Source organism: Erpetoichthys calabaricus, chromosome 2 (assembly GCF_900747795.2).
Source record: "Erpetoichthys calabaricus chromosome 2, fErpCal1.3, whole genome shotgun sequence".
Taxonomy (NCBI): domain Eukaryota; kingdom Metazoa; phylum Chordata; class Cladistia; order Polypteriformes; family Polypteridae; genus Erpetoichthys; species Erpetoichthys calabaricus.
In genome coordinates, this window is record NC_041395.2 from 26,254,306 (window position 1) to 26,326,394 (window position 72,089).

The 72,089-nt window shown below is 40.3% G+C and overlaps 1 long non-coding RNA gene across 1 annotated transcript; it reads left to right on the plus strand.

Moving 5' to 3' along the window:
* Positions 1–11,936: 11,936 nt before the first annotated feature.
* LOC114645701 (uncharacterized) lies at positions 11,937–51,748 on the plus strand. The gene is made up of 2 exons (XR_007934239.1): positions 11,937–12,192; positions 51,572–51,748. It is a non-coding gene; the product is annotated as an uncharacterized LOC114645701 (long non-coding RNA).
* The last annotated feature ends 20,341 nt before the right edge of the window (positions 51,749–72,089 follow it).

The window sequence follows — 72,089 nt, forward strand, 5'->3', positions numbered from 1 at the left end:
AAGAGTCTGAGGGACAGAAACTCTTCCGGTCAAGAAGTATAAAGGGATTATGGATAACCCCAGCAGCGGAGCCGGAGTTGGGAGGAAGTGTGACAGAGCTGCTGGAAGGAGTGGAGGATTGATTGGTTATTGAATATTGTGATTGTTTATTGGAGTAGTGTGGAGTAGTGGTGCTTGTGCACAGTATTATTATAATAAAAGTCTATCTATCTATCTATCTATCTATCTATCTATCTATCTATCTATCTATCTATCTATCTATCTATCTATCTATCTATCTATCTATCTATCTATCCACTTCCTTCCTGTTTTCGCTGTGCATGCTGGGTGTTTGCTTTGGTGCGAGTGGCTGTGGTGTACTCTGAGTGCGGGGAGTGTTTTTTTCCCTAATCTTTATCTCTTTTTTCTTTCCTTTTTTCACTATTCTGTCATGCTTTTGAACTATTATTGAGGTTTTGAGTGTTTTTTTTGTACTGAGTGGCGTTTTGGCCACTGCAGCCGGTATGGCTGCGAATTTAGAGACCTTGAGCCGCCGCCACTGGATAAAACTTCTGTTAGAGGAGTTTGTCCTGTTGGAGACGGCAGTCTTAGCAGTCGGGTCATGTGGTCGGTTGTGAAAATATTAAATCGGCTTCCAGAATGAGCGGCTCTATTGTGTTATTCTTAAGTTCAGTACATCTGGTCTCAATAGTGGTGAAAGAGGTTTAGTTATTGATGGATCTTTCATACAGGTAATTCCGCTGGGCACCCCAACACGCAAAGTAATTATTTAAAACGACTGCCATTTATAATGAATGAAACTATTGAAAAAGAGCTGGAGCGCCATGGTAGACTTGATTCTAAAATTTGTTTTATTCCATTGGGGTGTAAATCCCCAGCATTAAAACATGTTCTGTCCTTCCGAAGGCAAGTTTATATGGTTTTGAACAGAGTGAATGAGAATCTAAATATTGCAATGAAGTTTAAAGTTGATGGATTTATGTGATCTTTGTGTCTTCAGATGACATGAAATGTTTACGGTGCGGGAGTGAACTACATTTGATTAAACTTTGTCCCGAAAAAGAGAAAGAAAAACGAGGCAATGAACATGAAGTTCGAGAAAGGTTGGAAGGTGAAGTTCAAAGCCGTCCTGTAGTAGCTGGGAGCTGAGAGATCATAGACGAGGGGGAGGCAATGTCTCAGGGGGATGAGGAAAACATCCCAAAAGGTAATCCAGATGAGAATGAAAGTGGTTTAAATACGGAGACTTCCTTAGCAGTACCGGGCAGATCATGGGGAGATGTGGATGTGGAAGAGAAGGCCGGAAATATTGATATTGAGAAAGACGGCGAATTTAGACGCCCAGGGCGGAAAAGGCATGGAATAGAAGATGGTGGTACAACGAAAAAGCGGATGAACACGAGTCGGGGATCGGGCGTAGAGGGCGGAGATGCTACTGATCCTCTGTTTAATGCTAAGGGGGCTTTTGCAGTTCTCACAGAGATGGTTGATGATGGATCTGTCGTGGTGAGCGCAGGTGAAGAGGGTGATGGAGAAATGTCAGACTGTTCTACCATCTCGGACACCCAGGATTTAAGTGGCAGGGGCGGTTACAGCGCCCAGAGCGTTAAACAGTTTTTACAGGCGACAGAGGGCAGGAGAAGGGTGAATGTGGCAGATTTTTTTCCCAATGTGAATCTTTTTATATCGTCAGTGGGTAGTTTGAGAAAAGACAAGACCATGGGCACAATGTTTAACATCAAAGAGCTTGTGAGATTAAAGTGTAGGGGTGGCGGTCTTGTTTCGCAGTGGTTTTCGAACAGAGGATCATAATGTGCATCAGGTAGAGAAAGGGAGGCTACTGAAAGTAAAAACAAAAGTAAATGGCTGTTGATTCACTTTTCTTAATGTATATGCTCCAAATAATGGGAATGAAAAACTTGATTTTTATAAAGTATTGGCAGATGTTTTAATTCAGTGTGACCCTGAGGAAGTGATGATATTGGGTGGGGATTTTAATTGTACCCTTGACCCTCATAAGAACAAAAATAACAGCCTGGAGCCATACCCCCAATCTGCATGGGAATAGGGAAGGATAGTGGGGGAGATGGGGCTGTTGGATGTGTGGAGGAGTAAACATGGAGACAGCAGCAGGCAGTACACATGGGGAAAGATAACTAGTGAGATCCTTTCAATGGCGAGGCTCACTAGATTTTACACCTTTAAGCACTTATTGGGTCTATTTAAGGAATGCTCCACTGTCCCCACTGGTTTCTCAGACCACAGCCTAGTGGTCTGTACAGTTCTGTCAAGCACCTACAGGCCCAGCAGCGCATACTAGCATTTTAATGTACTCCTATCTCAGATTGAACAGCTATTAGGGAATGGCTCAGATGAAAAACTTACAGAGTCTCAAAGCAACAAAGAGGGGGCTCTCACATTTATTAGATACAAAAGCTCAGGGGGCTCTAGTAAGGGCTCGGTTCCAGCAGTTAACTCAAATAGATGCACCAACACAATATTATTTTGGTCTGGAAACAAAGAATTCTCAAAGTAAAATTCTACACTGTGGGAGTAAAGCTAATGGTGAAAAGACACAGGACTTGGGTGAGATAAGAACAGAGGTCCGAGTGTTTTATAAAAAATCTGTTTTCTGCTGAAGGATGTGGTAGTGACGAAGACTTACAGTCCTTTTTAGAGGACTTACCACAGCTTCCTGAAACAGATGCCACTGAGCTGAACAAAGAGCTCACTATGGCAGAAATCTCGACAGCAGTGAAAGAACTTCATAATGGAAAAGTCCCTGGGATTGATGGCATTCCAATTGAATTTTATAAAGAATTTTGGGATTTCATTGGCAAGGATTTGTTAGAAGTGTTCAAACACAGTGTTAAATCGTGTGTTCTACCTCAGAGCTGTAGAAGGGCAGTGATCACACTTCTGCCTATAAAAGGTGACTTGTGCCATATTAAAAACTGGAGGCCTGTGTCTTTACTTTGCACAGATTATAAAATCCTGTCAAAAGCCTTGGCTAACAGAATGCACACAGTGTTAATGAAACTGGTGCATCCTGACCAGAGCTATTGCATCCATGATAGATCCATTTTTAATAACATTTTTTTTAGTCGGAGATATTATTGCTGCAGCAAAACTGTTCAATTTTAGAACAGGATTTATTTCAATTGACCACGAAAAAGCCTTTGATAGAGTCAGACACTCTTATCTATGGAACACTCTCAAGGCCTTTGGATTTGGGGAACAATTTATAAAGTACATTCAGTTGTTGTATTGTGACATTTCTGGTATAGTTAAGGTCAATGGCGGTTTAAGTGTGCCTTTCCGCGTCCAAAGAGGAGTCCGACAAGGATGTTCGTTATCAGGGATGCTGTACGCCCTTGCCTTAGAGCCATTCTTCGTGAACCTGAGAAAAGTGCTGACTGGTCTCTCCATTCCTCACTGTACTGGGAATCCTGTAAAGGTCACGGCCTACGCAGACGACATTGTTGTTTTTATCACAAATCAAGAAGACTTTAATGATCTCACTGATTGTCTCACTGGAGTAAAAGCAGTGTTTTGTTAGTTGGAGACTGGGCTGGATATAAGACACTGAGTTTACAAGGAGAGATACAATGGAGCACAGGAGGGATTCTCTACGTGGGAGTACATCTAGGAGATGATCACTATGTCCAGAAGAACTGGGATGGACTCTTGGAGAAAGTGGAAGCTCGGTTGGCCAGATGGAAATGGATACTATCCCAAATATCGTACAGAGGTCGGATATTAGTAATTAACAATCTGGTAACTTCGAGTCTGTGGCACTGGTGTATCTGTCTGGAGCCTCCACCACATATAATTAAAAAGATTCAAGAGAATGTTGTTAACTTTTTTTGGGATGGTCTTCACTGGTTGAGGAGGGGCATATTATACTTTCCACTTGATGAAGGTGGGCAAGGGATTATGGACATTGAAAGTAGAATTATTGCCTTCCGCCTTCAGACCGTGCAAAAACTGTTATACTCCACAATGCCCGAGCCCTGGATGAATCTAGCACTGCTCTTTTTTAACAATGTGGGACAAATGGGATAGGGCAAAAGCTTAATATGGTGTCGTCTTGAGAAACTTGAGAACTTACAAGTACCAGACTTTTACAGGAGTCTTTTTAAAGCTTGGCAATTTTTATCAATTCACAGAGACTGTGATGACCTCTCATTGTTTTGGATTCCAGAAGAGCCCATTGTATTTAATCCAAATATCTACACCACAATAGGAGTCTGCAAGCTTTATTCATAGTCTCTGTAGAAATAACATTACACAATTAAAACATTTAATCAACTGGGATGATTTTAATTGGAAAAGTGCAGAAACAGTAGCAGCAGAGACAGAAGTGCACTCAGTGCAGTGCAATTTCCTCACACAAGTTAAAGCTACTCTAGGAAGTGAAGTAAGGACACTCCTGCAGACCACCTTTAAAGAGCAGCTGAAGCCACCCGAAGATCTGACTTTCACTACACTTTTGGTGTCTCCAGTAGGAGATTGGGACAATAGTGACACAAACAGATTACTTTCGACAAAAGATCTGAGAGACTTGCCCTTACACACCATCAAAGGAAAACAGCTCTACAGGATTTGCGTGAAAGTAAAGAATCAGAATCAACTAAAAGCACTGAAGGCCGACACACTCTGGAAGAAGAAGATTGTCATTCCCGAAGGAACACTGCCAGCCTGGAGAGCGGTATATAGACTACCATTGACCAGTACGGTAGGGGGTTTACAGTGGATGATATTGCACGGTATAGTTGCTGTTAACTCCTTTTTATCAATTATTTGTCCAGGGGTTTCAGATACCTGCCCTTTCTGTGAGTTGAGGGAGACTGTATTTCACTGTTTTATGTTTTGTGAAAGATTGGGGGCTTTTTTAAAAATAACAAAGCAGCTTATTGAGGGTATGGGGGTCTATTATAATAGGATGGTGTTTGTGTTTGGGGTAAAGAGCTCAAAAAAAACCAAATACAAATATTAACCTGGTTAACTTTATTTTAGGACAGGCAAAACTGGGAATATGGAAAACCCGGAAAAATAAGGTTAAGGGAGCAAGCAGCACAGACCCCACAGTATTATTTAAAATGACTTGTAAAAGCAGAATAGAAGTGGATCTGAATTTTTATAAATCTACTAGAAATCTTTCACAGTTTAAAGATAAGTGGTGTGTAAATAATGCATTGTGTAATTATGACAATGATGAACTTTGCTTTGTATTCTAATTCTAATATTATTATTAATAGAATATGTATGAGCAGAAATCTATAGAGTTTAGTAATAAATGAATGGAATTCTGGGAATGGAAGGGATGAATGAAGGGGCAAAGATTTGGGTGGGTATTTATGAAATGAGGAAGGGATGGAATTGGGGTATTTAGAAGTTCAAAATGTGATTTTATTATGTTGGTTTTTTTTTTTCTGTGGTTAGATTTTGTGTTTTTAATGAATTTCATACTGAATTTAATAAAGTTGTTTTTAACAATAAAAAAATATCTATCTATCTATCTATCTATCTATCTATCTATCTATCTATCTATCTATCTATCTATCTATCTATCTATCTATCTATCTATCTATCTATCTATCTATCTACAGTCATATGAAAACGTTTGGGAACCCCTCTCTGTCTGCCTAATAATTTACTTTCAACAATAAAGATAACAGTGGTATGTCTTTCATTCCCTAGGAACATCTGAGTACTGCGGTCTTTTCTGAACAAAGATTTTTAGTGAAGCAGTATTTAGTTGTATGAAATTAAATCAAATGTGAAAAACTGGCTGTACACCAATGTGGGTCCCCTTGTCATTTTCCTGATTTGAATGCCTGTCACTGCTCAATGCTGATTACTTACAACACCAAATTGGTTGGATGAGCGCGTTAAGCCTTTATAAACCGGTGTGTCCAGTCATGAGATATAAAGGTATTTAAGGTGGTCAGTTACAAGTTGTGCTTCCCTTTGACTCTCCTCTGAAGAGTGACAGCATGGGATCCTCAAAGCAACTCACAAAAGATCTGAAAACAAAGAATGTTGAGTCTCATGGTTTAGGGGAAGGCTACAAAAAGCTATCTCAGAGGTTTAAACTGTCAGTTTCAACTGTAAGGAATGGAATCAGGAAATGGAAGGCCACAGGCACAGTTGCTGTTAAACCCAGGTCTGGCAGACCAAGAAAAATACAGGAGCAGCATATGAGCAGGATTGTGAGAATGGTGACAGACAACCCACAGATCACCTCCAAAGACCTTCAAGAACATCTTGCTGCAGATGGTGTATCTGTACATCGTTCTACAATTCAGCGCAATTTGCATAAAAAACATCTGTGTGGCAGGGTGATGAGAAAGAAGCCCTTTCTGAACTCAAGCCACAAACAGAGTCACCAGTTGTATGCATATGCTCATTTAGACAAGCCAGATCCATTTTGGAACAAAGTGCTTTGGACAGATGAGACAAAACTGGAGTTATTTGGTCATAACAAAAAGTGCTTTGCATGACAGAAGAAGAACACTCCAAGAAAAACACCTGCTACCTACTGTCAAATTTGGTGGAGGTTCCATCATGCTGTGGGGCTGTGTGGCTAGTTCAGGGACTGGGGCCCTTGTTAAAGTCGAGGGTTGGATGAATTCAATCCAATATCAACAAATTCTTCAGGATAATGTTCAAAAATCAGTCGTTATGCAGGGGTTGGATATTCCAACAAGACAATGACCCAAAACACAGTTTGAAATCTACAAAGACATTCATGCAGAGGGAGAAGTACAATGTTCTGGAATGGCCGTCACAGTCACCTGACTTGAATATCATTGAAAATCTATCAGATGATTTGAAGCAGGCTGTCCATGCTCGGCAACCACAAAATTAAACTGAACTGGAGAGATTTTGTATGGAAGAATGGTCAGAAATACCTCCATCCAGAATCCAGACACTCATAAAAGGCTATAGGAGGCGTCTAGAGGCTGTTAGATTTGCAAAAGGAGGCTCAACGAAGTATTGATGTCATATCTCTGTTGGGGTGCCCAAATTTATGCACCTGTCTAATTTTCTTATGATGCATATTGCATATATTCTGTTAATCCAATAAACTGAATGTCACTGCTGAAATACTACTGTTTCCATAAGGCATGTCATATATTAAAAGGAAGTTGCTAGTTTGAAAGCTCAGCCAATGATAAACAAAAATCCAAAGAATTAAGAGGGGTTCCCAAACTTTTTCATATGACTGTATACCTGTATTTGAATAGATGTATGTGTGGTCTACAATAAAAAAAAAAAGGAAACCGAAAACTTATTGGTAAATTACACAAAAGTCCACTAGATGTCAGTATTACTCATTTCAGCTTACTATCTTATCGGCAGTATGTAATCTGACAGGAGTTTGACACCCCAGATTCAGACTTTTAATTCAGTACCTTGTAGAATTCTCTTTGGCAGCAATTACACCTTTGATTCTTCTTGATGGATTTTCAACAGATTTTGCATACCTGAATTTGGACAGTTTATCCCATTCTTCCTAGCAGATTCTCTGAAGCTCCATTAAATTTGATTTTAAAATGTCTGTAAAAAAAGACTGGGCCTTGACTGGGCCACTCAGGGACAGTTAATGACTTATCCCAAAGCCACTCCAGCATTGACTTTCCTGAATACTTCGGTGAACCGAGCTGAGGTGTCATGCACTTTGGAGGTTTTCTTCAAGGACCTCTCAGAAGTTGGCTGAATTCATCCTTCCCTTAATTGCCACCAGTCTCGTTATCCCTGCCATTAAGAAGCGCCCCCATAGCATAATGCCTCGACCACTATGCCTCATTACAGGGATGGTATTAAATAGGTGATGGGCAGTGCCGTTTTTTTCACTAGACTTGAACTTCAGCTAAAGAGTTCAATTTCTGTTTTCTAAGATCAGAGGATGTTTTCCTCGTGTGCTTAGAGCCCTTTAAATGCTGTTTGTCAGACACTGCACAGGCTATCATATGTGCCTGATTGATGGAGTGCTGCTGAGATGGTTGTGGTTCCTACACATTTTCCATTCTCAGCAGAGGACCTCTGAAGCTCTGTCACAGTGAGCACTGGGGACTTGGTCATTTCCCAGACAAAAAGCCATTCTTGCCCGGCTACTCAATTTGGTTTGATGGCCTACTCCAGAAAATGTTCCTGCAGTTTCAAACTTCTTCCATTACACAAGTATTGAGGTCACTGTGCTTCAGGAAACACTCAATGCTTTAGAAATGGTTTTATTCCCTTGCACTAATCTATGCCTCACCACAGTTTGATTATGGAGGTCTGCATAGAGTTACTTGAACATCATGGCTCGGTTATAGTGCTGACATGCTTTTGAACTATGGATTCAGATTGTTTAAAACCAGATTGTTTGATGGAATTTTGGAAAGTGAGAGGATGCCTGAGGAGTGGAGAAGAAGCCTACTGGTGCCGATATTTAAGAATAAGGAGGATGTGCAGGACTGTAGTAACTAAAGAGGGATAAAATTGATCAGCCACAGCATGAAATTATGGGAAAGAGTAGTGGAAGCTAGGTTAAGAAGCGAGGTGATGATTAGTGAGCAGCAGTATGGTTTCATGCCAAGAAAGAGCACCACAGATGCAATGTTTGCTCTGAGGAAGTTGATGGAGAAGTTTAGAGAAGGCCAGAAGGAGATGCATTGCATCTTTGGTGACCTGGAGAAAGCCTATGACAGGGTGCATCGAAAGGAGCTGTGGTATTACATGAGGAAGTCAGGAGTGGCAAAGCAGTAGGTCCGTGGTAGGAGAGATGGATGCATTCAAGGTGGAGGTGGGATTACATCAGGAATCGACTCTGAGACATTTCTTATTTGCAATGACGATGGACAGGTTGGCAGGAGTCCCTGTGGACTATGATGCTTGCTGATGACATTGTTATCTGTAGCGATAGTAGGGAGCAGGTTGAGGAGACCCTGGAGAGGTGGAGATATGCTCTGGAGAGGAGAGGAATGAAGGTCAGTAGGAACAAGACAGAATACATTTGTGTAAATAAGAGGGAGGTCAGTGGAATGATGAGGATGCAGGAAGTAGAGTTGGGATGGTGGGTGAGTTTATATACTTGGGATCAACAGTACAGAGTAATGGGGATTGTGGAAGAGAGGTGAAAAAGAGAGTGCAGGCAGGGTGGAATGGGTGGAGAAGAGTGTCAGGAGTGATTTGTGACAGACGGGTATCAGCAAGAGTGAAAGGGAAGGTCTACAGGACGGTAGTGAGACCAGCTATGTTATATGGTTGGAGACGGTGGCACTGACCAGAAAGCAGGAGACAAAGCTGGAGGTGTCAGAGTTAAAGATGCTAAGATATGCATTGGGTGTGACGAGGATGGATAGGATTAGAAATGAGGACAGTAGAGGGTCAGCTCAAGTTGGACAGTTGGGAGACAAAGTCAGAGAGGCGAGACTGTGCTGGTTTGGAGATGTGCAGAGGAGAGATGCTGGGTATATTGGGAGAAGGATTCTAAGGATAGAGCTGCCAGGGAAGAGGAAAAGAGGAAGGCCTAAGAGAAGGTTTATGGATGTGGTGAGAGAGGACATGCAGGTGATGGGTGTGACAGAGCAGGATAGAGAGGACAGGAAGATATGAAACAAGATGATCCGCTGTTGCGACTCCTAATGGAAGCAGCCAAAAGGAGAAGTTTTGCTTTTAATTAGCAAAAAAAAAATCTGCCCAAGGGGTAAGCAAAATTTACTTAAAGAAAGATAAATAATCGTAAATATATCTTTTTGATATGTCAATAATTCTTGCAATAAGGAAACCAGGATTTAACGTGATGACATAAATACTTTTCACTTGCTTAGATTTCATTTTTTGCAGTGTATGATGAAGAAATGGAAGGACTAATTAAATTAAACTCATTATCTGCTATGCTTGACTTCAAATTACGAAACTGGTTGAAATGAACACCTGCAGCCTGAGTTGAGTACCCCTGCTGTGTAGAGGTTTCCCTCTCTGCCCCACATAAATTGAGGAGGGTGGCGTGATCGAGATTGTTAGGTGCTTCTTTTCCTTTGCTAATATATACTGTGAGAGACGGCCGGCAGTTCAACCTGGCCAGGGCGCCACTGGAATAGAAGGATAGGGGACGGCAGCTACTTGTCGATGCTACCTCCCACAGATTTCTAGATGGCAGCTTCCCTGGATTATAGCAGTGCACCAGGGGCATCCTGGGACTTGGAGTTTGGATTCTCAACCCTGTTGGATACCATTGGTGCATTCAGGGGGACTGTCGAAGGACCTGGGGAATCATGCTTTCCTTATAGCCTGGAAGTACTAGGTAGTCATGAGGGTGGAAGCTCCAAAGTACTTCTGGGCTCTGACTAAGGAACTTGGATTCTCCATCTGACTCGGAAGTGCTGGCAAGTCACATGGGAGGAAGAACAGAAGCCCTTCATTCTCCATCATGGCATGGCTTAAAGACATGCATGTTAAGTTGATTGGACATTCTGCACTGATTCAGCATGAGTGTTGGGTGCTGGCTGTGTGAGTCACTCCTGACATGGACTGGTAGCTGTCCACTGTTTGTATTTAGTGCCCTGTGTCTGATGAGGGTGGTATAGACTTAGGTTCCCTGTACCCCCGAATTGGATCAAGTGGGTTTGAAAATGGTGGGTTATTACGAATGGCCTTGTTTTTAGTGCACAGATTCTTTGTGTTCCATTTCAGACCAAGTGTCTGCATTTTGTGTTACACTACTTACATGGCACATCTGGGATAGCAGTTCTCATTATTGACTTAAAAAATGAAATAATTAAACAATTATTTTAAATGAGAATAAACATTTAAAAACGTGTTAATCTTTATTCATATCTCCAATTTTGAATATATTTTTTATTTTAAAAATCGATTTTTATTTATCTGCGGTGGGCTGGCGCCCTGCCTGGGGTTTGTTTCCTGCCTTGCACCCTGTGTTGGCTGGGATTGGCTCCAGCAGACCCCCGTGACCATGTACAGTAGTTCGGATATAACGGGTTGGATAATAGATGGATGGATGGATTTTTATTTATTAATCCATTCATTTTCTGAACCTGTTTATCCAGAGTTGGGACATGGAGAACAATCCCTGTAGAGGGTGCTAGCCCACTGCACAGTTAACACACACCCACACACACATACACACCACACTAGAGTCAATCTAGCATTACTAATCCGCGTGAAGACTTGAATGATCCCTACGTGGAGTTTTGCGTGTTCTCTCTGTGTTTGTGTGGGGTTTTCACCATTTGCTCTGGTTTCCTCACAGAGACATGCAGATTAGGCTTAAATTCCCTGTACCCCTGAATTGGGTCTAGTGGGTTTGAAAATGGTGGGTTTATTTATTGGTGGCAGTGGTGCTGGAGAGGGACTATTTAAAGATGAAAAATATTAAAATACTTCTTAGTACTTTTGCCCTGTGTCCTGAGCATCTGTCTGTTGGGTTTAAAGGAGCAACAGCAACCCCTAGTGTCTTACAATACTTACGTTTACACTAACCATTACACTGTGCTCCTCTTTATTTCTATTTCAGTGTAAACGTTATAAAGCCACATAACACTTATAAAACACTGACATGGATGTGTTTCATTTTGCCCCCACCAAAAAATTAAAATAAATTAAATTAAGTAATGTACCCTTTTCTGAAAAATTACATTTTTTTAAATTATTTTTGAAAATGGAATGTGTCATATAGATTTAACAAACTTCAAACTTTAGGGGTATTATCCATTACATTTGAGCACAATAAAAAGGACACTGTATTTCAATTTGGATAAGAAGGCTTAAAGGCATTTTACAGTGAAACGCTTCAATTTGTTTCACACATATCACCTGTGAAGTGTGGAATGGATGCAATAAACTTAAAACATGAAACAGGCTGAGATTTTAGAATATAGGAAATCACACCCACCGTGTTTTTTAACTTTCTCCCCAGCCACAAAACTTTCTTTTATTAGGTACAGAAATACATGACGTCCAGAAAGTCACATTCAGCCAGAGAGAGCGAGAGAAGCCATGAACCCTGCAGGTCCTGACATGGAGAATAACAGCCAAGGTTTTTTCACTCCCGTTACTGTTGTTCAGATTGACGAAAATCCAATTCTGGTGAAAGATCACGTTTTATGGTCTCTGTGCAGTTTCCACTTCATGAATTACTGCTGCCTTGGACTGATTGCTTTATGGTATTCAATTAGAGTAAGTATTTTAAAATAATACAGAGATTTTAAAATACCTGTTTTTAATATGTATTTATCAAGAGAACTACTTTAATTAGATTGATTCTTAATAATTAAATTATTCACTCTGAGGTTGTATTAGAAAATATTGGATTTAATTTTATTATGTAGTGAATGTATCATGAAATTTATCAATTTATACATGTGAACTAATGGCAGGAAGTGTGTTGTAGTGGTTAAGGCTTCAAGTCCTGCTACTGACACTGTGTGACCCTGAGCAAGTCACTTCACCAAAAGGAAATGTAACTAATTGCATCTCTCAAATTTTGTAAGCCACCTTGGATAAAGGCATCAGCCATTACAGTATTATTAATCATAATCATTTAAAATACCAAACTCACATATTTAAAGAAGACAACAACTGAGGAATCTGATAATAATAATAACACAGAGGATAGCATGATGGCACAGAAGTTAACATCAACGCCTGACAGATCCAGCACCTTACTTGTTATCTTGTGTCCTGTCATTATCTGTGTGGAATTCTGCACATTCTCCATCATGGTTTCCTCTCAAAGACATGCATGTTAAGTTGATTGGACATTCTACACCGATCCTGCATGAGTGTTGGGTGCTGGTTGCGTGCGTCATTCCTGAGATGGACTGGCAGCTGTCCACTGTTGATATTTAGTGCCCGGTGTCCGATGAGGGTGGTATAGACTTAGGTTCCCTGTACCCCTGAATTGGGTCAAGAGGGGTAGAAAATGGTGGGGTTATTAATATTGGCCTTGTTTTTAGTGCACAGATTCTTTGTGTTCCGTTTGAGACCAAGTGTCTGCATTTTGTGTTACACTACTTCCATGGCACTTCTGGGATAGCAGTTCTCATTTTTGACTTAAGAAATTAAATAATTAAACAATTATTTTAAATGAGAATATAACACACATACACACACACACACTCACACTAGAGTCAATCTAGCATCACTAATCCACCTCTCCACATGAAGGCCTGGCTGATCTCTACGTGGAGTTTTGCGTTTTCTCTCAGTGTCTGTGTCGAGTTTTCACCAGGTGCTCTGATTTCCTCACAGGGACATGCAGATGAGGCTTCTCTCTAATTAACGCATGTTTTAAATTACTGAAGTGACAAATTGAAATCGCGCTTTTATCATTACTCTTACTAGTAGTCATCATTGGCTTTCTGTTCTATTATTATTAACAAATATTGTGATAGTAACAGTAATAGAAATGGTTATTAATGTGCTGATCTGAGAGCACAAGGAGAAGAGAAACACTGCATCAGCACCTCAGTTCTCCTGGTACTTTAACGTGAAACAGGTATGATCTTTCTAAATGTAAAAGTATAAAATGTAAGCAAGGAAAACAAAAGCTATCTATATATTAATAAAGGGCCCTGTGGCACATAAGCCGGTATGCACATTTACTCAGTATGAACTACTAAACCAGCCTCATATCTCCATTATCTGCAGATTATAATAATTAACTATTTCATTGACACTGTAATTTACTTGGGTGACCAGACGTGGCAGAGACAAACGTGATTTCACATAAAGCGTCCGGATAAATACCCGAAAAATATCAAAATGTCCACCAGGTTTTAAAGGCTACCCATCTAATAAAGTTTTTCATGATGAAACAGTAGTCAGATTACATTTACAATAATGTGTACTACACCTCGAGGGGGGAAACCCTCATAATTTGGAACTTGTGTTCAATCTGAGCAGTATGTCATTCATTCTTTCTTATTTGTTTCTATTTCTCATTTATTAGGTGCGATTGCATTTTGTGCACAAAGCACCTATTGCGATAGCCTATGTCTTTCCGTCTGTCTGTCCACATGAAATAACTCGTCCTCCCATGGACCTATTTTGTTTAAATGTGTCATGCATATTCTTTAACGAAATGTATCAAGACAGTTCCATTTTCATTGAGATCGCGCTGTACTCGTTTTAACATTTCAAAATTTCCATTTGAAAAGAATTGAAAATTTCCAATTTGCAAACTCATCAATCTTAAAGTGATGAAACATTCTGTGCGAGTTCAGCTACAATTTAGTTTACTCTATCAATTTTTCCTTGACGGCAGCCACATCAACTTGTATATTTTATATATTTTGCTGTTTTTACCCCTGAAAGCTACTACTGACAAGTTAATGACACACCAGCAGGTAGGAAGTTGCTATCACTTGCTGATTGAGTGTGCGTGCAAGAAACTAATTAAATTTGTGTCTTGATGCATGCTCAATAATCCAGATAAGGAAATTCTAGAAAGCTGATTCAGTTCATCTGGACAAAGTTTTTTTTTCCAAATTAGATACGTTATATCACTCATCCAGGTAACTTCCTCAGTCTCAGTTGATTGCAGGTTTCTCCAACCTTATAAACAGTACCTTTGCATAATGACCGAAACTAGCACTGTTGACTAATAATGGGCCGTGTGATCAATAATGTGCAAATTATCCATTGATCAATGGCCATGAGTACCATTCACAGAGAGATGGTGAACGATGTACCCTTAGGCCCCCTCCTCGGTTCAGAGATGGTCGTTCTTTGTTCACGTAAATGGCCTCCTTGACTCCTCGCTCAAACCAGTGTTCCTCCGTGTCCAGGATGTGCACATCTTCATCACTGAAAGAGTGACCACTGTCCTGTAGGTGTAAATAGACTTTGGAGTCCTGGCCTGACGAGGTAGCTCTTCTGTGTTGTGCCATCCGCTTCGCCAGTGGTTGTTTGGTTTCCCTGATGTATAATTCACGGCAATCCTCTTGGCACTTAACTGCGTAAACTATATTACTCTGTCTGTGCCGGGGCACCCGGTCCTTGGAGTGAACCAATTTTTGGCGTATTTTGGGGTTTGAAAGCCACCGAGACCTGGTGTTCTAAAAAAATGTGTCTCTGCTATTCCGATACTCCTGACACATAAGGGATCACCAAAGTTTTTCACTTAGGCAGTGGTTGTCCTTCCTCTCTCCCGGATTGATTAGAGCATTCTTTAGGTGTCTTCCCTGCTTTGACAAAAGTCCAGCTGGGATGACCACATTTACTCAGGTCCTTTTTGATATGATGTTCTTCTGCTTCCCTGGCCGCTGTGTCTGTGGGTATGGTGTTTGCTGGTGAAAAAGCCTTTGCCCCCCCAAACCCTGAAATGGATGGAGAAGGTTCTAGAACTGACCTGCTAAAAACAGCTCTCAGTAAACGTTTTGCCCAGTCCTCTTCAGCTTAATTGCAGAGTCTTACTACCAACAGTTTTTCACCTGTTATGTGTATTTGATTCTGTTTTACTATTTTCTGCTATCATGGGTTAAGATGATTTTAAAAAGAGTTTACCAAGTTAAGAGAAGTTAGATAGAAGGCCACACTATCAAAACATTGACTGTAAAGATAAAGCCTTTAGGCAGACTGACACAAGGAAAGTAGTATATAGAGTGGAGACAGGCTTTAAAAAGAGGGATAGAAAACCTGAGGAATTAATTAGAGGATAGCATGGAAGAGGAGATGATTGTGAAAATCCACATCTCTTAAAACACTGACCTCAGCAGGAGTCTGAAAATAAAATTGGAAAGAAGAAATAAAGAACTGGACCTGCAGTTACTGGAATGTTTGAGCCATGTACCATCACGTTAGATAGATAGATAGACAGACAGACAGACAGACAGACAGACAGACAGACAGACAGACAGACAGACAGACAGACAGACAGACAGACAGACAGATAGATAGATAGATAGATAGATAGATAGATAGATAGATAGATAGATAGATAGATAGATAGATAGATAGATAGATAGATAGATAGATAGATCAGCCAAAAAACTGGTAAATGAATGGAAGTCACATATGGATTTCTGAATCAAACCATATGATTTTTAACTTTCCATCAAATTACTTGATATTTTGTGAAACTCCATCATAATTATTGAAAACAATCTAGATTCGCTGACATCAAATTATAATGTGACCTTGAAAGTAGCATTGGATATATTATCTTCACTTAAAACAAAAGAACAGAGAAACTCATCCCAGTTTAATGAGAGCACACACACTCTTAAATTAAAATTTCAAAAACCTGAGCATAGAATGAGAGCAGCTACTGCATGGACAGAATAATAGATAGATAGATAGATAGATAGATAGATAGATAGATAGATAGATAGATAGATAGATAGATAGATAGATAGATAGATAGATAGATAGATAGATAGATAGATAGATAGATACTTTATTAATCCCAATGGGAAATTCACATTCTTCAGCAGCAGCATACTGATACAATAAATAATATTAAATTAAAGAATGATAATAATACAGGTGAAAAAAACAGACAATAACTATGTATAATGTTAAATATTAACGTTTACCCCCCCTGGTGGAATTAAAGAGTCGCATAGTTTGGGGGAGGAACGATCTCCTCAATCTGTCTGTGGAGCAAATAATAATAATGTAACAGAGGCTAATCTAACAGATAGATAGAACTTTATTTGACCCCAGAGCAAACTTTGGCTCCACTACAGCTACTCATCATCACCTTCATTTATGTCTGATTTAGCCTTTGATGTGAAGGCAGAAGTGACAGCTAGCGTTCACCACTAAAGTATTGCAAAGTTGGCGCAGGATGGTAAACCACTTACTGTACTTCTTGTAAAGCAGGTCTGCTTACAGTTAAAAACAGCCATTGTCTCAAATGCACTTGTTTTTCTCCTCTGTACGATATATAAAATTGTTCATCATTACACCTATTAAAGGTTCCATTCTGGTTTATTATATTATGATATGGTATATTATATTTATGATATGTTTATTCTATTATAATGTTTCATGATATAAAAGAAAAAAAGAAAAATGGTACAACAATTCCATACACATACAGTATTATAGACCGCAGCAGGCAGGAGACAAATCAAAAACAAGATAACAGAGGAAAGGTTGTGCATCAGATCATCAGATATCACCCAACTCCAGGAAACTACTTTTCTTTAACATGCACAACTCTGTCTGCTAACCAAAACCATTATTTCATATTGGGTGCCCATAGAAATGAAGAATATGGAATATCATCTTGTAATATAATTTTGCAGAACTGTGTTATGATGTAGGAGACAACCATCATTTCATTTTAGATAGATAGATAAAGGAGGACCTTAGCATGCTGTATACAGTATATGAGGTGGCATAGTAGATAGGTAGGAAGGAACACTACTTAAGGAGAACTTTCAGGGAAGGGAACACCAGAAAGTCTGCATGGAATTCCAGGATGTGTTTTAATTGTAATATTTAATCTCTCCTTAATCCAGTCTGTCATACCAAAAAGCTTTAAAAGATCCACCTTTGTCCTTGTACCAAGAAAAGTAAATCCAACCTGTCTAAATGACTACCGTCTCATCACACTAAGCACCTACAGTATTGAAGTGTTACAAGTGGCTTATCAAAAAGTACATATGCTCTTCTCTGCCAAAGGAACTTTAGCCTTTACAGTTTGCATTTTACTCCAGACCACGATGCCCTCACCTTGATCCTACATACAGTAATGGCCAACCTGGACATTAAAACTTTCTATTATTATATGACATGCCTTATGGAAACAGTAGTATTTCAGCAGTGACATTAAGTTTTTTGGATTAACAGAAAATATGTAATATGCACCATAACAAAATTAGACAGGTGCATAAATTTGGGCACCCCAACAGAGATATGACATCAATACTTAGTTGAGCCTCCTTTTGTAAATCTAACAGCCTCTAGACGCTGTCCTCCTATAGCCTTTGATGAGTGTCTGGATTCTGGTTGAAGGTATTGTTGACCATTCTTCTATACAAAATCTCTCCAGTTCAGTTAAATTTGATGGCTGCCGAGCATAGACAGTCTGCTTCAAATCATCTCATAGATTTTCAGTGATATTCAAGTCAGGGGACTGTGACAGCCATTCCAGAACATTGTACTTCTCCCTCTGCATGAATTCCTTTGTAGATTTCCAACTGTGTTTCGGGTCATTGTCTTGTTGGAATATCCAACCCCTGCGTAACTTCAACTTTGTGACTGATGCTTGAACATTATCCTGAAGAATTTGTTGATATTGGGTTGAATTCATCAGACCCTCGACTTTATCAACGGCCCCAGTCCCTGAACTAGCCACACAGCCTCACAGCATGATGGAACCTCCACCAAATTTGACAGTAGCTAGCAGATGTTTTTCTAGGAATGCAGTGTTCTTCTTCCACCATGCAAAGTGCTTTTTGTTCTGACCAAATAACTCATTTTTTGTCTCATCCGTCCAAAGCACTTTGTATCAAAATTAATCTGGCTTGTCTAAATGAGTATTTGCATACAACAAGCGACTCTGTTTGTGGCGTGAGTGCAGAAAGGGCTTCTTTCTCATCACCCTGCCATACAGATGTTCTTTGTGCAAATTGAACTGAATTGTAGAACGATGTACAGATACACCAACTGCAGCAAGATGTTCTTGCAGGTCTTTGGAGGTGATCTGTGGGTTGTCTGTCACCATTCTCACAATCCTGCACATATGCCACTCCTGTATTTTTCTTGGCCTGCCAGACCTGCTGGGTTTAACAGCAACTGTGCCTGTGGCCTTCCATTTCCTGATTCCATTCCTTACAGTTGAAACTGACAGTTTAAACCTCTGAGATAGCTTTTTGTAGCCTTCCCCTAAACCATGAGACTCAACAGTCTTTGTTTTCAGATCTTTTGTGAGTTGCTCTGAGGATCCCATGCTGTCTCTCTTCAGAGGAGAGTCAAAGGGAAGCACAACTTGCAATTGACCACCTTAAATACCTTTATATCTCATGATTGGACACACCTGTCTATGAAGTTCAAGGCTTAATGAGCTCATCCAACCAATTTGGTGTTGTAAGTAATCAGCATTGAGCAGTGACAGGCATTCAAATTAGCAAAATGACAAGGGGACCCACATTTTTTCACAGCTAGTTTTTCACATTTGATTTAATTTCATACAACTAAATACTGCTTCACTGAAAATCTTTGTTCGGAAAACACCGCAGTACTCAGATGTTCCTTGGAAATGAAAGACATACCACTGTTATCTTTTTTGTTGAAAGTAGAGTTGCAGGCTGAGAGGGGTTCTCAAACTTTTTTATATGACTGTATATCCTCAAATAAATCAGTCATAATTACATTCTGAGCTGCTGTGTAGAATTCTCTGTGTCCTTAACCAATGTCCTTACTGACACTCCGGAGTGAGCGCTACAAGTCCTGAATTCATCACAGGTACCGTCCTCCTTTGCTTGCAGGTTTGTTTCGAATGACAATTTACTAAAGGGATAAGAACACACTGACTGCACAGCACAGATGCCAAAAGACTTAAGATATTGATAGTGCACACTCCTGAAGTACACCATAATAACACAATGAAAAAAGGTGTGGAGGAAGCTTATACAACTTAACTTAGTGTTGTTAAAATTTCAAACTGAAACAGAACCTTCTCAAAGGAAATCTGATGCAATAGCAATGTATGTAATTCCTGACCTGCTCTTCAACTTCCAGTATCTTCTTTTATGGTAACACCAAAGATGCCATATAGTGGTAAGGGTTTAAAGAAGATGAGGTGTTTCACATTCTTTGGAGGGAGCAGACATACTTGTTAGACTTCTGAGATTGCTCTGTTTTATCTTCTCTGTTCTACTGAATTCCTTCCTCATAGGCCTCAGTTAATATTGAAAAGTTTGGTATATTTTATACTCTTCTTTAAAATCTGTATTAAATATTTGAATCAATGCAGCAGCGAGTTGAATATGTAACAAGGGTTGAATGAGAGGGACAGAGCTAGCAAGAAGGTTTTAAATGATCTTCAGTGGACAGAAAAGAGGAGTCTGATTTGCTGCAAATTCATTTCACTGCACATGCAGTGGATACAGAAAGTATTCAGACCCTTTCACTTTTTGCACATTTTACTATGCTTCAGATTTAATTTTAAATGGATACATTTGCCACACTTAAAAGTCCATAATAACAAAGTGAAAGCAAGTTATCTGTCACACACACACATCAGAGGGTCATCTTCTAGGTTCTTCACAGATATGTAATAAATTCCACTGCTAATGTGTCATCTCCCTTTACCTCCACTGGACAGAGGAACCGCCCAGTGAGGACAACTGACTCCACCCATTCTGGTTTAGCCCTTCCCGGAAGGAGGTGTCACTTCTTGCCAAGAGAGGTGGAGAGACGGAGTTCCTTCGAGCTGTAACAAGAAGCCTTGATTGGCAGCAGTTTTCTTTTAGAACACCAGATGGTGACATTTCTGTTTCTATTCATGCCATAGAGCACAGTTTTCTTTTATTTTAGAAGTAAATTATTAGAAATATACCAACTGAAATATGTCATTCACAGAAGTATTCACTATAGGTGTCGAACTCCGGGCCTGGAAGGCCACAGTGGCTATAAGTTTTCATTCTAACCCTTTTCCTATCAGTGACGAGGTTTTAAAGCTAATTAACTTCTTTTCCCTTCATTTTAATAGCCCTGTGTTTAAGAATTCAGTCCTCTGAATTGATTCTTTTGGGCTTCAAACTCCAACCAATCTCTTAATGAGAAGCCAATTCCTGCTGTTAATTAAACCTGTTATTTAATTCCATGGCTTGTTGCTGCTCTCATTCTGCCACAGCAGACATTCCCAAAACTGTTGATTTTCTGTTTTTTCTAAGACCACCATCAAAATGTTTTGTTCAACTGACAGTTCAGCTTTACTGAGACCTTCACCTTACTTTATTTTCAGATACTGTGGTTAGCTGGTCATTTGGTGGTTTGTTTTGTGTCTCATTATTGTTTGGCTGCTAATTAACGAAAAAGAAACAACTAAGGGGCCTGAGTCAAGTTAATTAAAACTAAGGCAAAAGAAGCTAATGATCAGCAAAAACGGGTCTTTAATTAAGAAGATGAGTAGAATGAAAACCCGTAGCCACCAGGGCCCTCCAGGACCGGAGTTTGACACCCCAGATTCAGACTTTTAATTCAGTACCTTGTACAATTCTCTTTGGCAGCAATTACACCTTTGATTCTTCGTGGTGAATTTTCTGCAGATTTTGCATACCTGAATTTGAACAGTTTATCCCATTCTTCCCAGCAGATTCTCTGAAGCTCCATTAAATTAGATTTTAAAATGTCTGTAAACTGCCATCTTCAGGTCTCTCCACTGGTGGTGTATGGAGTTTAAGACTGGGCCTTGACTGGGCCACTCAGGGACAGTTAATGACTTATCCCAAAGCCACTCCAGCATTGACTTGCCTGAATGCTTCGGTGAACCGACCTGAGGTGTCATGCACTTTGGAGGTTTTCTTCAAGGACCTCTCAGAAGTTGGCTGAATTCATCCTTCCCTTAATTGTCACCAATCTCATTATCCCTGCCATGGAGAAGTGCTCCCATAGCATAGTGCCTCGACCACTATGCCTCATTACAGGGATGGTATTAAGTAGGTGATGAACAGTGCCATGTCTTCACTACTCTTGAACTTCAACTAAACAGTTCAATTTCTGTTTTCTAAGATCAGAGGATGTTTTCCTCGTGTGCTTAGAACCCTTTAAATGCTGTTTGGCAAACACTGCACAGGATATCATATGTGCCTGATTGATAGAGTGCTGCTGAGATGGTTGTCCTTCCTACACATTTTCCATTCTCACCAGAGGACCTCTGAAGCTCTGTCACAGTGAGAACTGGGGTCTTGGTCACCTCTCAGACAAAAAGCCATTCATGCCTGGCTACTCTATTTGGCTTGATGGCCTACTCCAGAAAATGTTCCTGCAGTTCCAAACTTGACCTGGAGAAAGGAGTTGTGGTATTGTATGAGGAAGTCAGGAGTGGCAGAGATGTATGTAAGAGTTGTACAGGATATGTACGAGGGAAGTGTGACAGTGGTGAGGTCTGCGGTAGGAGTGATTGCTGCATTCAAGTTGGAGGTGGGATTACATCAGGAATCGGCTCTGAGCCCTTTCTTATTTGTAATGGTGATGGACAGTTTGACAGACGAGATTAGACAGGAGTCCCCGTGGACTATGATGTTTGCTGATGACATTGTGATCTGTAGCGATAGTAGGGAGTAGGTTGAGGAGACCCTGGTGAAGATATGCTCTAGAGAGGAGAGGAATGAAGGTCAGTAGGAACAAGACAGAATACATGTGTGTAAATGAGAGGGAGGTCAGTGGAATGGTGAGGATGCAGGAAGTAGAGTTGGTGAAGGTGGATGAGTTTAAATATTTGGGATCGACAGTACAGAGTAATGGGAATTTTGGAAGAGAGGTGAAAAAGAGAGTGCAGGCAGGATGGAATGGGTGGAGAAGAGTGTCAGGAGTGATTTGTGAAAGACGGATATCAGCAAGAGTGAAAGGAAAGGTCTACAGGATGGTAGTGAGACCAGCTATGTTATATGGGTTGGAGATGGTGGCACTGACCAGAGAGCAGGAGACACAGCAGGAGGTGGCAGAGTTAAAGATGCTAAGAAATGCATTGGGTGTGACAAGGATGGATAGGATTAGAAATGAGGACATTAGAGGGTCAGCTCAAGTTGGACGGTTGGGACACAAAGTCAGAGAGGCGAGACTACGTTGCTTTGGAGATGTGCAGAGAAGAGATGCTGAGTATATTGGGAGAAGGATGTTAAGGATGGAGCTGCCAGGGAAGAGGAAAAGAGGAAGGTCTAAGAGAAGGTTTTTGGATGTGGTGAGAGAGGACATGCAGGTGCTGGGTGTAACAGAACAAGCTGCAGAGGACAGAAAGATATGGAAGAAGATGATCCGCTGTGGCAACCCCTAATGGGAGCAGCCCGAAAAAAGAAGAAGATGCTTGTGAACTGTGGACCTTATTTATAAACAGTGGTGTGTGCCTCTATAAATGATGTCCATTCAATTCACTTTGCCACAGTCAAGTTCTAGACACATCTCAAAGAGCACTGAAGCAAACTGCCTTCAACTGAGCACAATTTGCAGTGTGCTGTGGAAAATACTTAACAAATAAAAAAACAGTCTTGAGTCATCAGTATAAATGAAAACCAAGAACGTTCTTCATTTAAACCAGCTGGCGGAGGCTCACTGTGTGAGCAGCAAGGCTCGCCATAGCAAGTCTGCTTAGTCTTAAGAGAACAGCTCCTATTATCACTGACATTCATTAACATCTCACAGCGAGTAAATGTTTCAGCCCCACCAATGCACACTCAGGTAAAAGGTACATGCAAGAAGTAACCCCTCTCATTAAATGACTTCCAAAGGTCCTAAAATAGTTAATCGTTGAAAGTGTTGTCTAAACATTTTGTTTACAGAACAAGACTATTTACAGGATATGTTAACTGTTATTACAGAACAGACCACAAAGTTAAATGTTACTTATGATCTCATTACCTAAAATAAAGTGTGCGGGTACAAATGAAGTCAAGATATCCTACTTTAACAGCCAGGCCGTTTCAAGCACTTCTTTTTTCACTCCCCCTACAAATCCTCCCTTTTGTTCTATCAAAACAACTAATCAAAGTTTTCAAGTAAGATTTTAACATCATCATAAATATAATAAGGTTTATCCTAAGTTGTAGTGCAAAAAGAGATTTCTTTAAATAAAGTTCAATCTTCTTGGCATAAAGACAACCACAGTAATAATTACCAGTATCTGTTATGAGCAAGCACTGTCACCATTTCTCTATGTATAAAACCCAAAGTCTGTCTGTCTGTCTGTCTGTGCACTTTTCACGAGAGAACTACTTAACGGATTTAGATCATGTTTTATTTCTAGAATTTGCTTGAACATTGCACAAAGTATTATAGTTTGCTTACTGTACCAATTTATTTGCACGAATCCGAGAGAGACGCAGCGGGCCAAGGGAAAGAGGGGCGGGGCCCTCCTCACTCAAGCGCCAGCCTCAGGGCATACCTTACATCCGCTTAGCTAGCGAATGAGAGAACTACTTAATGGATTTAGATTGGGTCTTTTTCTATAATTTGCTTGAACATTCCAGTTGATTTTGTGACCCCTGTCATCATGCTAAGTATCATAGTTCGCTTGCGGTACTGACAGTGGAGTAGCTCGAGTTCGTGCTGCTCAGGGCGGTGCTTCGATTTGCTGCCTTCCAACATATCTGAATATGCTAACCTATTTAAATAGAAAATTAAAATGATGTTTAGAGAATTTTAAAATACATTTTGCATAGACTTATTCCTATATAGAGGAACAGCAATAATTTTTCATATATAATTATTTATAAGCACCAAGTAGGAAAGAATATAGTATAGACACACTGATAAGCCGTGTTCTAATTATTAGTTTAATACAGTGATCCCTCGCTATATCGCGCTTCGCCTTTCGCGGCTTCACTCTATCGCGGATTTTATATGTAAGCATATTTAAATATATATCGCAGATTTTTTGCTGGTTCGCGGATTTCTGAGCACAATGGGTTTTTTAATTTCTGGTACATGCTTCCTCAGTTGGTTTGCCCAGTTGATTTCATAGAAGGGACGCTATTGGCAGATGGCTGAGAAGCTACCCAACTTACTTTTCTGTCTCTCTTGCGCTGACTTTCTCTGATCCTGACGTAGGGGGTGTGAGCAGGGGGGCTGTTCGCACACCTAGACGATACGGACGCTCGTCTAAAAATGCTGAAAGATTATCTTCACGTTGCTACCTTCTGTGCAGCTGCTTCCTGAAGCGACATGCTGCACGGTGCTTCTCATACTTAAAAGCCCGAAGGGCACGTATTGATTTTTGATTGAAAAACAAACTCTGTCTCTCTCTCTCTCTCTTTCTCTGCTCCTGACGCAGGGGGTGTGAGCTGCCGCCTTCAACAGCTTTGTGCCGCGGTGCTTCGCATACTTAAAAGCCAAACAGCCCTATTGATTTGTTTGCTTTCCTCTCTGTTTCCGACAGCCTGTGCTCCTGATGCGCACTCCTTTGAAGAGGAAGATATGTTTGCATTCTTTTAATTGTGAGACAGAACTGTCATCTCTGTCTTGTCATGGAGCACAGTTTAAACTTTTGAAAAAGAGACAAATGTTTGTTTGCAGTGTTTGAATAACGTTCCTGTCTCTCTACAACCTCCTGTGTTTCTGCGCAAATCTGTGACCCAAGCATGACAATATAAAAATAACCATATAAACATATGGTTTCTACTTCGCGGATTTTCTTATTTCGCGGGTGGCTCTGGAACGCAACCCCCGCGATGGAGGAGGGATTACTGTATAATGTAATATAGACGCTATATAGCGCCTGACCCGGCACAGACTGACGCAGAGGCACGTACTTAAACAAAGCACACTTATTTTTCTTCAGCCGTAGGGCACGCCTTCCCCGTGTCCCACAGGCCCAACACAGTCCCAAAACACTCACAAATATTACCACAACATTCTTCTCTTCTCTTCTCTTCTCTTCTCTTCCCACCACTCCTCCTCAGGCTTAGTCCTCCTCCTCCTCCAGACTCTGGCTCTCTCGAGTGGTGGTGGCTGGCCTTTTTTATACCCCACCCGGAAGTATTCCAGGTGCTTCATCACCTGGGCCTAATTGCATTTCCGGGTGGGGCTGAGAAATTGACCAGCCGGGCTGCAAAGTCCATGCAGCTCCCCCTGGCGGTCATCCAAGCCCCCAGCCAGGCTGTGGAGGACTCCATGTCCCATGCGCCAGGTTGGAGAATCATCATCCGCCAGGGAGCTTGCCACCAAGTGTCCCGGGGGAGGTATTGAGCTGCCCACGGTGGCTCCCCCGGAACAGATGCAGCAGGGGCGTCCCTGCCGGGCATGGGACCCGGCTGTCCTTTACAATAATTACGCTGCAAAAACCAGAACCAGTGTAGTGTACAAGGGATAGGTGGGGATGTTTTCTGTGCAGAGCAAGAACGCATTCGGATTGATAACGAAATCAAATTATAAATTGTAAATTAGTTGTTTATCTTCCTAGAAATTATTATCAGTGTAATGTTTATGTTTATTTTTGTTATTGCCTCATAAATTTCAACTGCTGTGTCTGATGCCGTCACAGAAGGACAGTCTGAAAATTATTTTTGAAGCATTTGTGTATAAAAATCTGAGAATTTTACTTATTTCATTCTTGAGTTGTATTTTTCTGAACCCTGCTGCTTACACACGAATTGTACTGAGCCTTTTGGCCAATAATGCCGCAGCCAAAAATGTGCCATGCCCCCTCCGCCCGCCCCTGGGTACTGATTAATTCAGTGTTTCCCAACCTCGGTCCTGTGGGCCACTGCGGCCTGCAGGTTTTAGTTCCAACCAGATTCCTAATCGGTGACAACACCTGATAGCACTGATCTCATTTAATTAGCTGCTGTTATTTTTATTTTATTCTCCCTTCAGAAAAGCACAACAGCATGATTTTTACATGTGTAACACATTTAGAAATATTTCTGCTTTTGCTATAGATTTAAATGCTTAACTCTCTTTTGTTGATTTCATTATATTTTGCCCTTTCTCTGTTCAGTTTTTCCCCTTCATTGTATCTTATTAATAACAATCAAAATTGAGTAAAGCAGACACGCTAGCAAAAAACACTAAATAATCAAAGGCTGCAACTACTTTAGCATCAGACCCACTAATTAGTAAATAATGGATTAATTAAACAATTAGAACACCTAGAAAAGTAGAATGAAAATCAAGATGAAAATATTGTTAAAAGGAAAAAAATACATTATTCCCATAGAACTGCTTGGTACATTCTAATATATATGTATATTTTTTTTACCAAACTTAGTGTTCTAATTTCTATGTTGTTCCCAAAACACAGAACTTGGGAAATAACAGTTCACTATATCCCAGGAGTCCAATTAAAAACAGAAACTGCTTGGAAAAAAGCAGGGCCACAGGACTGAGGTTGGGAAACACTGGTTTAATTTGTGTGAATCCGAGAGAGACGCAGTGGGCCGAGTGGAGGGGGGAAAGGCGTATCTTACTTCCGCTTAGCTAGCAAACGAGATAACTGCTTAACAGATTTTGATCGGGGTTTTTTCTATAATTTGCTTGAACATTCCGGTTGATTTTGCGACTGCTCTCATCGCGCTAAGAATCAGTTTGCTTGCAGGAGTGATATATTCTCACTAATCTGACACAGAGGCTGCAGGCCGAGGGGAGGAGTGAAGCATGACGTCAGGAGTAGAGAGCCGGACCGGGCCCTCCTCACTGCCCTGTTTCACTTCTACATGAGTGGAGCTGCAGTCTGAAAAATAATTGTGTTCATTGTTAGAGGACAGTCGTTTGATATCTAAGGCCATAGTCTAGTCTGGCATCAGCTTTATTTGGATCTTGGTTCCTTGTTGCCCTTTCTCTTCTGTAACCTCAGTTTTTAAAATTTTAATAAATTTGCAAACCTTTCTTAAAACATGTGTTGATGGTGTCATTATGGGATATTGAGTGTAAATTGATGAGCAAAAATTGTAAATTTATCCATTTCAAATTCAGTCTAGATCACAATAAAGTGTGCAGAAGATGAAGGGGTCTGAAAACTTTCTGAATCCACTGTATGTCGACTCAGTATTAGTGTAGCCTGTGATGGATGGCTGTTTCCTGCCCTGCACCTGATGCTGTGTCTATCTACCTTAATTCTGCTAGCTAGGATCAATTAAAAAGGACGGATAGATTGATAGATGATGATCATTTTTGTCTGATGAATCCAACTCTGGTATAATTCTCCAAACAGAGTATTGAAGGATTGCTCTTGTCTTCTAATTCACTGCGTAAGAAGATGTGAATTATTTGGAACAAAATGAGTGGCTTTGATCAACAGCACAGACACAATTTCAGATTCCAATAAATAGATTTATTACAACAAATACCTTAATATATTCCACAGTGCCAGCAGTATGACTCTCCCCTTCTCTGCTCCAAAAGAGTGTGCTTTGTCCAACTACTCTACCGACTCTGTTCACTGGGACAAGTGGAGCAGCTTCATTTATACTGGACTCGGGAGCACGTCTGGTGCTATCACACTGCACCCAGGAAGTGCTTCTGGGTCAGGCTGCACCTCCTTGTGATAGCAGAGTCTGTCTCCAACAGCTCCCACTAGCGGCACCCAGGGACCCCAACAGGGCTGCCCATCAAACCTATAATGCCCATAGCAGCCCTGCGGGTGCCCAAAGGACATGCACATCAGAAGGATGTTGCCACCCAGTGTACTGTGGAAGCACACAGCCCTGGGAAGCAGTCTCCCCTTGTGCATGCCTCCCAACCAGGAAAGGTACCACTCAACAACCTGGTTGGGATGCCCATCCACTAACATCCTTCCATTAAAAAGGCCACCTGGCCAGGAAAGGGACCATCAATTCCGGCTGGGATACAAGCCAACCCATGTTGTCTATTACAATTAATATATATTTATTAAACAACTATGTGTCAATATGGCACCTAAATAATAGCTGGATAGAAAATAAAGGCACTATATGATAGATAGATAGATAGATAGATAGATAGATAGATAGATAGATAGATAGATAGATAGATAGATAGATAGATAGATAGATAGATAGATATTTAAAAAGCAATATAGATAGATAGATAGATAGATAGATAGATAGATAGATAGATAGATAGATAGATAGATAGATAGATAGATATTTAAAAAGCAATATAGATAGATAGATAGATAGATAGATAGATAGATAGATAGATAGATAGATAGATAGATTATTGAAAATGTGACAGTATCATATTGAGAAATTACATTAATTACAAATGTGAAGGCTTCACAGGATGTGGTGGAATGACCCATTTTCGCCATGCACACTTGCTGCATTACATGCCCCACAGCATGTTATTGCGACAGGGTAGAGGGATGTGGTTTACATATCACATCTATCTGTTCTGACTTCCTGTTGCTTTTTGTCTGGTGGCGTGAGTGTCTGGTTTTACTTGTGATGGCACAAAGATTTTGTTTGGGTATAATCTTTTTTGTTATTTTGAAAATTTGCTTGAGTGCGATGATGTAAAGCTGTTTGTACACCTGACAATTTCTGTGGAAACTTTTTTGGCAAACTCATCGGCTGCAAAAACATTAGATTGGCCACAAAGCTAAATAAAACAATAGTTGTCCATTTGAATGGTGAGATATTAGTGTACCCGTTAGAAAAGAATGGCATCTTGGTTTTTGTGTTAACTCTTTCAACCGCAGCCCAGAGGGTAATAATGCCAAATGGACCAACATAAATCCACAGTTTTTGAGAAAAATTACTTTATTCCATAAGAATTTAAGAAATATGGGCAGGTTTTGTTGAAAGTCATACTGCAGATCTCCAGAAATGAAAACATATATCTCATTTAAAAGACAAGTATGTATGATTTTAAATGATTTGGTGAGGGTGAGGACGATGTGGCTCTAAAGTTTACAAATGACCAATGATCAAGATGCCCGTGATGCTTCTGATAAAAAGAAAGTTAAAAGTCAACTAGGAAGTGATGGACTCTGAGATCAATGATTTTTATATAGAGTGCTCAGCATGTAGCCTTAACAGTGAAGGCTGATTCATTGTCATCTGAACAAAACACAGGAAAGCTATGGCTGGTGTTGAACCTGTGGAAAGTGACATTCAGAGGGCTGCTTTTATGCCCCATAAATGGTCTCCTCTGCTACGGCTCTCATAGTGACTGCAGACAATATTACAGAAACAGTCATCGGTGCAAGCGACAACACTGTACCTCTGCACGAGAACCACCTTTTTCCACCCATACACAGTTTTCAATGTCTGGAAAACATTCAGGATTAAATCACTTAGAGATCTGTACATAGACAATGTCTTTGCATTCTATGAACAATTACATTCCAAATTTAACTTTCCAGCAACACATTTCTTTCACTATCTTCAAATTAGAAACTTTGTTAAACAGAACCTATACAATTTCCTTCACCTCCCATCTACGTCCATGCCAGAAAAAATATTGCTCAGTCTCAAGAACTCAAACAGCATTTCTGTACGTCCATCCATCCATTATCCAACCCGCTATATCCTAACTAAAGGGTCACGGGGTTCTGCTGGACCAGCCAGCACAGGGGGCAAGACAGGAAACAAACCCTGGGCATGGTGCCAGCCCAACACAGGGCACACACACACCAAGAACAATTTAGGATCGCCAATGAACCTAACCTGCATGGCTTGCATACCGGAGCACCAGGAGGAAACCCACACAGACACTGAGAGAAAATGCAAACTCCATGCAGGGAGGACCCGGGAAGCATACCCAGGTCTCCTAACTGCAAGACAGCAGCATTACCCACTGCGCCACCGTGCCACCCCTAGCATTTCTATAATATATAAAACCATTTTACAGTCCCTCCCTTTCAAAGATCCAAGAGGACAGTGGGAAAAGGATCTCTCACTCAACATCTCAGAAAAGGAGTGGAAGGTAGCAATGCAGAGGATCCACTTGAGCTCCATATGTGCAAAGCATACAATTATTCAACTTAAAATTATATATCGAGCACATCTGTCTCATTTAAAATTGTTCAAAATGTTTCCAGGGAAAGATCCAACTTGTGAACGCTGCAGTCAAGTTCCAGCTTCACTGGGTCACATGTTTTGGGCCTGCACCAAATTAACGTCATTCTGGACCAAAATTTTTAAATGCCTTTCAGACAGCCTTGGTGTCACAATCCCTCCTAATCCATTAACAGCTGTGTGTGGTGGGCTCACAGAGGGGCTTGAAGTGGAGAAGGACAAACAAACTGTAATGGCCTTTACTAAACTACTAGCACGTAGACTTATCTTGCTGAACTTGAATCCTAACCTACCTCTTTAATATCAGTGGGTAACTGATGTTTTATATTATTTGAAACTGGAAAAAATCAAATTCTCACTTAGAAGATCTGTGAGGAACTTTTTCAAAACCTGGCAGGATCTGATCAATGACATTTTAGAATAACTATTTAAAATGAGGAGGCAGTTTCTCTCCCTTCTTTTACTCCATTTATCTTTATTCATTTATTAATGTACCTATGTACTTATTTTTACTAGCTTAAAGGTTTACTCTGCTGGCCTAGATCTCTTTCTCAAAGGGGTGGGGTTGTTTTGTTTTGAACCTAGTTTTGTAAAACTTGATTTATTTGTATGGAATGTTATTTAAAATTAATAAAAGAATAAAAAGAAAAAGAAAAGAAACTATATAGTAGATGTGAAAAAAGAAAACAAGAATCGAAAATATGAAAAATACATCTATTGAAACCAAAACAAATTAACTTAAACTACATTCTGATATTAGAAAAATAAATGCAGAGTTAGATAAATGTCGATAAAAGTTAAGTAGGTATAATAAAATATGCATCTATGATATATCATTAATTAAAAAAGAACAAATTGGTATTAGTGGGCTTCATTTCAAAAAAACATTAGGGGGGCACGATTAAAATTGTTATGAAAACTCGGGCTGAAAATACTTATAGGTTGAGAAACGTTGGACTAAGCCACACCTTCATTGTTAGCCTGATTAAGCCGCTGTTGTGAAGTTAAAGTTAGCATTCACCATTCACCAGTGTGGCTAATGTGGCACTGGCTCGTAAACCACTCGCTGTTCATCTTGCAATGCAGGTCTGCTTACAGTCAATAACAGTCATCGCATGTCTTAGCTGCACTGTTTTATCTCCTATCTGCTATATTTATATTTGTACATCATTACACCTACTGTTCATAAGGTTTCATTCTGGTTTATTATATTTATGATATGTTTATTATATTATGAGGATTCATAATGTAAAAGAAAAAAAATATTAAAACATTTCTACTTATTTTATAGACCACAGCAGTCAGGGGACAAATCAAAAACAAGACAACAGATCATCAGATAACATCCAACTCTAAGAAACCTCTTTTCTTTATCTTGCATGACTTTGTCTGTGAACAAAATCCATTATTTTATGCTGAGCAGCCATAAAAATGAAGAATAAGAAACATCAGCTTATAATATCATTTTGCACAGCTGTGTTATGATGTAACCAGACTTCTTGTTATTTTATTTTAGATAGATAGATAGGAAAGGCACTATACAATAGATAGATAGATAGATAGATAGATAGATAGATAGATAGATAGATAGATAGATAGATAGATAGATAGATAGATAGATAGATAGATAGATAGATAGATAGATAGATAGATAGATAGATAGATAGATAGATAGATAGATAGATAGATAGATGTGAAAGGCACTATATAAAGAAGTGGAAAATTCTTGAATGGCCAAGTCAGTCACCTGATCTTAACCCAATTGAGCAGGCATTTCACTTGTTGAAGACTAAACTTCAGACAGAAAGGCCCACAAACAAACAGCAACTGAAAGCCGCTGCAGTAAAGGCCTGGCAGAGCATTAAAAAGGAGGAAACCCAGCATCTGGTGATGTCCAGGAGTTCAAGACTTCAGGCTGTCATTGCCAGCAAAGGGTTTTCAACCAAGTATTAGAAATTAACATTTTATTTCCAGTTATTTAATTTGTCCAATTACTTTTGAACCCCTTAAATGAAGGGATTGTGTTAAAAAATGCTTTAGTTGCCTCACATTTTTATGCAATCGTTTTGTTCACCCCACTGAATTAAAGCTGAAAGTCTGCACTTCAACTGCATCTGAGTTGTATCGTTTAAAATTCATTGTGGTAATGTACAGAACCAAAATTAGAAAAAAGTTGTCTCTGTCCAAATATTTATGGACCTAACTGTAATAGATAGATAGATAGATAGATAGATAGATAGATAGATAGATAGATAGATAGATAGATAGATAGATAGATGTTTACAACTACTGCCAACTGAATGCCTCACAACACAGGGTAGTCCAAAAAGAGTGTAGAAATGCCTGATGGCACAATGCAAGACCCCACTTACACTGGCCATTCACCTCTCAAGATGCATTCCTTCGCTGACGTGAAAGGTTTAGCTGTCTACCAGACAACCTAAGAAATCTCTAGAAAAGACAAAGACATTCCTTACTGGATGACCTGAAGAAGTCCAGACCACAGCTCTCCTGGAGAAATCTTGCCAAAAATATTGTATACCAAACTGGCGTTTAACTACACAAAGTAGTGTCAGAGAGTGTTTCAATTCATGATTCATGATTACAGTTGCTGGAATTTGTTGCCTTGAGCTTGTCAGAATACACAAGTAGTGTACAGGTGATGATGGATTATAGGACTTGTTTACAAATAGACAGTACATTTTTAAATCTCCTTTTTACAGGAGCTCTTTAAATAAAGAAAAAATAAATTATACACACACTTTTGTCTGAACAATGAATAAAATTAAAAGAAAGAAAACTTCTGACTTGGCTATCACAGTCACAGTGAATTATCATGTACAAGTATTACTGTTGCTATAAAGGAGTCCCTTTAGCATATACATGAAGTGACATGGTAGCCGGGTAGTAAGGAGCTCCATTTAAGGACAGCTTTCCAGAAAGTGAACACCAGGAAGTCTTCAGGTCCACATGGAATTCCAGGATGTGTTTCCTCAGTCTCAGAGAAGTCACTTGGATGAGTGATGTAACGTATCTCCCTGGAAAATAACTATGTCCAGATGAACTGAATCAACTTTCTAGAATTTCCTTACCTGGATTATTGAGCATGCATCAAGACGTCCTTTTATATTCTTCTTAAATGCACAATCTTGGAGTTTAGTAAATAAGCATAACACTACATATTAATATAAACCTGACTTTGACTTGACTAGCTCTGTGGTGTGGCACTGTTGCTCAATAGTTCCAGTGCCCCGGGTACAGATAACAGGCCTGTCATAATCTGTGCTCCCTCTGTGCCTGTGTCGGATTTCCTTCAGGTGCTCAAGTTTTCTTCCCACATCCCTAAAAATGTACTATTGTTACATAGTAACTCTAAACTGGACCCTGAGTGTGATTATGAGTGAGTTGTATCTGCAAGGGACTGGTCCACAGCTGTTCCTGCACAAGTGCTGACAGATTAGGGTTCAGAACCCTGTGATCATGTATTGGATCAAGCAAGTTTGAGTATGTAATATAACATTTTTTTATTTTCAACTTCTCAAAATTAAAAAATAACAGCATAAAGATGTTTCCTATCATTTGTAGCAAAACAGCAATTCTAAAAAGAATTTCAAAGAAATACATCCGCTTTCACTGCAATAGAAAAGATATCTTTGTTTCTCATGCTAGCTGGCATTTACTTGTGCTACTAATCTCAAACCACTAAAACTTTCTAACCACATTGATGCAGATGCAGAGACACACCTTCCTCTTCTTCTTTCGGCTGCTCCCATTAGGGGTCGCCACAGCGGATCATCTTTTTCCATATCTTCCTGTCCTCTCCATCTTGCTCTGTCACACCCATCACCTGCATGTCCTCTCTTACCACATCTATAAACATTCTCTTAGGTCTTCCTCTTTTCCTCTTCCCTGGCAGCTCTATCCTTAGCATCCTTCTCCCAATATACCCAGCATTTCTCCTCTGCACACGTCCAAACCAACGCAATCTCGCCTCTCTGACTTTGTCTCCCAACCATCCAACCTGAGTTGACCCTCTAATGTCCTCATTTCAAATTTTATCCATTCTCGTCACACCAAATGCAAATCTTAGCATCTTTAACTCTGTCACCTCCAGCTCTGTCTCCTGCTTTCTGGTCAGTGCCACCGTCTCCAACCCATATAACATAGCTGGTCTCACTACCGTCCTGTAGACCTTCCCTTTCACTCTTGCTGATACCCATCTGTCACAAATTACTCCTGACACTGTTCTCCACCCACTCCACCCTGCCTGCACTCTCTTTTTCACCTCTCTTCCACAATCCCAGTTACTCTGTACTGTTGATCCCAAGTATTTAAACTTCTCCAACTCTACTCCCTGAATCATCCTCACCATTCCACTGACATCCCTCTCATTCACACACATGTATTCTGTCTTGTTCCTACTGATCTGCATTCCTCTCCTCTCTAAAGCATATCTCCACGTCTCAAGGGTCTCCTCAACCTGTTCCCTACTATCACTACAGATCACAATGTCATCTGAAAATATCATAATCCACGTGGACTCCTGTCTAACTACTGATGACAAACAGATCACCAATACAAGTTAATAAAGCACCAGGAGAGAACTTGCTATCTCCTGGCTGCTTGCATGTGGACACGTGGACGCTTCTCTATTGGCAAGTCCAGCTCAGCACACATGAAAACCTCGGAATCAGCCAGTTGTTGTTGCGCTATGAAGTCTTCCCAGCTGCTGTAGCACAAACAGAAGAGAAACAGTGCATCAGTATCTCACTCCTCCCAATGCTTTAAGTAAATTAAATGATCTTCCTACTTGTAAAAGTATAAAGAGCAAGCAAGGAAAAAACGTTATCTAGATATGAATGAAGGACCCTGTGGCATGTAAGCCTTACACTAAACCAACCTCACAGCTGCATTATCTATACATTATAATGACTCAACTATTTCCCTGTCATTATAATTTACTAAGGTGACCAGATAACTCGGTGACAGGTACAGTCCCTATGTCCCGATGCACAACTGAAAAATATCAGAATGTCCCAAAATTTCGATGTTTTGTTCCCTGAACTACTTAGTTATCACTTTTGCCTTATGGCCCAGTGCTCCATCATACTGGATTGTTCATTGTTGGTCACCAAACTGTTCTTGGATGGTTGGGAGAAGTTGCTCTCGGAGGATGTTTTGGTCCCATTCTTTATTCATGACTGTGTTCTTAGGCAAAATGGTGAGTGAGCCAACAGCCTTGGCTGAGAAGCAACCCCACACATAAATGGTCTCAGGATGCTTTACTGTTGGCATGACACAGGACTGATGAGAGCACCGCTCACCTTTTCTTATTTTTTCCAGATGCCCCAAACAATCAGAAAGGGGATTCATCAGAGAAAATGACTTTCCCTCAGCAGTCCAACCCCTGTACCTTTTGTAGAATATCAGTCTGTCCCTGATGTTTTTCATCCTTGAGTGCAACTTCTCCTAACCATCAAAGAACAGTTTGGAGACCAACAATGCCTTTCCCTGCATGATGGAGCACCGGGATATAAGGCAAAAGTGATAACTAAGTGGCTCAGGTAACAAACATAAAAATTTTGGGCTCATGGTTAGGAAACTCCCGAGACCTTAATTCAATTGAGAACTTGTGGTCAATCCTCAAGAGGCGGGTGGACAAACAATATGCATGAAACAAACTGAAGTGTTTCATTGTACAATGCCTGATAACCTTCTTACCCAAAATTTTAAAAAAGTGTCCTTTTTTATTGTGATCAAATGTAACAGAGTGTTTTAAATAAGTGTATTAAATCTACATTCCATTTTCAAAAATAATTTTTAAAAAATCAAATTTTTCAGAAAAGGGTTCTTTATTTTTTTGTACAGTCGTGACCAAAGGTTTTGAGAATGACACAAGTATTGGTTTTCACAAAGTTTGTTGTTCCATTGTTTTAAGATCTTTTTGTCAGATGTTTCTGTGGTATACTGAAGTAAAATTACAAGCATTTTATAACTTTCAATGGCTTTTATTGACAATTACATGAAGTTTATGCCATGTTGGCCCTTCTTTTTTTTTTCCAAGACCTCTGCAGTTCACCCTGGCAGGCGGTCCATCAACTTCTGGGCCAAATCCTGACTGATGGCAGCCCATTCTTACATAATCAATGCTTGGAGTTTGTCAGAATTGGTGGTTTTTGTGGAACGGATGCAATAAACTTAAAACATGAAACAAGCTGAGATTTTAGAACATAGGAAATCCCACACGCCTCCACCCATGTTGTTTTTACTTCTCCCCAGCACCAAAAACCTTAAGTTATTAGGTATATAAATATGTGACATCTTGAAAGTCACATTCAGTAGACAGAAGCCATGAACCCTTCAGGTCCTAACATGGAGAATAACAGCCGAGGTGTTTTCACTCCTGTTACTGTTGTTCAGATTGATGAAAATCCAACACTGGTGAAAGATCATGTTTTATGGTCTCTGTTCAGTTTCTACTTCATGAATTACTTCTGCCTTGGATTGATTGCTTTATGGTATTCGATTAAAGTAAGTATTTTAAAATTAAACAAAGATTTTAAAAGAACCGCTTTTAATATGCATTTACCTTGAGAACTGCTTTAATTAGATTGATAATAAATAAAAATTTAAAAATTAAAAAAAAAATAGTTTTAGTTTTATTATGTAGTGAATGTATCACAAAATTAATCACTTTACATATGTGAACTAACAGCAGGCAGCGTGTTGTAGTGTTTAAAGCTTTTAAGGCTGTGGGTTCAAATCCTGCAACAGACACTGTGTGACCCTGAGCAAGTCGCTTCATCTGCCTGGGGTCGAACTGGAAAAGCAAAAAAAAAAAAACGTAACCAATTGCATCTCAAATGTTGTAAGCCACCTTGGATAAAGACATCGGCCAATAATTATTAAAAATACCAAACTAACTGATTTAAAGAAGAGTCATTTAATAATAATAAAAATAATAGAAAGGGTGGCATGACAGCACAGTGGTTAGCATCGATGCCTGACATATCCAGCACTTTGATTATTTATTTGTCTTGTGTCCTGTCATTGTCTACATGGAATTCTGCACATCCTCCTTCATGTCTTCATCTCAAAGATGTGCATATTAAGGTGATTGGTGAACGGCCATTCTGTACCGATCCTTCATGAGTGTTGGGTGCTGGCTGCGTGAGTCACATCTGATATAGACTGGCAGCTGTCCACTGATGGTATTTAGTGCCCTATGCCCGATGTGGGTGGTATAGAGTTGGGTTCCTTGTACCCCTGAATTGGGTCAAGTGAGTTTGAAAAGGTTAGGCTATTACAAATTGTTTGCCTTGTTTTTAGTGCACAGATTCTTAGTGTGTGTCTAGAACTGCCCGTGTTCCATTTTGTGTTGTACCGCTTCTAAGGCACTTCTGGCATAGCAGTTGTCAGAATGAAAATATATATTTTGAAACATGTGTTAATCTTTATTTGTGATTCAGATATCTGATATATTTTGCATGTTAGAAATATATTTTTCTTTATTTATCCATCCATTTTTTAAACCTGCTTATCCAGAGCATAAACACGAAGAATAATCCCCAAATCGAGTGTCAGCTGACTGCACAGTTAACACACAGACAAATACACACACACACACACCACACATACATACACACATGCACACGCACGCACACACACACACACACACACTAGAGTCAATCTACATTCTGCTAATTCGTCTCTCCGCATGAAGGCCTGGCTGATCCCTACGTGGAGTTTTGCGTGTTCTCTCCGTGTCTGTGTGGGGTTTTCACCAGGTGCTTCTTAATGCAGCAAATCTCTAATGAAATAAATGTATATGTGTAGGCTTGTTTAAAAGTACTGAAATGACAGATTTAAATCACTTTTTTATCATTACTCTTACTAGTTGTTGTCATTGTCTTGCTGTTTTATTATTATTAATTGTTGTAATAGTAGCAGTAATAAAAGTGCTGATCTGAGATGCCAAGCCGCTCTAAATGTGTTTTTAATTGTATTGTTTACTGTGTTTTGTTTTCTTAGTTTGTTTCTATTTGTCTGGAAGCAAATCATACTATCTGTTTCTTGGTGTATACTAGGTGTGTAAGCCCGTGCTGTAAAAAGCCTGGGGTGCTAGAAACTATTGAAATGGTCAGAAAAAAAATTGAAAAGCATAGTCGGCAGTTTCGTTTTGTGGACGCGCTCACCCCCTTGTCTATCAGTGGGTAAGCGAGTTTCTCTCTCTTCTGAGGTTTCATTTTGTGGACATGGTCGCCCCCCTTGTCCATCAGCAAATAAGCGAGTTTCTCTCTCTTCTGAGGTTTCATTTTGCCGATGTGCTCGCCTCGCTTGTGTATTAGCGGCTAAGCGAGTTTGTCTCCAACTCATTACCTTGGGGCCGCCTTGCCGGCTCTTTGAGCTTCATGCTGTAGCCTCGCACTTCTGGGCTGGAGAGACAGACACACACACTTCCATGCATAGACGTTTATATATAAGACAATAAGTCCATAGCATTGGACTTAACATTTAACAGAGACTTAATGATTACTCTTAAAAATCAATCTATACATAAGGAATCTACTTTTTCCATTACCTGCACATCTATGTTATGTAAATGCATGTTGATTTATTATCTATTATTTATTGTATATCATTTATTCCCTTTTATTTCTCATTTGTTAGGTGCATTCACGTATAATGCGTAGAGCACCTATTGCAATAGCCCATGTCTGCCAGTCTGTCCATTTGTCCATCTGTCTGTCCACATGAAACAACCCGTGTGGACCAATTTAGTTGAAATGTGGCATGGTTACTCTTCAAAGAAATTTACAGTTCAATTTTTCTTGAGATACCTTGAACAGATCAAGCTGCACACATTTTCAAAATTTCTCAATGAAAAGCGCTGGCAAGGTTGCAGACTCAGCTATCTTCAAACAAAGAAACATTTTGTGCGACATCAGCTATGAATTAGTTTACCATATTGATTCTATCTGTCATCATTTTAGCTGTTATTGGATGACCGAGCGCTAATTTAACTAGCATTGCTTGAGCGCAAGCAGAAGAGAAGCAGTGCATCAGCACCTCTGCTCTCCTGATACTTTAACTCGTAGCAGGTAGGACCTTCCTAACCATAAAAGTATAAAATGCAAGCAAGGAAAGCAAAATGTTATCTATCTATGTATGAATAAAGGACCCTGTGTAAATAAACATTTTCTCAGTATTAACTACTAAACCAGCCTCACAACTCCATTGTCTGCAGAATGTAATGATTAACTAATTCACACACACTTTAATTTACTAAGGTGACCAGCTGTGATAGCTAACATACTCAGTTTCACGTTATACTGTACATCCCAATAATTCTCCAAAAAATATCAAAATGCTTTAAAGGCTACCCATCTAATAAGGTTTTTAGTGCTGAAATAGTACTCACAATATATTTACAACAGCATGCACAAAACTTCAAGGGGGAAGCCCGCTTAATTAGGAACTTGTGTTAAATTTAAACAGTGTGTCATTAATTCTTTCTTATTTTTATCTGTTCCTCATTTGTTAGGTGCATTCACATATAATGCGTGAAGCCCCTATTGCAATAGTCCATGTCTTTCTGTTTGTCTGTCTGTCCTCATTAAATAACTATTTTGTTGAAATGTGGCATGCTTATTCTTTAAAGAAATTTGCTGAGACAGCTCAGTTTTTGTTGTGCTTCACTCATTCAGAATATTGAACCAATGTAGGAAGTATTTTAAGACAGAGAAGCTTTTATCTGTGGCACTTCTGCATGACACCCACCTTTTTCCTCCCTCTCAAACGTACACAGTTTTTAATGTCTCTGAATGAAGTGTGTTTTGCCTAATCAGTCATAATTTTCTTTTATTGTGTGGTACACATCTTACAAATTCTGACAGGGTATGTAAACTTATGAGCAAAACTGCAGCAGGGTTGTGCTGAACTCCAACTCCCATGAAGGCCATCTAGAGCTCTGGGGGAGGTAGTGCCGTGTGCATGGGAAATGGCCCTGGCCGTCCGCCATATATATATTATATATATATATATATATATATATATATATATATATATATATATATATATATATATATATATATATATATATATATATATTCACGGCATTCGTAGTCTGTGTCACAATCTGATTGTATGGGTGGTTACCTACCAGGTAACGCTTGTGGTTGGCCAGCAATCTGCTAACATCCGCCACGGTGCCCTCAGTTTGTGAGGATATATATATATGTATACAGTGGAACCTCGAGATACGATCACCTCTGTATACGAGAAATTCAAGATATGAGGAAAGTATGAGCGAAAAATTCAGATCTAAATATGAGCATTGGCTCGCATAACGAGCCAGGCTGTGGGTATAGCTCGCGGCTTAGCGAGGGGGCGTGGTAGCAGTAGCGAGCCGCAGGGCGATCTGCGGTGTCTGCGTTTCTCACCTAAGTGCACAGGTGGGAAACTGCCCACATCCATGATTGTTCCTGTGGCTGATGGGCTGCAGCTGCCATGTCCTCCCCGCATATATAGAGAAGCGCGAGCCGGTTAAGGGGGAGAAGAAGTAAAAGAAAAGAGAGGAGAGAGAACGGAGGTTGCAGGAGGAGGCAGGAAGCAGCAGCAGCAGCAGCAGCAGCAGCAGCAGCAGCAGCAGCAGGAAGTCGGTGCGAGAGAGCGAGCGAATGCAGGCTCGCGTGTAGCTGAACAGTGAGCTGAACAGGCGAGCCAAACAGCTGAAGCAGGACGGTGTAGAGAAGGTCAGCTGCATTAAGAGTGTCTCGCCTGTTGCAGAGCCCGCATGGAAGAAGCAGATGAGATGCTGACGCTAACAGAGAAGAAGCACCAGGGATTGTCATCTGTTCTTTAAAGACTGCTTCCTGTTGACGTTTTAACCTCGTGTTAAAGGATTGTTATTCTTGTGTATTTTAAACCTCCACTTCACAACTGTTTTAAGGATTATTTATTTAAAGATTTATTGAATGCTCTACTGCACTTTGGACACCTGTTTTGATTCTTTTAATAATCAGTTATATTATTTACCAGTGTTATTTATTAAAGGTAGACTACAGTATATATTATTTATCAGTGTTATTTGTTAGGAAAATTGATTTTTATGTTAATATTTTTGGGGTTTAAACGGATTAACTGGATTTTTCATTATTTTCAATGGGGAAGTTTGTTCTAGATACGAGAACTTCGCTATACAAGCTCAGTGCTGAAACGAATTAAACTCGTGTCTAGAGGTTCCAATGTATATATATATACAGTATATATATATATATATAATTTCTTTATATACAGTGCATCCAGAAAGTATTCACAGCGCATCACTTTTTTCACCTTTTGTTATGTTACAGCTTTATTCCAAAATGGATTAATTTCTTTTTTTTCCTCAGAATTCTGCACACAACACCCCATAATGACAACATGAAAAAAGTTTACTTGAGGTTTTTGCAAATTTATTAAAAATAAAAAAACAGAGAAATCACATGTACATAAGTATTCACAGCCTTTGCTCAATACTTTGTCAATGCACCTTTGGCAGCAATTACAGCCTCAAGTCTTGTTGAATATGATGCCACAAGCTTGGCACACCTATCCTTGGGCAGTTTCACCCATTCTTCTCTGCAGCACCTCTCAAGCTCCATCAGGTTGGACATCAGGTTAAGATTTCTCCAGAGATGTTCAATCGGATTCAAGTCTGGGCTCTGGCTGGGCCACTCAAGGACATTCACAGAGTTGAACTGAAGCCACTCCTTTGATATCTTGGCTGTGTGCTTAGGGTCGTTGTCCTGCTGAAAGATGAACCGTCGCCCCAGTCTGAGGTCAAGAGCGCTCTGGAGCAGGTTTTCATCCAAGATGTCTCTGTACATTGCTGCAGTCATCTTTCCCTTTATCCTGACTAGTCTCCCAGTTCCTGCCGCTGAAAAACATCCCCACAGCATGATGCTGCCACCACCATGCTTCACTGTAGAGATGGTGACAGATTTCCTCCAAACGTGACACCTGGCATTCACACCAAAGAGTTCAATCTTTGTCTCATCAGACCAGAGAATTTTCTTTCTCATGGTTTGAGAGTCCTTCAGGTGCCTTTTGGCAAACTCCAGGTGGGCTGCCATGTGCCTTTTACTAAGGAGTGGCTTCCGTCTGGCCACTCTACCACACAGGCCTGATTGGTGGATTGTTGCAGAGATGGTTGTCCTTCTGGAAGGTTCTCCTCTCTCCACAGAGGACCTCTGTAGCTCTGACAGAGTGACCATCGGGTTCTTGGTCACCTCCCTCACTAAGACCCTTCTCCCCCGATCACTCAGTTTAGATGGCCGGCCAGCTCTAGGAAGAGTCCTGGTGGTTTCGAACTTCTTCCGCTTACAGATGATGGAGGCCACTGTGCTCATTGGGTCCTTCAAAGCAGCAGAAATTTTTCTGTAACCTTCCCAAGATATGTGCCATGAGACAATCCTGTCTCGGAGGTCTACAGAAAATTCCTTTGACTTCATGCTTGGTTTGTGCTCTGACATGAACTGTCAACTGAGGGACCTCATATAGACAGGTGTGTGCCTTTCCAAATCATGTCCAGTCAACTGAATTTACCACAGGTGGACTCCAATTAAGCTGCAGAAACATCTCAAGAATGATCAGGGGAAACAGGATGCACCTGAGCTCAATTTCGAGCTTCACGGCAAAGGCTATGAATACTTATGTACATGTTCTTTCTCAATTTTTTTATTTTTAATAAATCTGCAAAAACCTCAAATAAACTTTTTTTACGTTGTCATTATGGGGTGTTGTGTGTAGAATTCTCAGGAAAAAAATGAATTTAATCCATTTTGGAATAAGGCTGTAACATAACAAAATGTGGAAAAAGTGATGTGCTGTGAATACTTTCCGGATGCACTGTATATATACTGTATATATATATATATATATATATATACAGTGGTGTGAAAAACTATTTGCCCCCTTCCTGATTTCTTATTCTTTTGCATGTTTGTCACACAAGATGTTTCTGATCATCAAACACATTTAACCATTAGTCAAATATAACACAAGTAAACACAAAATGCAGTTTTTAAATGATGGTTTTTATTATTTAGGGAGAAAAAAAATCCAAACCTACATGGCCCTGTGTGAAAAAGTAATTGCCCCTTTGTTAGAAAATAACCTAACTGTGGTGTATCACACCTGAGTTCAATTTCCGTAGCCACCCCCAGGCCTGATTACTGCCACACCTGTTTCAATCAAGAAATCACTTAAATAGGAGCTGCCTGACACAGAGAAGTAGACCAAAAGCACCTCAAAAGCTAGACATCATGCCAAGATCCAAAGAAATTCAGGAACAAATGAGAACAGAAGTAATTGAGATCTATCAGTCTGGTAAAGGTTATAAAGCCATTTCTAAAGCTTTGGGACTCCAGCGAACCACAGTGAGAGCCATTATCCACAAATGGCAAAAACATGGAACACTGGTGAACCTTCCCAGGAGTGGCCGGCCGACCAAAATTACCCCAACAGCGCAGAGACGACTCATCCGAGAGGTCACAAAAGACCCCAGGACAACGTCTAAAGAACTGTAGGCCTCACTTGCCTCAGTTAAGGTCAGTGTTCACGACTCCACCATAAGAAAGAGACTGGGCAAAAACGGCCTGCATGGCAGATTTCCAAGACGCAAACCACTGTTAAGCAAAAAGAACATTAGGGCTCGTCTCAATTTTGCTAAGAAACATCTCAATGATTGCCAAGACTTTTGGGAAAATACCTTGTGGACTGATGAGACAAAAGTTGAACTTTTTGGAAGGCAAATGTCCCGTTACATCTGGCGTAAAAGGAACACAGCATTTCAGAAAAAGAACATCATACCAACAGTAAAATATGGTGGTGGTAGTGTGATGGTCTGGGGTTGTTTTGCTGCTTCAGGACCTGGAAGGCTTGCTGTGATAGATGGAACCATGAATTCTACTGTCTACCAAAAAATCCTGAAGGAGAATGTCCGGCCATCTGTTCGTCAACTCAAGCTGAAGCGATCTTGGGTGCTGCAACAGGACAATGACCCAAAACACACCAGCAAATCCACCTCTGAATGGCTGAAGAAAAACAAAATGAAGACTTTGGAGTGGCCTAGTCAAAGTCCTGACTTGAATCCAATTGAGATGCTATGGCATGACCTTAAAAAGGCGGTTCATGCTAGAAAACCCTCAAATAAAGCTGAATTACAACAATTTTGCAAAGATGAGTGGGCCAAAATTCCTCCAGAGCGCTGTAAAAGACTCATTGCAAGTTATCGCAAACGCTTGATTGCAGTTATTGCTGCTAAGGGTGGCCCAACCAGTTATTAGGTTCGGGGGCAATTACTTTTTCACACAGGGCCATGTAGGTTTGGATTTTTTTTTCTCCCTAAATAATAAAAACCACCATTTACAAACTGCATTTTGTGTTTACTTGTGTTATATTTGACTAATGGTTAAATGTGTTTGATGATCAGAAACATTTTGTGTGACAAACATGCAAAAGAATAAGAAATCAGGAAGGGGGCAAATAGTTTTTCACACCACTGTATATATATATATATAATATATATATATATATATATACACTAGCCATTAAGCCCGTTATAATAACGGGTGCTAGAACAGTAGTCCATAAACATTAGTAGGAACAGTCTATATTAAATGGCAAGGGACCTTTTAACCTCATTAAATTTTTTCCATAAAATGCCTGGAATTTTCTCTGATAGTAATACTGGCTTTGCTGTCCGTAATATGTGTTTAATTTTCTGTGACAACATTGGGCAATCAGCAGATTCTCCCCAGCAACTGATGTAATGTGCGCGAAAATAAATCTACTTTTACTTTACACTTTACTGGGCCAAGCTTCTTAATCTGCAAATCTGACATCCTCAAAGTGAACACTTGCACAACAATGGGGAAGCTGGTCTCTGCGTCTCAGTACCCGATTGGATTTTCATGTTTTCTGTTTTAGGTCTTACCTCATTGACCAAAATCCAATTGGATCTGCTGCGCAATATTTTATAGGTCCTGCCCTCTCTGTCTTGTGTAACGCGTCAGGCGGCCTTTGAAGCATCTGCTTTGAAGCATCACTTCGTGCCCCGCGCATCTGCATTTCACCAGAAGACACGGATACATGGACGCAGACAGGGATTTTATTAAAGAGGATATACATATATATATATATATATATATATATATATATATATATATATATATATATATACACACTTTATTTGTCCCCAAGGGGAAAGTAAAATGGAAGCTCAAGAAACAATATAAATATTATAATTAACAAATAACAAACTCCCACCCCAAACAAATAAAAGAACGTCTGACTTGGATAGTAACAGAGCATAGCTGCTGCCGTCAATAACAAGATGATCAGACCATCTAAATTTATCACAGGCTTAACAGAGATGGTTAGACCAGGTCCAGATATCTATACATATTAATAAAAGGCAAAGCCCTCACTGACTCACTGACTGACTGACTGACTGACTGACTGACTGACTCATCACTAATTCTCGAACTTCCCGTGTAGGTGGAAGGCTGAAATGTGGCAGGCTCATTCCTTACAGCTTACTTACAAAAGTTAGGCAGGTTTCATTTTGAAATTCTATGCGTAATGGTCATAACTGGAACATATTTTTTGTCCATATACTCTAATGGAGGAGGCGGAGTCACGTATCGCGTCATCACGCCTCCTACGTAATCACGTGAACTAAAAACAAGGAAGAGATTTACAGCACGAGTCAAACGCGGGAACGAAGGTAAATGACGTTAATTTTTGACTGTCTTTTAATACTGTGTAAGCATACATATTAAAACATGTGCAATTAAACGTGTGCATTTACGGGGTGATTTCTCAGGCTTAAAAGCTCGCCTTTTATCAAACGCGGGAACAAAGGTAACTGACGTTGTTCACTGTCTTTTAATACTGTGTAACCATACATATTTACACATGTGCAATTAAACGTGTGCATTTACGGGGTGATTTCTCAGGCTTAAAAGCTTGCCTTTTACTAAAAAGGTAAATGCAAAACTATTTTCAATCATTCTATGATCTGCTTCTCACAACTGAAGGCACCGCGGCTGATGTTACGTCACTTGCTGTCCAACCATAAGCTTTCCCTTTCGGGAATCGAAGCTCTGAGGTTTTCTTTTGTTCTTAATTAAAATTTAAAAGCAATACTTCACCGCTGCTAAGCCCCTCTAGCGCTGATGTCTGAGGTTGTCTGAGGTTCGATTACCGTAAGCAAGTGCAGTGAGTGTGTAATTACATTCACGGCATTCGTAGTCTGATTCACAATCTGATTGTATGGGTGGTTACCTACGAGGTAACGCTTATACTTGGCCACCAAGTCAGGTCGAAGTGATCACTCGAGTAAAGGCAGCTTCACAAAAAAACAGATCCTTAACAAACTGTTATTAGTATTTTCCCTCAAGTTAAAAACGTTTTATTTTCTTAATAAAAATTTAAAAGCGGTACTTCGTCGGTGCGTGGATTTGACCGACTGACACATACAGACATATTCATGAGTGCAGGTACTTCGGAAAGAAAGCACCGTGTAAACCTAAAGTTTAAATTAAGTTCATAGACCTACAAAAGGTTGCCATTCATTTGAGGCAAGATTGCTTTTCTTCTGTACAACTATACGTTGCATTCTCAAGAGTGTGCTTGCACGGCTTCAGATATATATGTATATATATATGTATGTCTATATATAAATATGTAAGCTTATAAGTACTGCCTTACTTCTCTTTAAGAAAGGAAGATGTAATGATACTTGATTTAAACGATTCCATGTCTTCCTGGGTTTGCGTAGCTTATTGTCAATATCTTTACACCTGTTTTTAACACTTATTTACTGAAACGGGCTTTCACGAAAAAAGTTAGGGCTTTGCTACAGGATACACCCTCCACAAGTTAAGCAAGTAAAAATAAAATATATATTTCTGTTTTATTTAAACCTTTTAAGTTCGTATGCATAGCCCCATTTGGCTGTTTAATTTTTTTTTTTCTTTCTTCAGTAATATTTAATCTCCTTAAAGAAAAAGAACATATCCATTTTACTTTTTTTGTACCTCTTTAGTAATATTTTAGTGTAAAAGGATAACCAGTATTTAAACCTTTTATGTTACTTTATACATTTATTTTACACAATGTTGAAAAATTAATAAGAAAGCTACATATTTTGGCAGCTGCTGCTTTCATTTTCAATGAAATTAAAAAAGCTCTCCAAGAGAAAACGTCAATGAAGAAGAAACAGTTTGCACTATCTAAAAATCAGAAACCCTCATTTATAAAAGTTTGCTGCAGATGACTTAACTGAAAATAAATGAATAGTTCCTATGTGTATAATACATATTTATCTATTTTACTTATTCCTTTATTCCACCAACTTACAACATCTGAGGTACAATTTGTTACATTACTTTTGTTTTTTGCAGCACAGGCAGGTGAAGTGACTTCCTCAGGGTCACACAGTGGTGTCAGTACCAGGATTTGAACTGACAAGCTCCGGGTTTGCTGAAATATTACTGAACAAAGAAAAAAAAACGAAAACGGGCAAATACGGCTATGCATACAGATGTCCATCCGTCCATTATCCAACCTGCTATATCCTAAATACAGGAGCCAATAAGTACATATGTTTATATACAGTATATATATATATATGTGAATGTATGTATGTATATATGTATGTCTATATATATATATATATATATATATATATGTAGATATGTAAATTTGTATATGTATATATATGTTTTTGTGGATGTGTACTGTATATACGTATGTATATGTAGATATGTGTATATGTAGATATGTATATATATATGTATATGTATATATATGTTTATGTGTGTCTGTGTGTGTATATTATATATATAAAAGACAGCAACACTCATAACAATGACAACACAATTACATTGACAATCATGTTACGTTATTTTTAAAATGTTTCCTTTACTTTTTCATAACCTCTTTAACACACTACTTCTCCGCTGCGAAGTGCGGGTATTTTGCTAGTACTGTATAAGTACATATGTATTTATTTTTGTATTTGAGTGTAATTTTGTGTGAGGTTTGCAAATTCTTCCCATGTCTGCATAGGCTTTCCTCTTTAAAGTCATGCAGGTTATGTTAAATGGTGGCTCCTGTGGCCTGTAGGGGGTGACACTGAGCCTGAAAACCCCAGACACAATTGGACCAACACACTCACATGTTCAAAGAAATGTTACATTATTGAAAAAAAAGTACCTTTCATGTTTCTTCTTCTTCTAAGTAACACTATGTAGCACAGTCCCAGTCACAATTCCAATTTTCAGTTCCTTTTGTTCTCCACTCTCCTCCAGATAAGCCTTGTCCATCCCCTCCTGAGTCCATCTCCCAGACTAAGGTGAGATGGCTTCTTTTATGTTGGACCTGGGAGTACTTCTGGTGCCACAGCATTGCACGACTGAAAGCACTATAGGGTCAGTTAGAAGCTCCCCCGGCGGTAGGGTTAACCCTCCCATGCAGCTCCAATTGACGGCACCTAACTTCCCCATCAGCATTACATCTCCCAGTATGCCCTGTGGGTGTACAAATGTGAATTCCACCAAAGGGATGCTACCACCCAGTGTATAGGGGTAGTACATGGCCCTGGCAAGCAGGCTCCCTCTATTCTTCTGTTAATATTTCCTCCCAACTGCCCATCCACATCAGTCCATAAAGGCTTCCAGGCCTGGTAAGGGAACATCCATTCTGGCTGAGACACCAGCCAACTGGTGTCATCTGTGAGCACTCCATATTGGGCAGGTATGAATGTGGGTGTGTGTATAAGTGTGCCCTGTGCTGGACTGGCATCATTTCCACCATTTTCCTATCTTGTGCCCAATGATGTCAGGATAGACTCTTGCCTACCCCTTTCATTCTACTCTTTACACAGTTTTCCCATATAGTCTAAAAATGGTATGCTATTCCATCATAAGCACCCTTATAATCACTCTCTCATTGGTTTACTCATATATGGCCAATTTTAAACTGTTATGCTTTAAAGTGTTATTTTTTTTTCTTTTTTATTCAACAGTCCAGAGACCAGAAAGTGGCAAGGAACATACAGCTAGCAAGAATCTATGGAGAAAAAGCGAAATGCTTTAATATCATTGTCTCGGTCATGGCAGGTGTTACCATCTTGATTACGTTTATTTCAGTAATTTGTGTATCACAGGCAGCTGCACGGGCAGCATACAGTTATGCCAACAGAGACCTATCACAAAGAGGGAATCATTAAAATAGACTCAGGTAAGTTATAAATCACTCTTTTTGATTATCTTATAAGCAATGATAATAAATTAACTTTCAGTAATCTATTTCAAATGTATTTATAAATAAACTAGCTGTCCCTGCGGCTCCGCCCACATAGTAGTCAAACAGGACAAACTTTAAAAATCAATAAACAAACCGGTATCGCTGTCTAAGCGGAGGTGAGGTACCCTCCAAAATGCAGAGGTAGACTGACTCAAATGAAGGCTGGCGTGTGAGTGACGAGGGCCCTGCCTGGCTCCCCACTCCTGACGTCACGCTTCCTCCTCCCCTCGGCCCGCAGCCTCTGTCTCAGATTAGCCCATACAACATCCAAATATAATTCACAGTATATTACAAACTTTTAAACAATCTTCATATATAGCTTTAACCACAAAAGCACCAGACATGCGCATCTCTCGTCATTGCGCTCCTGTTTAACTGTCAGAGCACGAGATATACACAAAGTCAAAACGTGACTTGGACAAAAACAAGAAACTATCCAACCAGAAACCAGAAAAGAAACCCTCCATCGTTAAACCAAAAGGATTTGTGCCCACTACAGAGCAGTAACGCCTGCCCGTATTCCAGGATAGATAGATAGATAGATAGATAGATAGATAGATAGATAGATAGATAGATAGATAGATAGATAGATAGATAGATAGATAGATAGATAGATACTTTATTAATCCCCAAGGGGAAATTCACATACTCCAGCAGCAGCATACCGATAAAGAAAATATTAAATTAAAGAGTGATAACAATGCAGGTATACAGACACAATAACTTTGTATAATGTTAATGTTAACCCCCCACCCCGGGTGGAATTGAAGAGTCGCATAGTGTTGGGGAGGAACGATCTCCTCAGTCTGTCAGTGGAGCAGGACGGTGGCAGCAGTCTGTCGCTGAAGCTGCTCCTCTGTCTGGAGATGATCCTGTTCAGTGGATGCAGTGGATTCTCCATGATTGACAGGAGTCTGCTCAGCGCCCTTTGCTCGGCCACAGATGTCAAACTGTTCAGCTCCGTGCCTACAATAGAGCCTGCCTTCCTCACCAGTTTGTCCAGGCGTGAGGCGTCCCTTTTCTTTATGCTGCCTCCCCAGCACACCACCTCGTAGAAGAGGGCGCTCGCCACAACCATCTGATAGAACATCTGCAGCATCTTATTGCAGATGTTGAAGGACGCCAGCCTTCTAAGGAAGTATAGTCGGCTCTGTCCTCTCTTGCACAGAGCATCAGTATTGGCAGTCCAGTCTAATTTATCATCCAGCTGCACTCCCAGGTATTTATATGTCTGCACCCCCTGCACACAGTCACCTCTGATGATCACAGGGTCCGTGAGGGGCCTGAGCCTCCTAAAATCCACCACCAGCTCCTTGGTTTTGCTGGTGTTCAGTTGTATGTGGTTTGAGTCGCACCATTTAACAAAATCCTTGATTAGGTTCCTATACTCCCATGTATTATAACATTATATAATTTCACCATTAGTTTATTTCTTTGGTTACTCTGAATGCAAAAATAAGTATCATACTGAAACTAAGAATGTATTTTAAAAAGATAAGTCCTTATTTTTTTTCTGTGTGGAACTACTGAGTGTTTACAAGAGAGCAGAATATTAACTTCTTTGTGTTTATTTTATTTTTTTGAAGCATTAGGGAGAAGCAGAAGATCATTCTGAGGAAGGTAAATAATCCATGCCTGCCGTTTGCTACTCTGCAGAAGTCCTCTATTTGAATGTATGATGTCAAGAAACAGATAAACAGCTATTCTTATATACTTGGTTTTAGCTGCAATAAAACCCATGCTTTGCCAGAATGTTAACAGAATCCAATTTATTGCTTCTAAATTTCTGTAATCTTAATCTTCTGAAATCATTATAACCAGCACTTTGGTATTGTGAAAATTGGCGATGTTAATTAAAATGGTATTTTCAATTCATTAATGGCTGATTGTGTTTATGTAATTGAGCAATTTGAGGTTTTCCACAAAATAGAACTTCAAAGAAGTGATTTCAAGTTAAAATGAAAGTATCTCTTCTTCATTTACAAAAGCTGAAGGAATCTGCAAGGAATGGGGAAAGTCGTGCATAGTTACAGAAGACTAGCTCTGTTAAAGACAGGAAGAAAAATGCGTTTATCTCTTGCCCTGTGTGTGTTGCAGGCACCACCTGGCGGCACCAGTGCAACGAGTGCACAATCCTGAAATTCAGAGGAGTTAAAAACAATGAGGACAGGAGACACAAACATCTTGTGGTTTTTAGGTTTTGAGTTACTGTATGTTCTAAAAATGGAACTTGAACAGCTAATAATGACCTCTGGCTCACTTGTGGTCTTACGCTACTATCCAGTGGTATGGGGTTGTATAGCATGGTGGGCTTACTGAAGATGCAGCATACTACGTACTGAAGGAGGTTACAGTCAGAGTGGGAGCACAATTTCTAATCATGGTTTGCTGGTTTCATCATTCATACCTCACTTCTCAAAAGTCTAGCTGCCAACTGTTCCTTTAATATTTTGGGTACATTACCGGGTGTTGAGATGTGAAATTTTGCATACAAGTTGATAAATATTTTGTATGTCTTTATTTGTAACTTATACAAACCAATGTAATATTAGTGTTACATTATTGATAATAACAACAATGATTTAATGGTTTAAGAACCCCTTTCCCACTTTAGGACTGAGTCTCTTTGTAATTTTACGACAAGGTTGGGGGAAGTGCCTCAAACAAGTTTTGCCAACATTTCTCTGCTGAAGTCTCTTAGTCAACCCACACAGGAAAGCCAGGCTGCCTAACTGGCAAGCGTCCCCTTAACATATGGTTTGGAGGGAAAGTGTGAAGGTATTCTGTCCCCCCATTGGTCTGAAGTATGGCTGTTTGGAACTGGCTTGTATCAAAAGCCTTTAAGTACCACCTATCGGTTCTAGGGGTTGGACAGAAAACCTATAAATTTGCTTGCCTTACCTCACCCTCTCTCTCTCACCAAACTGATGAAAGACCATCACACACCATGAACTGAAAAGGACGACACAATGAAGAGCACAGCTCGGAAACCATATTGAGACAGGCATGTGGCCGGTTCTGAAGAAAGCTGACCACAAATGATGCCTTAACTAGAGACATTTTAAGTAAGTAACAAGTCTGTGTGCCGCCTGAAACTACACATCACCATTTATCAGGTTGTATGGTTGCCAATATTCGAATGTACTTTGCATATTGTTATTATTTATGAATATTATCAATGATACATTATTTAAATTGTAACTTAACTCCTGCCTGTCTTTTACTACAACTAATTGCCTGAGGTAATATAAATGTAGAAGGAAAGGTGGGGAAACGTTATATGGTACAATACCTTAGAAATAGTGGCAAGTCTGTGAGATTTGAGGAATTCTGACAAAGGCTACATATTAATAATACAAAAGGGGAAAGTAGAGTAAAATATTACTCTACTAAGACAAAACAGTGGGTATTTTCTGGGACTGTCCCATATCTGACTCTCTTTTTTCTAGTCTCTATATATTAATACTATGTTCTTGCTTCATATATTCCTCATCCATGACCTGTCCACTCTTTGCCTCATTTCCGCTCAATACAGATTATACTCTCTGAGCACGATTGCCGATAAATTAGTGTTGGCCTTTTGCTGGAAATCCCCTGATTCTCTCTCTTAACTTTTGGTAACTGCCTGAAAGATCTAAAGGTCTGTGGTGTGGATCACTGGTTCATCCAAATCAATATGATCCTCTCAGCTATCATCAGTATGCACTGCAGAGTCTTGCATTTATGGGCTTTGCTGTTCCCAAACCACACAGTGACACAAATAACAAAGACATATTAATAAAAAAATCAAGGAGCAGACAAACTACTACAAAACAATTTTTAACAGGGGGGCAGGAATAGAGTCCAGCAAGCAAGTATTAAAATTTAACTGGATAACAGTACGAGTAAGGACCGTCTCAGAGACCTCCAAAAACCTACCTAAGAAATGACAAGAGCAGGGCTACGCTGCACAAAAAAGAGTTCAACATCATCATTGGCCACTGTGAATCTGAAAATAAGCATCACGCCTGAGCGGGACTGAAGGAGTGACAACAACAGGGCTCCGCTGTGTGAAAGCTGTAGGCTTGAATTGTTTCCTAACATTTCTAATCTTTGTTTGAAAGTGCCATAAGTCCCACTTTTTACTTCCACATTCCCTCAGTTTACACTCTTTTCTGACTTTGGTTGTTTTTTTGTTTTGTTTTACTTTTTACTGTTTATTGCAATTCCAGATATCCAACACATATCCATTTGTGCACAGCTCTCTTAAGATCCTGCCACAGATTACAATGGGGTTAAGGTCTAAAGGTTGACTTAGCCATTCCAAAATCACGACTTTCTTTTTTTTTCATTCTTCAGTTGTAGTGATGCTGGAGTGATGATCATTAATGTCTTGTTGCATAATCCAGTTTTGGATAAGCTTTACTTGTCGGACGGCTGGAATCAAATTAATTCCTTTAAAGTGCACAAGTGTTGGATCTTCAGCTGTATAACAACACCAAATCTTCACTACTCCATCTCCATTCTTGACAGTTCAATCCAGAGGACATTGTTTCAGAAGTCTTGTGGTTCACCTAAGTCATATTGCATTGTTTTTTTTTCTCTAAGGAACATGCATTCTCCTGGCCACCCTCCTATGAAAGTCATACTTGTTTATTCTTTTCCTGATAGTCAGAAACTGCAACATTTACAATGTTGACAGAGTTCTGCAAGTCCCAAATTGGAATACCAAATTCAGAAGATATCCAAAACTGTTTGAATGTAAATAATCCCTTCTCTATGGAGAATGATATACTAGACCCTTCTTTGAAAATGGGCTTATAACCCTTCCAAAATCCATGAAGAACAACCATTCTTTCTCTGAGGCAATTGTAGATGCCTTTCATCCATATCATGGTGTTACCACAGACCGTAATGCTTCAAACTGAACTGCCAAATGTTTCAGCTCCTACTGTGATTATTCAGGGACCAAATAGCCATTATTAGGAACCCCATACTCTCCCAGCACAGCCACAGTATCCCTTGAGGAACACGGTCATACACCATCTCTAAATCCACAAAACACATGTAGACCGATTGGGGTAAAAGACTTGTCCACCATTCCACAGACTAGACAGAATCACCAGATTATAGTGGTGGACAGGTTTGAGTGCCCCTGTGACCCACAGAGCCATTTTGTCCAGAACAAAAACTTCTGCTAGGGCCTTCCAAGGCAAAATTGGTTCCCAGGTGAGGGGTCAGACAAAGAGAGATTCACAGCCCCTAGTAATGCAGCTCCATAAAGATAAAAAGAGCACCTCATCCAGTGTGGGGTTCCTGGAGTCTCCTTCTGGAGCCAGATCTGGAATAAGTGCCCGCAGGAGAGTGTCTGATGGCCAGGGCTACCGCAGGGCACAGTTGAGCTCATCCTGAAAATGCACCAGGGGACTGCCTTCCTGTGAACCCATCACCTGCAGGAGGAACAGGAGACAGGTGCAATGTGACCTGGGTGACAGTCGAAGGCAGAGATCTTGGCGAAGTGGAACCCAGACACATGAACTGATACTTGGAACATGGAATGTCACTTCTGGGGCGGAAGAGCCAGAGTGGTGAGTGAGGTGGAAAAATACTAACTAAATATAGTTGGGCTCATGTCCACTCACTCGCATAGTTCTCAAACCAAACCCCTCGAAGGAGGCTGGAGTTGCACAGGGGTTAAGGCGTTGGGAAGGAGTGGGCTTCTTTCTAAATCCCATGCCATGTTGGAGTTTTTCCTGTAGAACAAGAGGACTGCTTCTGTTCGGCTTAAGATTATGAAGTGAAGGACTTTGACTGCCATATGTGCCTATACACCACATGTCAGTTCAAAGTAACAAGCCTTCTTGCATTCACTGGAGGGTATCCTGGAAAGGGTACAAGCTCTCAATTCTATAGTTGTGTTGGGAGATTTCAACACTGACATGGGTAATGATGGAGACACCTGGAGAGGTGTGATTGAAAGGAACGGCCTCCCTGATCTAATCCTGAGAAATGTTTTGTTATTGGTCCTCTATACTAGGCATTGTTTGTCCATAACAAATCCCATGTTCGAGCATAAGATGACTCATATTTGTACTTGGTTCCAGAGAACCTTAGGACAAAAATCTCTAATCAATTTCACAGTTGTATCATCTGACATCCTAAGTACATGTACCAGATGGGCCAACTCAGGGAGAAGTCACAGTCTTAGTGATCCCCTCAGCACATCTCTGCTGAGGGATCATGTGACAGTTTTTGGGCCATTGTTATGCCTTTTCTAACTTTATGTCACTGTTTCCTTCACATGAAGATCAATTGACAAAGAGGTTTGTGGCCATATGTTCCGGACACTCAGGTGAACAGAGTTGTCAACTGATTACCACCTGGTAGTGAGCTGAGTCAGATGATTGGGGAGATGCCTGGACAGATATGGAAAGTCCATGCGAGTAGTGAGAGTGGCCTGGGAACATTTGGTAGAGGCCCCTGTCCAGAAGACTTTCATCTCCACCCTCTGGAAGAAGTTTTCCTTTGAAAGGCCAGGGACATAGAGTCTGAATGGGACTTCAAAGCCACCATTGTGGCCACCACCACTGTCGCCTATAGGCAATTAGTGCCTCTCGACGTGGCAACCCAAGGACCAAATGGTGAACAGCAGAGGTAAGGGATGCCATCAGGCTGAAAAAGGAAGGCTTCCATGTATGGTTAGCATGGGATACTCCTGAAGCAGCAGCAGAAAGGTAAAACAGGCCTAAAGGGTGGTGGCATTGGTGGTCAGGGAAGCAAAAACCTGGGTGGGGAAGGAGTTCATAGAGACCAAGGAAAGCGATTATCAATTGGGCTCAAAGAGGTTCAGGCTAACCATCAGGCGACTCAGAAAGGGAATGCATGTATTCACCCAGGCTGTTCTCAGCAAGGTTGGAAAAATGCTGACCCAGACTGAGGATGTTGTCTGGAGGTGAATGGAACAATTTGAGGAGCTCCTGAACCTGATGGACATGCCTTCTGTAGAGGACCAGAAGCTGATGGGGGATCAATGCCCATTTTCCTGAGGGAGGCGACTGAGGTAGTTAAGTAACTCCGCAGTGCCAAGGCCCTGGGGTGGTTGAGATCAGCCCATAAATGCTGAGGACTCTGGACATTGTTGGACTGTCATGGCTAACACACCTATTCAATGTTGATTGGTGATCGGGAGCTGTGCCTCTGGAGTGGCAGACCTGGGTGGTGGGCCCCCCTTTTAAAAAGGGGGACAGGAGGATGTGCTGCAGCTATCCGAGAATCAAATTACTCGGCCTCCCTGGGAAAGCTTATGCCAGAGTACTAGAAAGGAGACTCCATCCAGAGGTCAAACCTCAGATCCAGGAGGAGCAATGTGGTGTCAGTCCAGTGCTGTGGAATGGTGGATCAGCACTGTCATTCCATTTTGTATAATAATAAAACATGAACACTTCCATTTACAGGTACTACACCTTTTCAACTTATATGAAAGTAGTAAGTGTGTACTTGCTTTTTCACACATGGTCGACGAAAATTGGCTTATTTTTTTGTTTTCACTACCTCTAAATTGGAAAATTTGTTAAATAAAACCTGCCCAATTTTCCTCCCGTCCGACCAACCTCTATTCCAGAAAAAATATTGATCAGTCTTGAGGACTTAGTTTTTTACTCTGCTGGCCTAGCTCTCTTTCTCAAGGGTGGGGGTTGATTTGTTTCAAACCTAGTTTTATAAAACTTGACTTGCTTGTATGGAATGTTATTTGATTTTAACAAATTCAATAAAATGTTAAAAAAATAATAATAGTCAAACACAGGATCCTCAAACCTACACAATCCAAATCAGAGTCACAAGGATTCTGAGCCTACCCTGTAAGCTTTGGGTACAATACAGTAAACCATTGAAGGTTCAGCTCCTGCACACACCCACACTCACATAGCAAAGTAAAATCTGTTAGGTGTTGTTTCCTTGGCATTGCACATTAGATATCTCTAATTTAAAAAAAATGCTGTTAAATAACTGTTAAATATTCCTTGATACATAACACCAGAGCATTAAAAGAGGGTGTACATTACTGACTATTTCACATTGCTGTATATACAGTAATCCCTCGCTATATCGTGCTTCGACTTTCGCGGCTTCACTCTATCGCGGATTTTATATGTAAGCATATCTAAATATATATCGTGGATTTTTCGCTGGTTCACGGATTTCTGCGGACAATGGGTCTTTTTATTTCTGGCATATGCTTCCTCAGTTGGTTTGCCCAATTGATTTCATACAAGGGATGCTATTGGCGGATGGCTGAGAAGCTACCCAATCAGAGCACACAGTTAAGTTCCTGGGTGCTAATTGGCTCAGTGATGGAAAGCAGCATTCAATTCCACTTTGCGAGCAAGGAAGATATGGAACAAGAGGACCCAGCACAGGAAGAAGACGCTAGCCTAACTCTCGAGCATCTCGCGACCATTCTACAAATAGCAAAAGATCTCCAGACATCGATTGAAGAATGGGACCCGAAAATGATTTGTTCTTTGCAATTTAGAAATGCTCTTGACGATGCCACAGAAGTGTATAAAAACCTCCTTACACAAATGAAAAAGCAGCGGCAACAACTGCCCATCACGATGTTCCTCACCCGCAAAACACCACCTTCAGTGGAAGAAGAAACTCCAGACGACGACAGCGGTGCTACACAGTCGCCTGAAGAGGCTCCTTTAGAAGAGCTGTGATGCTCTCCTTTGTTGTGCAGTAACATTTATCTCATCGTTATCGGACAAGTCGTTGTGTCATTGTTGGTGAGTATCCATAACTAATTTACTACGTACTTAGTACATGTATGTACTGTCATACACGTGTGCATGGAAGGCAGCTAAAGGGCTTGAGTAAGGGCAGTTCCGAGGCATGCCGGGATGTGGCAGAGTGCACTGACTCTTCTTCTCCCTTTCCTGTAGACCATTCACGGGAGATTCCACCTGACTCTCTTGACGTCACTTCTGGGACCAAGCCTATGGAAGGAAACCTTGCCGGCTCCGGCCCCGGTGATGTCACGTCCTGGCTTGAACCAATGGCTGAAGAACATGAGCCCGATCCCTATGACCTCACTTCCTGTCTTCCCCTTTAAAGGCCTGTGCCTTTTCCCTATTCCCTCAGTTCTGTTTGGACTTGGTTTTGTGCGCATCAGTGCTGTGTTATTATTGAAAAGCAACTTTGCAGCCAGGACACCAAATTATACGGGTGGCTGCCCCAAACCTTTATATGACTCTGTCTCGAGTTTGTGACAGTATGTTTAGTGTAACTGTACACACATTTTATACATTTTTTCTTGCATTGTACGTATTTATTGCTGGTGGCCTGTCTATCGTAATGTCTGTAACATATGTGATATGGGAGACGCTCGATATCTTTACAATAACATTTAGGTTTTACTGTATATAAACAATGTGTTTACCTACATAATTTCAATTAATCTTACCTAATATCTAAAAGAATATAAAGGGTTTATGCTGTACAACTGTGTAGGAAATGTTTTTAAGAGTGTGGGAGAGTTTATAAGGGCTTAAAATATATAAAAATACCCATATAAACATATGGTTTTTACTTCTCAGATTTTCACCTTTCACCGGGGGGTTATGGAACGCAACCCCCACGATCGAGGAGGGATCACTGTAAAGCTGTTGACATACCACAACAGGCAACGCAGAAGCTGCTAGTTCTTCTAATTCAGATCACATTTTTTGGAGTTCAATGGTCACTTTCCCCTGGTGTCTTCATACTTTATACATGTTATCCTCATCATGGAAGTAATCTGAAGGTGGGTATGACAAATGGCTTACTGCCAGTAAAGTCTCAAATGGCAGCAAAGAATGTTTTGGAGAGAGAGAGAGAAGTAAAATGAGAGAAGCAGATGGTTTTTGTTGCATGGAATTTACGTGAGTGAGCCCATGACTGTCTAGTCAGAACAAGGAAAGCAGGAAAACACTTTGATTTGATGTTTATTTGTTTTTTTCTGTCAATTGTATCTGTAGTATAATTTGGAATGGCGCTTTGCCGGGGGAAAGATGATTTTTTGTTTGGGCAATTTCAAAAAATAACATTATTTCATAATCTTTAATAATGGAATGGAATGCCCACCAGAGGGTGCTTTTGTGCTGTTCTTACTGCATGATCCATAACAAGTACTTGGAAAAGACATTTAGATGCCTCAGGGCTTATCCTGCTCATCTCAAATGAAACACATCCTGGAAATGAGACATGATGAACACACACAGGAGGGATAACCAGATTTTTATGGGAAATAGTTCAGCCAGATGAGAGTTAAAACAGGCGTCTCCAACTCCGGTCCTCGAGGGCCCCAGTGGCTGCAGGTTTTCATTCTAACACTTTTCTCAATTAGTGACCTGTTTGTGCTGCTAATTAACTTCTTTCAAATTCATTTTAATTTACTTGCTCTTGAAGTCTCAGACTCCTTTGTTTATTTTTCCTTAATTAGCAGCCAAACAATAATGAGATACAAAATGAACCAAAACGTGACCTGCACACTGTGTCCATCACACAATACCTGAAAATAAAGAAAGGTGAAGGTCTCAGGATTGTTTATATGTTCAGGTCCACAAAACATTCCTCTCTTAGAAAAGAGAAAATCAACAATTTCAGAAATGTCTGCTATTGCATAATGAGAGCAGCAACATGGAACATGGAATTAACTCTTTTAGGGCTAATTTTTTTTTTGTTGTTTGTTTTCTCCCAGGGCTGAATATTTTTCCAAAAACTAACTTTTTTTAAAAAAACAACACAAAGCATTTGAAATCAAGAAATCAACAAAAAATATTTACTTTTGACAAATGTTACTGTCTTGCATGTTGTATGAGCCTGCATACTCTATGATTTCACATACATATCACATACATTTTACACAGCAAATTCCTGCAAAGTCTGATCTCGCTCAAAGCAGCCAATTTCAGTCATTGCCACATTGCACTGCTTACAATATGTGTTGCTTTGGTGCGTACTTTTCAATTGTCTGTTGCTGCACTTTCTCACATATATTGTTAGTGTGTACTGTAGAGAGACAAGTCAGCAGTTTGCCATCGTGCCATGCCACTGCCACCAAGTTTTCTGCCTGCATGAAAACCATATTGGCACCTCTTTTCGTCTTCAGCCTGTCTGGCTTCAACTGTGAAGCCATGTATCTCCTGTTCACCCTCACTGTGCCACAAGCTCCAATTCTTCTGCTCTGTAGCTCCATGAACAATTCTGGGCATGTATAAAAATTGTCCAAATGTACACAACATGACCCAAATGTTCATAGCCCTGAAGCAGCTCCAGCACAACCTGACTTGTCAAGGGACAGTTCTCTCTTTGAAAGAAATACTTTCCTGTATATGTAATTACTTTCAGGCAGAAACCAGTGTTTGCTTCTGCCAGTACAAAATCCTTTATGCCATACTTTGTGGACTTGTCTGGCATATGTTTGCAGAAAAAAAGGTGTCCCTTTTATTTTATCATAGATTCATGCACAGACAAATCACAGCCAGGCTGATAAAATTGTTTCTATGTTGGTTCCACAATGTCAAGCAGGGGCTGAACTTTATGCATGGCGTTATAGCCTGGCTCATCCCATGGGATTTGCTTCTGTTTATTACAGAAGTGAATAAAACTGTGTAGCATCACATACCTATCATCACACTGCATAACCTGTCCAAAGCCACCAGGGGACAAAGCACGTTTGGACCAATGCTCCCTGAAGTTATATCACCAGTTCTGTCCCATCTCTATTTGTAATGCCACAGTGCGCTTCATCTCTTTTGTTGTGGGTTTCCACTTTGAAAAACGAGAATGCGATGCAAGTGCAGCCCGCAATTCAAAAAAATTTCTCTGCCTACCTGTTTGTCTTGTCTGACAGTAGCTGAAAAGCAGCATCAGGAGAGAGCAGCCTGAAGTAGTTCAGCAGCAGGTGATCTGTCGTGTCCAACAGCAAGCCGTGCCGTCTTGTGAAGTCCAGTAGCAAGTTCGGCACCCACGGATCAATGTCTGTGTATTCTTCCCATGCAAACCTTGCCGTAGATGCATCGGCTGCACGAATGCGCTCAGCTGGCAGCGGATCAGTTGGCGCGGCATCGGCTGGTGTCCAATCAGCTGATGCCGGCTTCTCACTCTCTTGTTCAATCTCCTGATCACTGTCAATAAAATCCGATTCTGAAAAATCAGAGTCCGACTCTGCGATAATGTGCAAAACATTGTCTGCCGAGTGTTTTGTTTTCTGCACTCGCTTCGCTCCCTTGTGACATGTCGATGCCATCTTGCCATTGTTTACATTTCGCAACTCACGCACACGCAAGGATTAGTTGCCGAGTCAACGAGTCTAGCATTCCTCCAGGCACAGAGGGAATGCCTGCGACGTGACAGTGAGTTTTGTAGCCATTAACAGCTGATTGTCGCCCTCTATCCCTGGATTCGACTTTTGTCGACATTCGCCCTCAACCCCTCCTGTCGACAAAAGTCGACATCCGCCCTAAAAGAGTTAAAGAACAGGATTAATTAACAACAAGACTAATTAAGCAACTGGTTGGAGTGAAACTGGTTGGAGTTTGAAGCCCTGACTTAGGTGGTCTTCTGTTGGCTCCCTTACTTCACATTTCATTTTTGTTTGGGTGCCATTTAAGAAACGAAATGAAGAAATTCAGGGGAACAAATTTGAAAAAAACAAGTCAATTAAAATTAATTCAAAAGAAGTTATTTAAGAGCAAATACAGGTCACTAATTAAGAAAAGGGTTAGAATGAAAACCTGCAGCCACTGGGGTCCTCCAGGGCCGGAGTTGGGGAGTTAAAAGATACCATGTTCAGTCGCATGTCCCAAAAGGCATATACAAAGGGAACCAGAGAGATGGAAGGGCAGTCCTCCTGTGATTACTGACACAGGTGCAACCCCACCTGAGAGGGTGTATATAATATTTAAGAGAGGATCTTGCCTCTGTTAACTTGACAGTTGGAAACTTGTGAAGGATATCAATCGCACAAACATGTGGAAGTTTTTCTTCACACAAAGAACCACAAACACACGGAATAAGTGACCAAGTAGTGTGGTAGACAGACAGACCTTAGGGACATTCAAAACTAGACTTGACCTTTTTGTAGAAAAATGAAGTGGATAGTACTTGCGTGCTTTGTTGAGCTGAATGGCCTGTTCTTGATTGTTTTAATGTTCTGCTGAAGACGGATATTAGCTCTTAGTCTTATTGATATTCATTTTCTAAAGCATTTCCCACTCTGTTAACTTAGAAAAGAGGACAGCCTTTAAAAACAGTGGGCAACATTGGGTGTATCTTATTGATGATTATAGCCTGCCGATTACAAAAATTACCTTAAAGTTTTCCTATCATGTACCATTTCATTGCAATCGCCTCTTTTAGTGATTTCCTCTCATAACTATACACAAAGAGCACAACAACTTGAACTGGAACGTCTGTGATGACCTAAAATTACTTCTGCTAGGAATCAAGCTTTATATACACCAAGTCTTGTGAATGTGACAGCCATACTAAAGAGTCCCATTACATTAAAAAGAACTGGCATGGCACATAAACTGCTTGTCAATCGAACAAGGATATTTTTGCCGCCTCTTCATATAAAACTTAGACTGATAAAACATTTTGTAAAAGTGATGCACAGGAAAGGTGAGAGATTTCGATATTTGAGACAGATCTTTCCAGAAATAACTGATGCCAATACTAAGGAAGGCATTTTTTGCTAATCCATAAATCAGACATAAAATCTTTCAGTGTGTTTACATGCACATCCATAATTGAGTAATAACCTGATTAAGCCTGAAACCTGATTTCTCAATAATGCACATTTACAGGCACACGCAGTCTTCTGGAGTTTTCCTTTATCATTGGCAGCCTGAGCGGGACTGAAGGTGTGACAACAGCAGGGATATGCTGCGTGAAAGTCTGCGGCTTTAAATGTCTCCTAACATTTCTAATGTTTGTTTTAAAGTGCTTTAGGTTTCTCTTTTTTACTTCCACATTCCATCAGTTCACATTCATTTCTGGCTTTGGTTTCGTTTCATTTGGTTGGGGAAATATGGTTAACTCCTCTGAACCCTGTGTAAGTTCATTGACATCTGTTTTCATCTGTTGTCGCACACGTCCGCATGGGAGGCAGCTAAAAGGCTCAAAGGGAGGTAATTCCACTCCAGACCAGGGGATGGCAGAGTGCACTGATCTTTACTCTTTTTCATCGGCACACCAACCATGGGAAATTTCACCTGGATCTGATGACATCAGTTCGGTTCCGGCCCCAATAACATCACTTCCCCTACCTGACTTTAAAGCCGCCATGTTTCCCTGTCTGTTTGTTCTTGTTCTAGACTGAAGTCTGGAAAACTTTGAACCAGAACCTTGACTTTTGGCAACCAATTTCAAGTATATAGGCGGCTGCCTCCAAACCTCTTTTTGTGTTCATTTGAATCCTTTCACACTGTTCACACTTTTAAGGTCCTGCCACAGATTTCAATGGGGTTGACATCTGGATGTTGACTTGGCCATTCCAAAACCTTGACTTTCTTTTTGTTTTGTTGTTCACTTCTTCTTAGGTATGATGTTAATCTGCATCCACCCACCGTAGAAAAACCTTACACTGTTCTAGTGTGGTGCTGAGGTGTCACCCATTACACGGCTGCAATCGGGTCCCAATGTGGATGGTCTGTCATGTGGTGGGTGCAGCAATGCACTGTAAAATCAGAACATGCTCCCAAACTCTGTCTCTCTCTTTCACATGCTGATTCGCTGGAGGGCTCGTTTTCATTGTCTTGTTGCATAATCCAATTTTGAATAAGCCAGAATTCTGCTTTCTCAATAATCCACATTTACATGTGAAAGTAATCTTATGGAGTTCTCCTTACAAGAGAAATGAGAGCAAGTTACTTCTTATCTATCCTTTTTATCCCCATGACTGTAAATGCCAACACAGCAATAAGCTCCTTAACCACAATACCTTGCAATAATATAAAATTAAGGTTAAAGCTAATTTACGACACTCTACTTTTGCTTAAGAGTACAAAACGTCCTCAAAAGTTCAGACACAGCTTCTCACTGACCAAACAGTGAACTTTGTAAGCTGGAATGTCAAAGGCCTCAATTACAATCTAAAGAGAAAGAGTATTCTCCCTCCTAACAGCCCTAAATGCTAAGACAGTATTATTACAAGAGACTAACTTAACAAGTAAGGACCAGTTTCTATTGCAAAGAGATTAGATCGGCCACATTTTTCATTCCATCTTTACAAAGAAAACTAGAGGTGTGGGAATCATAATACACAAAACAATCTCATTTGTAGTATCAAACATAGTATCTGATCCTGAACAGTGCTATGGCATGGTGATGGGTAATTTATTCAAATCTAAAGTAATTCTGATATGTATTTTTGCACCTAATATGTATGATACAGATTTTATCTAAAATGTACTTGCATCAATTTCAGATATGAGCACTCATAAAATTATAACCGCTGGAGACTCGAATAGTGCTTTAAATCCAGACTCGAACAGATCATCAACTACAGTGGCGATAACATCTAATACTACAAAGGCAATCACACAGTTTGTAATGGATCAGACCGTGGAGATTCTGAAATCCAAATTCAAGAAAATATTCATTCTTCTTACCAGTACTTAGTTACTCGAGAATTGATTCTTTCTTTACTATAATAACTTATTGCCTGCTATCAAATCATGCAGTTATTTTTTAGCAAACAACATCATTAAACTGCACATAAAAGAGTTCAACGTCTTCATCAGCCACTGTGAGTCTGATAAGCATGACACCTATGATAACTGTCTTGTAATTTGTCAAATTTATGCTTTATTTATAGGTTTCCATTACAAGACTGCATGCGGCACACTCTTTTCTGCTTGGCTGTACAATTGAGCCCTACAAAGGACCCAGCATACCAGTACGTGTGCTTCTTGTCTTATTCCCAATGCTGCTTTGATAATAATAACTCAGGTGTTTTTAACTTCACTAAGATAAGTATTACATTAGGTTACTCTTTACTTCAAAAAGTAAAGTGACCTCTTTGAAGCTGAATGAAATGAGTACAGATGCCTATTATAAGCATGGCATTAGCAAAATGGTTCCAACTCATGGGAAAAACAATTGTCACCTGCGTCACTATCTATCTTGGGGATAATAACTGTCTGATTACACAACACACGTTTTCCATTTTCTGATATCAACGTCGAGCCTATGATGTCAGCTGCCCATTTACAGAAGTCAGAGACTCAAGTATCGTTCTGTCTGATAAGTATTGATCTGCAAAGATTTATGTAATTGTGTCACAATCCAAAACTGGTCTAGCAACTTCCTTCAGGCTGAACAACAGAATATAAGAAGGCTGCAACCCATGGACAATTTGGAAGATTCTAGGGCAATCTCCCAGAACATACCTATGTGTTCTTAACTATTATATACCTTATCCTGTACTTTTATAATTTATGTTACTCTATATAATTTTGAGTTTTCTAGATAGCAAATTGTTAAATACTGTACTATAAACTACCCTGATCTTTGTCTCTGATATCAAGAGTACTAACAGAAGGTGAGAAGGTGTAATACTTTTTTCCCTGTAGGCACACACTGGAAACTTAGTCGTTTGAGTCTTTTAGGTTTAGGTTAGGTTAGGTTTAGGTTTATTTGTCATATATAGGTTAACACAGCGTCAACATACAATGAAATGTGTATGACGAGAAAAACAAGTCACTCAGCCTAGATCCAATAAAGCTTAAAAAAAAGATTACAAGTTAAAAATAGACAAGTCATATAAAATAAAATGTGTATGTTTTAAAAGAAGTTCTAGAGCAATATGAGTTGAATGAGCAGCAAGTACAAATGACAATCATTGCACAGATAATGTTTTATAAGTACAGATGCATATTCCATAAAGTGCAGATGCATGTTCCAGTCAGTATTCAGAGTGTGTGCAGGTACAGTTTGTGTGTGAGTAGTGCAATGTTTATGTAGTGCAATGTAAGTGTGTGTAAGTGTTCAGGTGTTGCTGTCGAGGAGTCGAATGGCCTGGTGGTAAAAGCTGTTCTTAAGTCTTGTAGACCGAGCAGCCAGACTCCTGTATCGTCTGCCAGACGGTAACAAGGAGAACAGCTGGCGTGCTGGATGGCTGTGGTCCTTTACAATGCTGCTTGTCTTACGCCAGCACCGATGGAGGTAAATGTCTTCAATTTCAGGAAGACTCTTGCCCGTGATGTGCTCTGCTGCCTTCACCACTCTCTGTAGTGATTTCTGGCTGCTAGCAGAGCAGCTCCCATACCAGACGGTAATGCAGCCCGTTAGCAGACTCTCGACCACACTCCTGTAAAAGTTTGAGGTGATGTTGGCATTCATGCCAAACTTCCTCAGCCTCCTCAGGAAGTAGAGCCGCTGGTGAGCTTTCTTGACCACAGTGTCTATGTGAAGGGTCCACGAGAGATCCTTGGTGATGTTTACTCCGAGGAACTTGAAGCTGTTAACCCTTTCAACTTCTATGCCGCTGATGTAGATGGCCTGGTGTTCTCTGCCTTGTTGTTTTCGATAGTCCACAATCATCTCCTTGGTTTTGCTGACGTTAAGAGACAAGTTGTTATCTAGGCACCAATTACTCAATGCCAGCACCTCCTCTCTGTAGGCCGTCTCATCGTTGTCAGTGATAAGGCCTATGATGGTTGTGTCGTCTGCAAACTTGATGATGGTGTTTGTGCCGTGTTTTGCAACACAGTCATGGGTGAACAAGGAATACAAGAGGGGGCTAAGCACACAGCCCTGCGGCTCTCCTGTGTTTAAAATGAGTGATGAGGATGTGTGTTTGCCGACTCTCACCACCTGGGGCCTGTTTGTGAGAAAAGAGAAAATCCATCTGCAGATGGTCGTCCCCAACCCAAGGTCGTCAAGCTTCAAGACGAGTTTTGAGGGGATGATGGTGTTGAATGCCGAGCTGTAATCTATTCATAATTCCTGAGTATCCTTTAATAGTAAGACTTTGAATTAGATGTAACACACACTAAGTTGAGGTGTCTATCCTCTGAGGTTTTATTCTGAAACACACGCTAAGGAATAGCGCTTTGCCTCTGAGGTTGCACATGAACAATTGTTCACATAACACACATTAAGATAACCACTTAGCCGCTGAGATTTCAGTATCAAGCACACATTTATTAAGCAGTGCCTAACCAGGTAAGAAGCGATTGTTGTATTTTTTTAAGCATATCTACAGTATTTAAAGCTTTGCAAATGACAGTAAATCAAAGCTAATTTAAATATTACAGTGACTTATAATAAGATTAATAACTGAATAATGACTAATAAGCAAAAGTAATCTTTACGTAGTAATAATAAATTTGAGTCATATTATTTCCTATGCCTTATTTTTTTTTTCTTTTTCTCCCGGGGCTGAATTAAAAAAAAAAAAAAAAAACCTCAGTTTTCTGAAAAGCACACAAAGCAATAGTTTCTCACATAAGTCAACACAAAATGTGTGTTGCTGCTCTGTGGCCACTCTCGCTGTGTGTTCACTGTCTTTGGCTGCGCAAGAGGGTGGTAGCGGTGGATAGGCGGCGGTGGTCGCAGTGTGGTAGTGCGACACAATCTGGTTTGCACCTCTTGTCATTGCAAGTGATGGTCCTCCCAGGCAAACATTGTCATAGGTGCATCAGCTACACAAAAAAACGGTTCAACACCACAATCAGATGATACTGATGCCGGTATCTCAGTTTCATTTTAAATCTCCATCTCCAGATCACTTGCACCAAAATCGGAGTCTAACAAGTTAGAGTCTAATTCAAAATAATAAAATATCCTCAAACTGTTACACACAGAGTATTATTGCTTCACTCTCTCACCAGGAATTCAACGTCAAGTCAACAAGTTTAAAATCCGTCCAAGCAAAGAGAGTCTACCTTTACTGTAACAATGAATTTTGTCAATGTTTACAGCTAATTATCACCCTCTGTCCCTGGATTTCGATTTTAGTTGATATTCACTCTGAACCCCTTGGGTCAACAAAGTTGACATCCGTCCTAAAAGAGTTAACAGTTCTGTACCCTTATTTTGTCAGTTGTTAAGTGGCGTGAAAACTATCTTAAAGCTGCTGATATAAACAATTAAAAGAACAATTATAAATGTACTCTTAATAAATACAAACATTAACAGGTCTACAGTACAATCCATCATTTACTCTTAAACATGCTCATGAGTCTGACACCAAATTTGCTACAGCTTTTCAGCGTTAAGTGTGGTTCACCATTGTGTCTGCTCCACTCATCTTTAATTGTAATTGTGCAGATGAAATTATGATTGTAAACTAAGTAAATTAACAGGAAATGAGAATTATGCGTATAAAGTTATGGGAAAAATAAAATATTTCTGTAAATGTAAACCTTACACTATTGCGCTTTTTTGAATTTAAAATAAGAGAAAAAAAGGGAATTAAAAAAATTCAACTAAATAAATAGATCGATTAAAGGTAGAGGGCGGCACGGTGGTGCAGTGGGTAGCGCTGCTGCCTTGCAGTTGGGAGACCTGGGGACCTGGGTTCGTTTCCCGGGTCCTCCCTGTGTGAAGTTTGCATGTTCTCCCCATGTCTGCGTGGGTTTCCTACGGGCGCTCCGGTTTCCTCCCACAGTCCAAAGACATGCAGGTTAGGTGGATTGGTGATTCTAAATTGACCCTAGTGGGTGTGTTTGTGTGTGTCCTGCAGTGGGTTGGCACCCTGCCTGGGATTGGTTCCTGCCTTGTGCTCTGTGTTGGCTGGGATTGGCTCCAGCAGACCCCCGTGACCCTGTGTTCAGATTCAGCAGGTTGAAAAATGGATGGATGGATGGATTAAAGGTAGAAGGGACTCCTTGATTTTGAAACAATTTTTCGATTTTTCTTGAGCTTCTGTGGAGTCTTAATTTTTTTCTTGGGGACAAATACATTTATAACGAGTCAAGAATGTCTGCATCCTTTGTTGAGGTGTTGCTTGTGATGCAAAAGAGGTGCTGCAGATTAAAGAGTCTGAAATGTTCAAACATTGGAAGGGGTGGAGCTTACCTGGGAACCTCCCTTGAAAAACGATAAGTACAACAAAGAAAGGGAGCCCAGTAATTTAAAAGGAGAAGATCAGGAGATGTGGGGACATTCTGGTAAACCCAAATCTGGAAATTTTTCTGAAAGGAAGGAGTGCTAGAAGTGGGCTTGGATAGTGACTAAAAAATGATTACTGGTAGGCCATTCAAGTTGCATTTAGATGTTTAGAGTGCACTCTGTTGTCCATTATTCGTAAATCAGACTATTTTACTGCCATGACATCTACAAAGATTATATCTATTTAAAACTATTTTTGATGGACTTTCAGTTATTTGCTGTTATTATTTGGTTGAATTATACTTTTTTTTTTGTTCTTTGTTTCGCCTTATACAATTTCTTGTATAAGGAATTTGCTAGTTTCCATATACCCCTTGGGGCCAGAACGCAGCACCCCTGGAGCAATTACAGGTTGAGGGTCTTACTCAAGGGCCCAGCAGAGTAGGATCACTTTTGGTAGTACCACTCCGAACCAGTAATATTCACAGTTCTATTCGGGGAGTGCCCTGTATGTTTTTGAAGGTAGCCATTTGGACTTTTTTTTCTTTGTTCTGGTGTGAGTTCAGTAGTGACGTAGTGTTGTTTACCTATTTTTATGGTTATTGTTGCTGCTGGAGGGATGGCAGTGTGTAATACTTGCAGCTTCAGTTTTTTTTTTTGTTCTTTTATTTCGCCTTATACAATTTCTTGTATTAGGAATGTGTTAGATTTTTGTTAGTTAGAGCGCAGGGTCAGCCATTGTACAGCGCCCCTGGAGGGGAGTCACCAGTAGAAAGGTGCCGGGCTGATTTTAAAAGGACAGCTTCCAAACCATTGTTTTAACCTCGTTGTTTTTTGTAAAGAGATTGTATTTTTTTCTAATGGATTTTAATCTCCACCTTTCACTTGTTTTAATGGATAATTTATTTATTTAAGGAATGTGAAACACTGCACTTTACTTTGAACACCTTGTTTTTGTTTGCTAATTTTAAATAAAAGCACTTGGCACTTTTGCACCATCCCCTTGCTCCATTTGTTGTGCCTCACTGCCTAGCTCATCGGTGACATTACCGATGGTGTCGGGTTCAAGGGCTCCCAGAAGCAAGACGGGAGCGTAGAGTGATCCCGCATCGTCACACCCTGTCTCCCACAAGCACAGCAACACAATCCCAAACACAGCACAAAACACAATACTTTTACACTTCTTCTTTGTTTCTTCTTCTTTTCCTCCTCCACTGCTCCCAGTAAGCTTCATCCTCCTCCTCCTAACTCGGGCTCCCAGAGTAGTGGCTGCTGGCTCCTTTTATAGCCCACCCAGAAGTGCTCCAGGTGCTTGATGACCTATTTCCGGCAGCACTTCCGGGTGTGGTGAAAGAGCTGCTCTGTAGGGCTGAGCAGCAGCTGCAGCACCCTATGGCGTTGCCCACGCATCCCAATAGGGCTGCACCAAACTCCAACCCCCATGAAGCCCTGCGGGAGTCCTAGGCACCAGTGCAACCCAGGGGGGCTGCCATCTAGTGTTCAAGTGGAGGTAAATGTCCTGACCAGGCTTACTTCCCGGGTACATACAAGGGAGAGACATCCGGGCGAGGAAAGGGCCCCGGCCTCCACCACAACTGCCTTTGTGTTTCTTCTCACTGTAAGTGTGTTGATCTTTAAAACTTTTTGATCCTTCACTTTTGGACTTTGTTCTGGAAGTGCCAATTATGTTCTAACTGTTTGGTGACCACTTGTAATTATAATCCCACTACTGACACCACATGACCACAAGAAAGTCACTTCAACTGCCTGTGCTTCAATTGGAAAAATTAAAGAAGTAACCAATCATAGTCTGAATATTGTAATATTGTAAAATAAACCATATGTAGTCTTGTAATTATAGCATAACATTCTTAATGCTGCCACCGCTGCTGCTGCTGTGGGAGACAGGAAGTAGAAGGTGAGTACAAAAGCAGTAAGCGTGGTGTGTTCGTTCTCTCAAACAATCCTTCACCATCCTATTTAGTTAGCCCTTGTGAAGGCATTCCTTGTAAGTTATCTCCT